This window comes from Mytilus trossulus, chromosome 4 (genome assembly GCF_036588685.1).
Source record: "Mytilus trossulus isolate FHL-02 chromosome 4, PNRI_Mtr1.1.1.hap1, whole genome shotgun sequence".
In the NCBI taxonomy this organism is placed as follows: Eukaryota; Metazoa; Mollusca; class Bivalvia; order Mytilida; family Mytilidae; genus Mytilus; species Mytilus trossulus.
In genome coordinates, this window is record NC_086376.1 from 93,823,953 (window position 1) to 93,896,041 (window position 72,089).

Below are 72,089 nucleotides of genomic sequence, written 5' to 3' on the forward strand. Positions count from 1 at the left end.
GGCTCTACAAAAATAAAGCTTTCACTGGCCGTGTGTTACCCTCGTCAATTTAAATCTAGCGGTGTACTACAGTACATGATATATAAGGCATGGAGATGTTATTGTTACAGATCAGCTCAATTATCTATAGTAAAGGATCCTACAAATTAATGTAAGATACAGTCACAGAAAATAATTAAAAATAAGGTACCAGGATTATAATAAAGTACGCCAGACGCGCGTTTCGTCTACATAAGACTCATCAGTGACGCTAATATGAAAATATATATAAATCCAAACAGTTACAAAGTTGAAGAGCATTGAGGATCCAAAATTCCCAAAAAATGCGCCAAATACGGCTAAGGTAATCTTTGTCTGGGATAAGAAAATCCTTAGTTTTTCGAAAAAATCATACTTTTGTAAACAGGAAATTTATAAAAAAAAAATGACCACATTATTGATATTCATGTCAACACCGAAGTGTTGACTACTAGGCTGGTGATACCCTCGGGGACGAAACGTCCACCAGCAGTGGCATCGACCTCATTTTATTTATAGGTCATTTTATTTTTATATTATAATAAAAAGATAAGGTAAGTAAACATAAAAAGTTTCACAAAGTTAATTTAAGTTACTTGTCTAAACTATAATAAACACCTTTTTACCGATGGTTATTACCGATGGTTATTACCGATGGTCATTACCGATTTGTTATTACGAGTGAATGGCAATAATATATAGACTTAAAAAGATAAATTCCAAAAATTTCTTAATGAACTGTTACACAAGACGTCACTGGAAAGTAACATAGTTTATTTAGGTTATCTTGTGAATATGGTGTATTGCAGTCGTGTTACGATATTTGAGATCTAGAGCTTCTTAAAAACACGATAGGCATATCCGTATGGCCCAAGACCTCAGTGTCACTGTACGGCTAGCTTTTCACTCGCAAACAAAAGTTGTCAATGAAAAGGATCGTGCACAACTAAGACTTGCAAATGCAAAAAAGCTTTGATACCGTGTGGAAGTAAATATCACCCTAGGCTACATGCAAGAATTAGCGATGATTAACTTTGGTATCAATACTTAATTTTTACGTATAGTATTTGAATTAGGAAAATAATACTTTGTCGTAACAATCATTGTTTTTTTTAGATCAGTTTTTGTATTTAATATTGAAACTTTTATAATTAAATATATATACCACTGGGTCGATGCCTCTGCTGGTGGACTATTAGTCCCCGAGGGTTTCACCAGCCCAGTAGCCAGTATTTCGGTACTGGCATGAAAATACGGATTTATTGTGTTATTAAAATTTACTGTTACAAAATATTAGAAATTATTATGAATTAAGGAATGTATCTCCCTCATGCAAAGCTCTGATTCCTTTCACGGATTTGGCTAAACTTTTTGGACCTTTTGGATTATAGCTCTTCATCTTTTATATAAGCTTTGGATTTCAAATATTTTGGCCACGAGCATCACTGAAGAGACATGTATTGTTGAAATGCGCATCTGGTGCAAGAAAATTGGTACCGTTAACTTTATTATAATGTTATTTTAAAAAAAGAAATACCAATATGGTCCAAAAACTCATATGGTCCGGCCCGTTAATAACCAAAACGAGTATACGCATATGGTCATGACCAGAAGCGTATGGTCCAAATACTCATATGGTCCGAAACATATATAAATACTCATACGCAAGCACTCCTGTAATATTGCCTCTGAGAAAAAGAAAGGTTACAATTTGGCAAATTGAATTCCTTTATTTTTGTCGAAACAGCAATTATAAAGAAAGGAATATTGTAGATTCATATGGCTTGCACTGGAGGCAAACAAATATAACAAAACTACTGAACTCGAAGGTAATTTTAACATCATTATCTATTAATCAAATAAAAAAAAACAGTGTCCTTGAAAAGCTATTATAGATTTGAAAAACCAGTCAGCGTATTGGTTTTTAGGAATGATTACATAGCTTGAACGACTAAGCATAAGCATTTAGTATAATTGAAATAATTTTATATGAAATAATCGGTAGTATTTATGGCAATACTTAATAACGCCCAGTAGGATAATACTAATTCGTCATATATCAGTTATTACACTATAAATATGGCATACAGTTCGTCTATACAAAAAACTAAAAAAAACAAAAATAATGAACTCCAAAGAAAATTTAAAACGGGTAAATCTCAAATCAAACGACAAAATCAAAAGCTCAAACATATCAAACGAATGAACAACAACTGTCATATTCATGAATTGGTATAGTCATTTACATATGTATAAAAAGTTGACTTGAACCTTGTTTTATAGCTAACTAAACCTCTCACTTGTATGGCAGTTGCTTAAAATTTCATTATGTTGACAATGATGTGTATGAACAAAACAAACAGACTAATAGGTCAACACAACATGTCAAAAAAGGGACACATCAGTCAACATTATGTTATAATCTTAATCACTAAATAAACATACAAAATTGTAACAGAGAAGCACAAAATGGCATAAAGACCAAGCAACACTATCTTATTTTTAAGCATCTTTAACCTAATGCATATTATCAATCTACACATGACAAACTACTAGAATTTGACTTAATTTCTTAAAGCGTCGCTTTAAAGCTTAAACTAACAATAACTAATTTCTTGCTTCCGTAACGTTTTTGAGAGTAAGTTTCTGGTTAATCTCTAAATCAACTGAAAATTTGAGTAAAGTTTGTCAAACATGATGTCAACACCGATTCCTGACTACTTGATTATAAAGATTATTTGCATGTAAATTTTTCTTCTAAATGAATTGTATTAATCAACAAATAACAAACAAAGGGGCACTAGCTGTCAAATTCATGATCACCGATTTGACTCAAATTTTCATATTTGATTTATAACAATGTAAAACATTTAACCAAACTATCAAAAGTCTAAAATAAACAGGTTACAGAGCATGGGGTAGATAATATATATGTTCGTTTCGTATGTATTTTAGTCCAGACGCCATCTAATTAACTACCGATTTGACCTCAGATGACCATATAAGCGATGTAAACATAAATAAAGATATGAATAGATTAAAGCAACACGTGCAATTGGATTTTTATAGGTCTGTTTGATTTTATTTTATAGATTAAAAATAAATGTTTCTCATTGTTTTTAACCGTATAAGACTATTTTATGTACATCGAATTAGTAATCAAATGATTTACCGTAGTTTCACTTTTATTATTGACATTCTTTTTCTTTAAATAACCAGTACACGTACAATGCATGCGTTGTCAATCTTTAGCTAGGGGTTAAATTAAAGTTCAAATGAATACGGATTTAAAGAGGTCGACTCATTCACTTGCAAGTGAATAACTAATTATCAATGTTTCTTAGCGTAATTTGACAAAATTCAACCTTTTTGCAAAAAGCAAATTGTTATTTCACTATCATTATTGATTGAACAGAAACAATCAAACTTTAGATTGTTTATATATCTCGTACCTAGTGCCCCCTTTAAACGAACAGAATGAAATGTCTCTATGTTTCGTTTAAGGAAGCTGGCTTGTCAGGTTTTAATGTTTTTGTCAGATTTTCGGACTTGTCAATGATAAAGCTATGAAAATTCAATAGAGAATATTTTCCCGCCGAAATTTCAATGGCTAATATCTCGAAAACAAGCACAGTGGCCTATATATTGTTTTGCTCTTTTGATTCCTTTATAAGTCCCCTATCTATATAAACTAGTTTTTTGTAAAACTGAGAAGCGAATCCCTTAAGTTTTTAGTTTAAAAATATTGAAAAAAGCAATAGACCTTTTCAATTCCACAACGTTTGACTCCGGATTATATCCTTTTTCGATAGGTTGCCTCATCTGTGGTAGGACATCCTGGATCTCGGTCAAGTAGGAGCAACCCCCAAAAAGTAAAATCAAACATATAATCTGTGCAATTTGGTGGGAAAGTTTACTGTCTTCCGATTATATTGTCATGGAATAAAAACATAAAACAATTAATATCCCTCAGAATTGTACCAATTGAAAGCTTAATTTGACTTCATTAAATGGTTCTTACTTTGCCTGGTACCATGATGTCCTATCAAACTCAAGGTTAACTGTCAAAATATATAAACTCCGGAATCCAAAGTCGGTAGTATAAAAAATATTCTATAATTGCTCTAAATTAATTAAGGATCTCTGTTATTCGAAACATTGATGATATTTATTTTTTGAATGATGATATTTTGTACACTTTTTATAAACGTTTTTCTTCCGTTTTCTAGAATATATTTACATATGACCTTCGACTAGTTTGATCAATGCAGATTTTTGTACTATATTAACAGTGATCTCCGATCTTTTAATTTGTATTTATAAGAGGATATACTATCGAAGATGACGAAGGCATAAATACATTTTTTTTCTTTCTCTCGATTTGATCCAGTATTCAATTTAGTTATTTTCAAATGATTTATTTTAACAAGCTACATGTAGATATTCACATCAAAATCAGATACCCGGTCGAAAAGGAAACATTTGACAGTAAAAACAAAGTCTCTAACTGCCTATAAGTTCATTTATTTGTGTCATGGCGTCGCATCAATGACATCAATCAATATGAATTATAAAATGATTATCTTCAATTTGGCCTTGAAATATCTAATATATACATTGAAGTGACACTAATTCATGGAAAGTTACAATGGAAATATCTCTCCTGAATAAATGAGATGTAATTTATCAGTTACTAGTACAAACAGATTAATTTAATCAAGATGACCGATGTCAAGTCTCAGTTGCAACGACAAAGTTCACAGCCTGAGTGATTTTACGAGAAGATCAAGAGTTAGTCTGATATGCGAATGTCAAACTGTTTGAATTATGAACAGGTAGTAGTGTCTCACTTCTACCAAATTTGAGGATATAAGTCATATAGATGTTCATATTTGAATTAAGAATTCAACCCTCAGATATGAAATTATGCTACCCTGTACCTAAATATCGATTGTTATTCTTCAGAGACATTTCTGTCCATCAATATGATAAACAGGAGAGAAATTCCATATCGTAACCACTGCCTATAAAGTACTTTGCGTGAAAATGCCATTAGCAGTAAGAACGTATATAAAAAGCTTTAAGTAAACTGTCTCAATAAAAATTGTTATTGTTTTTCTGTTTTGCTAAAAACAAATTTTGTAAACAGTTTATTTACATGTTAGGTTATCCGGCTATCGTAATATCATCAAAACATTGTATAAATTTTACCATTCGCATATAAATATAAGAAGATGTGGTGTGAGTGCCAATAAGACAACTCTCCATCCAAATAACAATTTAAAAATGGAAACCATTATAGCTTTTTGATAAAAAGAGACGAAATTTATCAAGGGATATTCATAAGTCGAAAAAGTCCTAGATATGTGACGTTATAGAAAACAGGAGACAGAAAAATACAAGCTCTTAAATTTAGCTTGAAATGGGATATACATATTCCATATGAAGGTGTTGCTGCATAGAAACATAAAGTTCTTAGTTAAAAAGTGGCAACCATCATTTCCTCATTGTCAATTTTTAAATATATAGGTCAAGACAGACTCACCTGTACCTTTTGTATCCTTAATTTCAAGTTCTCTGGGTATTTTTAATGATAAGTGAGTATATTTGTTTTGTTTGACGCCTGTAGTTATAATATTGTCATCTTCTGCTATTTCAGCAATTAATAGCGGCGGGACCGTTTCTTCTTGAAAAAACGATGTGCACGAGAGCATCTGTCTAATCTTTTTGAAACAATTTCGTGTTCAATTCTAGTTTCAAAAATAAATACTAATTTAAATTTTGGACAAACCTGATATTAACAATCGAAACGCGCGTCTGGCGTACTAAATTAAAATCCTGGTACCTTTGATAACTATTTACACCACTGGGTCGATGCCACTGCTGGTGGACGTTTCGTCCCCGAGGGTATCACCAGCCTAGTAGTCAACACTTCGGTGTTGACATGGATTTCAATTATGTGGTAATTTTTATAAATTTTCTGTATACAAAACTTTTCGAAAAACTAAGGAATTTCTTATCCCAGACATAGATTACCTTAGAGGTATTTGGCACAACTTTTTGGAAATTTGGACCCTCAATGCTCTTCAACTTAGTACTTGTTCGGCTTTATCAATATTTTGATTTGAGCGTCACTAATGAGACTTATGTAGACAAAACGCGCGTCTGGCGTACTAAATTATAATCCTGGTACCTTCGATAACTATAGCTATGAATAAGGAAACAACATGATTAAAGCTATCAGAGTTACAATTTGGGTAACAGGAACACACATCTAAATGCCAGGCTTATAGTTTTATACACAGGAACACGTTTTGCTACACAAGACTAATACGTGACGCTCGAAACAAAACAATAAGAATGACAAACAAAAACTAACAATTTGATTGGTAAGGCATGCTATTCTTCTCTTTAAGACTCATCATTGAGTTCAAATAAAAACAGGTAATAAAAAAAATAAATGAAAATAATGAACAGTAAAATTTCCCTTTAAAGATGTATAGTTAAAGAAAAAAAATATGTAATAATTTTTTATTGCATTGATATGTCACAAATCTTTATCAATCAATTTGAATTTATATATAAAAAATAACCCAACAACATTTAACATGAGCTTGAATGATCAGATTTATGTAGTTACGCTGACTCTTAGAAAATTGCAATACAAGAGTATTTTCGAAATTAGTTCACATACAAAATACATTTATCATTTATGGTTTATTATGAGCGATAACCTCTTCAAGTTCAGGTTGGTGAGATATCATAAAACCTTTCTCCTAGTTGTGAACTCGGTGACTATGTTTAATTAATCTACTGTGGTTTCATTATTTTTTTAGTTGGATACCAATTTACGATGATTTCGTTATTTCAGGGGACCAATGCATTTCATAGTTCAACAAATTGCAGATTTGCTACAGGAAACCATGCAGACTTTGTCAAAACAACGACAACTATACCAATAAAAATGCAGGCATTACTCAATCTATGATACCCATGAAAATAAATGAATCCTCAGTACCACATACACATGCACTACCAGATGCAACAGTTGATAGGCTTAGTTTGTCACATCAATTGTTGTGATACAGACACAACAAACAGACGGATAGTACCAAGGCGTATTCAAAACTCACAGACCGAAAATAAAATGAGAAACGACATGAAAATAACCGAAAAACAACAAATAGACAAAAGAATTCCTTGAACTAAAGATTCAGAAGCTCCAATTTCATTTACAAAAAAACAGGGGGAAAAGGGACGAACTCAGCTTCTCAGAAGGGTAAGTAGTTTTGGCTCCTCATAAGGCGCTCGTCGTTTTGATCATGCAAGTGAAATTCCTGTAAATAGTATATTTAATTTGATGTCACAATCAGAAAAAAGGGGACAAACAATTGGATCATATCAGTGGTCATACTAGTATGTGACACCCATATTCCGTACAGTCAATCGACTTTCTTAAACTATCCAAAATAAATTTTATCTGCTTAGTTCCCTGATTAAATAAACGCCTTGTAAGCAGCAGGCTTCAATTAAGGAACTCATAATAAAAAACACAAACTCTGGATTGTCCTATGAACTTAGTGAGATGATATGAAATAACACTTAGAGCATATCATTTTCTGGCGTCACCTTAATATGGTTCACTTAAACCCAAACATTTTAAATCCAGGATTGTACTAAGTTAAATGCTATAATCATAAAAAAATAAATTTGAGAAAGGAAATGGGGAATGTGTCAAAGCGACAACCACCGACCATAGAGCAGACTACAGCCGAAGGCCACCAATGGGTCTTAAATACATATTATAATGTTACAGCAAATTGCAATACATAATCATGCTTGGAATAAAATAAAATGAGATAATAAACGTAAAATGAACTTTCATTCTTGTTACTTCTTTGAAAAACAGACGACATTTCAAAAGTCTAGATTAAACTTAAAGAGACAACTAAAAATCAAGGTTCCGATATCACAAACTGGTCAAAACATTTACTAACTTTTATCACCGGTAAAAGGAAATAATTCGTAAATATAACTCAACATGCAGACATCTTATACGTTCAGGTATTTCACATCCAATTTTTTATGGAAATATTCTTTATAAAGCACAAAAATGTCAGTATTTTCCTCAGAAACTAACAAAACCTTTAAATAGACTTATTAGAAGAGGATATAGTTACGATACTGTTGTCAGGTCATTAAAGATTTCATATTTTGGCTTTAATATTGATTCACTGATAGGGTCTTTGCGTCGGAACTAAACACATTTATTTCTAATAAAAACAAGTTGTTGGCATGACACGGGTTATGTTCTTCTCATATATTTTATGATAGTATGATACTAATCCCCTAATGGGAGGGATTGTGCCTGATATTCATATGATGAAGACATAATCTTTCAATCAGTTTAATTGAGGTGTGGAGCTGGCATGTCAGTTAAGTGCTAGTAGTCTGTTGTTATTTATGTATTATTGTCATTTTATTTATTTTCTTTTGTTACATCTTTTGACATCGGACTCGGACTTCTCTTGAACTGAATTTTAATGTGCGTATTGTTATTCTTTTACTTTTCTACATTGGCTAGAGGAATAGGGGGAGGGTTGAGATCTCATAGGTAGAACAACATGTTTAACCCCGCCGCAATTTTGCGCCTGTCCCAAGTCAGGAGCCTCTGGCCTTTGTTAGTCTTGTATGATTTTAAATTTTAGTTTCATGTGTATAATTCGGAGTTTAGTATGACGTCCATTATCACTGTACTATTATGCATATTTTTAGGGGCCAGCTGAAGGACACCTATGGGTGCGGGAATTCTCGCTACATTGAAGACCCATTGGTTGCCTTCGGCTGTTATCTGCTCTGTGGTCGGGTGGTTGTCGCTTTGACATATTCACCATTTCCTTTCTCAATTTTATTCAAGTTTGTTCTATAATGGTTCTCAAATAATGCATATAGTCTAACATTTTTCTTTTATTTAAGTATGCTCATCTACACATAATAATGTTAAATTGTCTAGTTGTTTTACAATTGATAAGTAATATGCTTGATCTTGTTGCGATAAAGTCTATGATATAAGCAGTATTTACAAGTTCAGATGGTTCAACAATCTAGAATAACTGTCTGTCTTGGTTATTTACCTTCATGGTGCCTGCAATTTTTATCATTTTAAAATCGAATTCTTTGTTAAAGAGGGTGTGTTTCGTGTATGCTTTGAGGTACATCTTTATTCTGAAACTGGAAAAGATGACAGAAGAAATATGTTTAAAGAGGTAGAATAGCTACAGATGTAGTACAATACAACATTATCAGTAACGTTTTACTAACGTGAAGTACTTCATCCGTCAAACGGATATTCCGTTTTATGAAGGTCAATAACAGTTAATGTGAAATATTTCAATTTGAGCGATACGTATTAATCTGACTTATGAATTTTGCAGTGTGTTTTTAAATCTTGTAAATATTGTACATAAATTTGTAAAATGTGCTTCATTCCGGATATATATGATTTTTTAAAGAAATTATACGGTATTTGTACATACACATGAAATACTACATGAACAATGTAGAATGTAAATCCCTGATTTTCAACAAGCAAGAAATGGGTCGTTGAGACAACAATCAAAGACAAATAACCCTCCAAACAAATATCTATAAGACAAAAAAAGAAAGGTGTCTTTGTAATATGTCAAGCTCTGATTTGTAAGAAGTTTTAACAACTTGAATGGGTTAAACAGGGTTGACAACACCAAATGCTACAAAGAAAAAATAAAAACTATATGAAAAACATGTAAAACAACCAAAGACGAGATTTTTGGCCTCACTACCATGACGACAGGGACATGGACATGTGGCAGGATTCAATAACCTTGTTAATTTATGCAAAAGAATTAAATACAGAAGTTGTATTTTTTGTTGTTGTATATCTCTGAAAAAAGACTAATTGAAATAAGAAATGAGAATATGATTCACATTGGTGATTAAGTAAGATATTGTTAATAGACCTTGTGTATCAAAACTTGCTAATAGATATAGGAAGATGTGATGTGAGTGCCAATGAGACAACTATCCATCCAAATAACAATTTTAAAAAAGTAAACCATTATAGGTCAATGTACGGCCTTCAACACAGAGCCTTGGCTCACACCAAACAACAAGCTATAACGGGCCCAAAAATTACTAGTGTAAAACCTTTCAAACAGGAAAACCAACGGTCTTATCTATATAAAAAAACGAGAAACGAGAAACACGTTTAAACTACATAAACAAACGACAACTACTGTACATCAGATTACTGACTTAGGACAGGTGCAAACATTTGCAGCGGGATTAAACGTTTTATGGTACCAAACCTTCTACCTTTTTCTGAAACAAAAGCATAACATCACAACATAGAAAAACATACGATAAAATATCAGTTGGCAGGCTTAACGCAAAAAAACAAACTTAAATTAATAAGTATATTTTACGGTTTAATCCAACAAATACCTACAATATCTGTTGAGTTACTGAACTAAAAAAAATCATTGAAATCCTAATAAAAATTATATTTCACGTGTATCATTTGTGAACAAAAAGCGAGTTGATTTTAATCACAACTTTGACAACAGGGAACTGTAGTATTACCTATTTAATCATTTGTGTTGAAATGCACACACAAAAAGACGTTTCTCCAAATTTGCTAAAAACAATTTACTCTCACGAAACTTATCTTTACCATATATTTTTCTATTGAGTAATATTCGAAATGTTTTTAGAAATCAATTTTAAGGGGGAACGCGGGTCTAAATCATCTTTGTTTTTATTTTAATATTGGATTTCGCTATAGTTTTATGATGAGTTTATTTCTGTAAATGAACTTTATCCTTAATAGAAAAATGAAATAAAAAAATGGGGCACCGTTCATTTACGCCCACAATCTGCCTTCGAACGAAGCATACATTTTTGTTAATTTCTTTTTTTTTCTCTTTTGAACTAATAGGAGATATAGCGGTAAATATCGAAATAAAAAAAGAAAGAAATTACAGAAATCGCTTAAATTTTATAATTATTTAGTTTATGTACAGCTTATTCGAAAACAACAATAAAAAATATAGGTCACCGATGAGTTAAAAAATATTTTTCAATTCTAATGCCAAAAAAAATGGCACTGTTGCACCAAAGGGAGCTAGTTTGGAGCTTTTTTCAATGATATCTTCATTTCTAAAAGTCACCCAGGGCCAACACGAATTAATTTTTTGGAATGATTTTTGTACCATAAGATAAAGTAAAAACTACTAAAGGTAATCAATAAAATTTGTAATGAAAAATAAATGTTTGATTTTTTTTTCTGAAAATCTTATACCAGCGAGCCTCCTTAAATTATAAAATGAAAAGATGATTCTAAAACTTTGTAGATACAAAAAAGTACTTTAAAGCACTCTTTTATAACTTGTAAAACTTTCGAGCACATTGAAATGATTTATAACATCTACATATCATTGTTAAATATTTGCATAAATTTTGTCCCCTTCTTTAAATAAATTTAAAAAAAAAATGACTTTGTCCTGCAATCTGGAAAAGCCTTTTATACTTAAGTAATCAGTTATTCTTGAAATCCAACCACAACAAGATATTTCCAATATGTACAAGTTTATGGTACTTTTACATGAAAATTCTTAATGTTCATAATTTTAAATAAACTCATAACGAAACGTCGATGGTTTTTTACCTCATGAATAGATTTCCTTAGCTGTATTTGGCAAAACTTTAAGGAATTTTTGGTCTTCATTGTTCTTCAATGTTGTACTCTGGAGCTTTACTGGTGAGTCTTTTTAAGAAGAAACGCGCGTCTGGCGTAAATATAAATTTTGATGTTGGTATCTATAATGAGTTTATTTACACTGAGATATTTTTTCATTACAAATTTTAAATACTATATCTTAACCAATATTTTATATTTCATAAAATTGTATTCTCTTCTTGTAATAAAAATGTAATTTTAACATCGGAATACAATTTTGAATAGCATATAATATTTGTTATTAAAAAGAATTCTAGCGAAAGAAGATGGTTCTCAAAGATGTTTTGCAACAAGTTTTTTATACCATTTATTGTCGAAATTATCAAAGACATCAATTGTTGATGGAATGACAATCATCGTTAACGCTATTTATATATAGTGGACCTGAAAACTACTCAACGGGGACAATCAATCCTTGGTGTAATGAAATTTCTTAACATGTATATTAAGAATACTAGAAAAACAAACGCAATTTTGTTTATCAAGATTTAAATCGGCTACATAACACTGGACTAGATTGGTTGTCAAATGCACAGTTTTGTTATATTTCAGACATTTCATAATCTTGCTCGTCATAAATTATGAATTTCTTATCATAACAAAATGTACAGCCATTTTAACACAACGTCAAAATAAACATTTAGATTCTGATAGTTTATTAAACATAAAAGTATGAAATAGATGGAGTCGATTCTAATTTAAGTCGCTCGTGAGAAAAAAAGAATATAACAGATCAAATATTATTTGAAAAAAAGATGACCAAAGAGACTAATAAAGAGAACGCGATCATTCAATCAATCAATCGTTTCGTGTAACAAATACGAAGACACATTTTATACTTCAAAGAGACAGAAACTTGAAAGAATAATGTGTGCAACGCAACGTCAAAACATCATAACAAACCACAAAATATACTGAGTTTTGCCATTTCCTAGCTATTGATATTACAGAAGGGCCTGACTGTTCCATTATCTGCATTCTCTGTAATGCAAAGCAATTTACTTTCTCAAACACTCCCTTAATTTAGATTTTTATTTTATAGTTTTTCACTATTTATGGTTTCTTGGCCAAGTAGTCAAACGTTCGTCGTTAATCTAGACTCATCACGTACGCTGGTATATAGTTTTTGATAAAACCTAAACTATTAAATCTAGTATTGTGCTGATGAAGCTTAATTTAACAAAAAAAATCGAGGCAAAAAAAATCTACCCCGGGCAAGGTTTCTCTCACCCAAGACATATATTGCTTTAGTGGAGCATGACATATATTGTCGAAAAGTTGGTGTTTAATTATCGTTAATTATGTGGACGTTTCACCCCCAAGAGTATCACAAGCCCAGTAGTCAGCACTTCGGTGTTGATATTAATATCAATTATATTCTATGAATTTCTCATTACAAAACGTTGATTTTTTCGAGAACATTCTTATCCCTGGCATATCTTAACTAAGACGTATTTGGGTCAAATTCTTGAAATGCTTGGTCCTCAATGCTCTTTAACTTTGTACTTGTTTGGCTTTATAACTATTTTGAATTGAGTGTCACTGATGAGTCTTATGTAAAAGAAACGTGCGTCTTGCGTATTAAATTTTAATACTGGTACCTTTGATAACTATTGTGTTCGATTTTGTTAACTAATTGTTTTGATGAGAGCGCCAACAATGAGGAGCAGATTGACCAAATGCAATTCTGGTATACCGTAGAAAGTTACAATCCTAAATCTTTGACGAGTTATTCCACTGGCAATGATGATTTGATGTAGATAAATCGTTTAGGACTTTTGTTTTTCACAACTGTTGAATATACCATATCTATTTTTGTTCATTTACAAACATGGCCTTAAAAGCAAAGGTGAAAAACAATTTATTAACATTTATACACGTTTAAGTATATAGTTATAGTGAATTTAAATCTAAAATTGCATTCAAAGTTTAAAGATTTCGATAATTTTACTGTCATTGCGTGACTTTTTGTCTGGCTATGTTTGCAATATTTTAAGTCTAATGTATGAAATATTAAACGAAACTGCCACAACGAAATTGTTATTGTTAGAAGATTGATTAAAACAAATGTCTCACTATATCGCCGTGTATGTCTTACTAAATCATCGTTTAGGACTTTTGTTATTCACAAATTTTGCATATACCATATCTATTTCTGTTCATTTTCATACATGACGTTTAAAAGGTGGAAAGCAATTTATTAACACTTATTGAAACTCAAATGTATACCATACAGTATAGTTTCCTAGGTTTAACAAATAACCCTTTCATCTACACATGTAGTTGTATTAATAACATTTATATTGTCTAAATTGCCAGGTTTATGATCGTGTCTGCGCCTTTTTCGATAAACTCCCCGACATGCAAATACGTACATGTATTTAAGATGCGGGTATCTTTCTTGTCGACGGAAATGATAAACGATGAATGCGATGGCTTGTAATTGTTTGGCTTCTTTTAAACAATTATAAAAACTTGATCATTTGTCAAACTTGATTTTTACAATCAAGACTTATACATGACATGTATAAGTTTGGAATAATTTAAATAGTTTTTTTTTCAGGAAAATTTCTTTGAATCTTTTTTTTTAACAAATCTTTTATCAATCAATATGAAGTTTTAAAATGATAACCTTTTAATATCTAAATCATACATTGTAGCAATAAATGTCTTCCCAATATTCATACATATACTACATTTATATATCCTTATCTTTATAATGAACAATAACCTCTACACGATAATGAGGTGTCAATTAACAATACCAATTATAACAGCATGAATTCCCATACAGAAGATCTCTTTTAAGTCTATATATCAATGACGCATTAAATTCATCGAATTAGAGCCTCCTCAGGAATCAAAGAACAGTTCAAATTCTAATTTTTAACCAAAACGATTTCTTGACGGAATGTGTGTGTTTCCTTTTTCTATCAAGTTTTAGTAAAATATAAATTTCAAGTCATTCGTAACTCTTGTGTTGAAATGGAATATTATTTATACCGTCATTTTTTGGTAAATTTACTATAAACTTTGGTTAAAAGAGGGACGAAAGATACCAAAGGGACAGTCAAACTCGTAAATCTAAAACAAACTGACAACTATTCGAAACACTTTTTTCTATCTTTATATAAAATTGAGAATGGAAATGCAGAATGCGTCATAGAGACAACAACCCGACCATAGAACAGAAACCGCAGATGGTCACCAATAGGTCTTCAATGCAGAGGGATATTCCCGCACCCGGAAGCGTCCTTCAGTTGACCCCTAAACAAATATATATACTAGATCAGTGATAATGGACGTCATACTTATCTCCGAATCATACACAAGAAACTAGAATAAAAAATGCATGGATAACTTAGCACAACTGGTTTTTTTTATATACTTTTGGTTTTCATTTCTTGACAATTTTATTATCATTTCTTGACAATTTTATTTGCACTTCTATTCGATTCCAGTGCTACTGATGCGGTAGTAAAGACAACAGCATACGTGTGTCTTTCTACATTGTAAGCCTAGTATCCGTGATGATTTGTAATGTTCTCTGTGTCAATGTAACTTATGGTGGACGTTTCGTCATCAAGAACATAACAATCTTTAACGTATTCATCATGTTTTGCCATGGCGTTGTCAGTTTATTTTGGTTTATGAATTTGAATATCCCTTTGAATATTTTTCGTTTTGTTTAGCGGATTTTATTTTGCATAACTAATTTATGACTCTCGAACAGCAGTATACTACTATTGCCTTGGTTTAATTTAGCAACATGTATAATATCAATGTACAGTTATTTTTCCAAAAAAATGCCAAAATATGTTTGTGTAGCAAATTAGCTATAACAATAACTAAAAAATTCGTCCGAACAGCAAAGATTGGGAACAGCTCTTTTTAATACCCTTTTGTTAAATTGAGGGGTATAAAATATACTTTGTATTTGTAATTGGTGTTTTAAAAGTGTGAGTTATACCTTCATAAAAGAAGACATATGTATCTACGTTGGTCAGTTATTTAAATGAAACACATTTTTGTCTTTAAGTTAAGGATCTGGAATAAAAGTTGTGTCAAACAATAAATAAGCCAAATGTTTAATACTTTTAAAAAGAAAGGTGACGTTGATTGCATATACTCTATCGGGTGCATGAAGTTTTTTAGTTACACCTCTATCAGATAGGTAGTTTCAGTTTGAAATTACTACTTAACTATTTATATAACAATTACAAATATAACTACGATGTGGCTTAAACGGTCACCAATATCTACACAGTAAATTTGAAAGCATCAGAACTTCACACAAAAAAAGATTAATATCAAGCTTTTCCTGTTATTGTTATATACATTAATTCCCTTTCAGGCTTAACTTATCCATAATTTTGACACATTTATAATTATACAAATAAATAATGAAGATGTCCTTGAATATAGAAGTAGCAATATTTAGGTCGAATTGATTACAGACTTGGTTTGACGTTTGATGTGTTTGAGCTTTTGATTTTGCCATTTTGTACAGGATTTGAATTATCGTGGAACTTTCGGATTTTCTTTTTAGAATCTCAACGGAAGCAATTGATGTAATAATAATGTATATACAACTCGTCTAAACATCAACCCAACAATGTTAGATCTGTAAATTTGCTTTCGCAAATTTTTGGTTCTTCCCTCGCCGGGATTCGAACCCATGCTACTGTGATATCGTGACACCAAATCGCCTGCACTGCAGCCGTCCCGCTAGACCACACGACCACCTGGGCTCTCATATATATATATGTTCAAACTCTTTTAGGCCTTATTTAAGCAACAACAAACAAATCAATTGTGTCAATAATAACCTGCTTCGATACTATAACTGCCCTTGATGTTTTTTAGATAACTTTTATATTCGCTTTGTTAAGTCCGTATATCGTCAAGCTATCGGAATTCCAATGGGAACTTACTGTGCACTACTTATTATAGGTCTATTCTTTATGGTTATGAGTTACAATTTATGACAAAAACCAGCAAAGACCCATTGAAAAAAAAACATCTTGTACAAAAATTTAATAATACTTTTAGACATTTGGATAATAAATTTGCTCTCAACATTGACGAGTTCAGTATGCACACTTGAGAGATTTATCCTATTGAAGTAACTTTTAATCAAGCTAATACTAACAATAACACAGCACGTTTGTTTCTTTTCCTTTCCTTGATCTTGATATCTGAATCGTTAACGGGAAGCTAAATACCAATATTTATGATAAAAGAGATATTTTTCATTGTTTCTGGTTAAATACTCATTTTAGATGGTGACATTCCCTTGTCACCATCGTATGGTATTTATATATCTCAACCTTTTCATTTTGCTCTTGTATTTAACAACGTATTAAATTTTAACGAAAGAAATCTATATATAACTGAAAAAAAATTACATCAGAGTTTTCGATATCACAAACTAGTCATCATTTGTAATTATTTTATCAACATGCTGACATCTTAAAAATTCAGGTATTTAACATCTTATCTTTTTATGTTAATATTCTTTACAAAGCATAAAAATGTCGGCAATCACCTTAAAAGCTAACCGAATATTTAGACAGACGTATTAAGTAGGGATATAGATATGAACCGTACCATATGAGTATTTGGACCATACGCGTATGGTCATGACCATATGCGTATATTCATATGGTCCGACCGTACACGTATGGTCGGACCATATGAGTATATACACGTTTGGTTATTAACGGTCCGGATAATATGAGTATTTGGACCATATAGGTATTCATTTCAGATATGCATTTGGAAAGTTTAAATAATTCAATAAACTTTATCTTTAATAAAAAAACAAATGATGGTTAAATAGAAATGTATTAATTTTATAATTCAAAGGCTACGTAAACGTTAAATATAGATGCCACAGTCAATTGATCTAAGAATGTATACATTGATAATTGTATTCTTGCTGTACGCATATATGCTAATGGTGACATGTTTTTAGTTATACCTTCTGAGTGAGATTAAAGAGCTAGCCTTCTTCACAAATGAGTTGAGTGCTACCGAGGTCTCGAGCCATTCTGATGTGTCTACGGTGTTTTTAAGAGGCTCTAGATCTTCAATATCGTAACATAACTGCAGTGCACAATATTCAAAAGACAAATTAACTTATCTATGATCTGATTTCGTCTACTTTACACAATAAACATCATGGTGAATCACCAGTCCCTTTGAAATTCACTTTTCAGTATGTGCATTTGATTTTAACATCTTCTTATTAAACTTACAAATAGTGAGTAAGATTCACGGTTTGAAACTGCTTATTTTTATTTAGTCAATCTTTTTTTATAAATTAATTATAATAAAATGACATATTTAATGCCATGACAACTAGAAGGGTCATTCCTTATGAAGAGTTTGAAAGTATTTGAAATAAATGTTTTAATTAATTAACCCGACCATACGCGTACGGTCGAACCAGATGCGTATGGTCGGACCATATGAGTATAATATACCCATATGGTCACGACCATACGCGTATGGTCCGAATACTCATATGGTCCGAAACAATTACTATACTGCTGTCAGGTCATTAAAGATGACATATTCTGGCTTTAATATCGATTAGCTTGTATGGTCTTTGCATCGGAAATCAACACATTTATTTTGAAACCTGTTGCTAGCATGATACAGAGCCTCTGGCCTTTATTATTCTTGTCTGATTTTTAATTTTAGTTCATTTACAAATTTCGGAAGTTAGTGTGACGAACATTACCACTAAACATTATTTTTAGGGGGCAGCTGAAGCACGCCTCTGGTGTGGGATTTTCTTGCTGTGTTGAAGACCAATTGGTGGTCTCCGGCTCTTTTCTGCTGTTTGGACGGGTTGTTTTCTCTTAGACACATTCCTCATTTCCATTCTCAATTTTATTTAGTTATTTACCTAAATATCTTAAGTACTAATGCTTCTTGTAAATAAAATATTGTTATTGTATATGGTTTATGAATATTTCATGACATCAATAACAATAAAAGTTAATGCAAAGCGAAGTAAATGATCGGGAAAATTATAAACAAACCAATTAATTTTTCTGGAGAAATTTTTTTTTTTTACGGGAACAAGTCATTATGATAAAAAGTGAAGAGTATAATTATTATAAAAACAAAGAAGGTTAATGCAATAATTACTCGTATTTATATTTAAAAAAAAACCCCGATCAACTGTTTAGTTTAGTCTGAGACTACTATAACACATAGTAACCATCAGGTTTAGTATGTAAAAATCAATCCAATTAATTTGACAAAAAACTATGTTTTTAATTGACTTATAAAACCGTTACTCGTATTTCAATTTTAAGATATTAAACAATGTCAAACACGTAATTTTCACGATAGCACTTGTCTTATTAATGAGACTCACACAATAGTGAACAAACTCATTTTGCTGCGGTTTTTTTATCAATGTGACAACCCTCAACCAGAGACTTAATGAAATAGTATAACAATTACAGGTCGCCCTAAAACTGGTAAAACTGACGAGTGTGGCTTTTAACGACTTTGAATGTCCACGAAGGTCTTGCACGGTCGATAAAAACATATAGCTCAAAGTACTGTAAGCTTTATCAGGCCCCGAAATACATATATTAAACGGATAAAATGATAAAACAAACTGTCTTATTGATGTTAAAACAATATAAATTATCATCGCTATTTTGTGCATTTTACCTTTTGATCTTTTTAGTGATAACTTTCATATCATGCAAGGACTTATATATACGTCCCTGTATCATGCTACTCGCTTGAGATGCAAAATTATCGCTGGAAACTAAATATGCACGTGGCGTTGCTAACGAAATTGACATGAAATTGACAACGTCGTCATATAGGTAAAATAGCAATAAGATTATAATTGTTCATCTCAACTCGATTGCCTTTCTCGCTTTTGTCGTCCCAGCTCAAGCGAGAAAATCAATCTTGTTGAGATGATCACCGATTATTATTTATAAATATTAGAGTAGCTGTCATTACAGCCGTTAATTACAATCTAAGTTGCAGAAAAAACAAGGTCCGCGATCCAACATTATATAACGATTTTTATGTACATTGATCCAGTAGTTTTATATAGAATTTTAAGAAACTTAAAGAGTATCGTCAAATATTTAGACACCCCAGACAACTCTATTTTAACATACCTTTATAAAAGCCCTAAAAAGACATAATATAAGTATCAAATTATATTGTATTACAGCATGTAAGCAGTTAATGAAACCAAAGTATTTAACCGAACGTAAAGAAATCATACTGTTCTACACTTGATATCGATAGTCGAACTTAATAGAAAAATTGAAAGTCATAAATTGTCAAAATCGTGTTATCACATACTCAAGTTACATGCTGTAAAAACCCAAGAGATTGTCAAATTTCTCGATGGTCTTGGATATTTATATAATTGTTTTGAGTTTGCAATTCTCTTAAAAAAAGCCAAAGACAAGAACTTTGTTTTTGCAACTTTCCTGTCAATTGTAAAAGCAAGATCAAATCGAGTCAAAATCTGAGTAACATGAGTTTTCTGAGTACTGTAATCTCGAGAGTTAGCACGTTAAAAATCTGTAGTATAGCAGAAAGCAGGGCAAATTGATATTGAATTGATAATTTATGATAGGTTACCAAAGTTTTATTTGGATTCGATAATACATAAACACGTTACTACTTGTTCCGACCACAAAGTCGTAAAAGTATATTTTAGTTAATTTTTGTAGCGGTTCAGAAATTCGTAAGGACAAAGATGGTCAATCTTTGAAGGATAAACCCAAAATTGATTGACACATTTAGTAGATGAAGAGCCATAAACTTACACATTAAATGTAAATAAACGTACAAGTAGTATAAGGTTAATTTTATTTCTTTGTCATGGTTCTAACTTCCTGACAAGACAATCACTCATATTTTTATAGTTATGCAGATTATGGTTTAGGCCGGCTGTATATAAACCTCCAGACCGGCCGAATAGAACAGTACCTATTTTCCTCATCCACTAAGGTAAGTTGCTTAGAATAACCTAGTCTCGAGATTTCTCTCGAGATTTCATAAAGCATTTTAGGGCACTGAAACACTCTCTTGTTACATGTTCAATTAATGCCTGCATTCGGTCGACTGCATTGTTTTCTCTAAATTCTTAATATTATCAAATACTTTGATACTTTTGAAATTAAACATTGTGAAAAAAAACTTCACATTTAGTGTAGCGAGTTTGCGTAGCTTAAATAAAATGTCTGTTTCTATAATAAATACTGAATAATTCAACTTAATAGTAATCATATTTCCTCAACATTTTTTTACTACAAAACTCAATTTTCACTTCTTTTGTTGATTTTCGCAACTGTTTCAATACGTTTGCTGAACATTTGTATATTTATGATATATAGATCATTGTTCTATACAATGGTCTAGAAAGCAGTACCATACATAAAGCTGATTTAATAAATATAATCATTATAACTTAATCAAAGAATGTTTTGGCTTAATTTACATGAGGGATCATCGATCATTAAGTTTAGTCTTTGGTATTAAAGTTTAAAGAATTCTGCATTGTTTTAAAATTCAAAGAATAGTCTGAATATGGACTACTCTACCGTTCTCATATCTTCTTTTATGCATATTCGTCTAAAAATTAAAATTCGTGTATGCATTTAGTCTTTGCTGTTCACCGTGATATTTATATAAGTGATAACAAAAAACCCTTTGTTTAATTGTTTTGACATTCACTTCTTTTGAACTCTGGTGGATAGGTGTCTCATTGGCTCCCTAATTCTATATTTAATACATATGACTACATTTTAACCTACTGATTGGTTAAGTGATTGATAGGTTGGTGTCTATTAGCAGGAAACTGCTAGTATTGCAGTGTACTTGTTCATTTTAAAAGTAACACGATTGGTTGTAATTGGTCCAAGATTGTAAGCATATTCGTATGTTTGCAAAACAAATGATATATCCTATGTTTAATTCCTTTTGCTTTTAATACATTTGAAACATATGCAAAAATGATATTCTGATTTAAACTTGTTATTTTGTTTCTTCAGACAACATGTTGAAGTTAGTAGTATTAGCCGTCTGTGTAGCAGCAGCCTGTGCCTATGGCTATGGTGGTGGTTACGGCGGTGGATATGGTAAAGGAGGATGGGGAGGTGGCCGAGGAGGCGGTGGATTCGGAGGTGGTGGATTCGGAGGTGGTGGCTACGGAGGTGGATACGGAGGTGGATACGGTAAAGGAGGTGGTGGATATGGAGGCCTAGGAGGATATGGAGGAGGATACGGTGGTGGATACGGAGGTGGATACGGAGGAGGATACGGAGGTGGATACGGCAAAGGAGGTGGTGGATATGGAGGTGGATATGGAGGCCTAGGTGGATTTGGAGGAGGATTCGGTGGTGGATACGGAGGTGGATATGGAGGTGGATACGGTAAAGGAGGTGGATATGGAGGATATGGAGGTGGAAAAGGCGGATACGGAGGCGGATATGGAGGTCTAGGTGGATGGGGAGGAGGATTAGGAGGTGGATTCGGAGGCGGATATGGAGGTGGATACGGAGGCGGATACGGAGGTGGATACGGTAAAGGCGGAGGATATGGTGGATATGGTGGATACGGAGGTGGATTAGGAGGTGGATTCGGAGGCGGATTCGGTGGTGGATTCGGCAAAGGAGGTGGATACGGAAAAGGTTACAGCAAGGTAGGCTACGAAATATAATTAAGTTTTTGCTTTAGTATGAATGTGAAAATGTCAGCTTAAGTTAATTCCTAATTTAATAAGTTTAAAGATGCAAAATTAGATAAACGTTATTCATTTTCTTTCAACTTTTTGCCTCAAACGTATGATTTTTTTAAGCTGATTAAATTCCAAATTGCCTACATTTGTAAGGTATACACATTGTTATAAATATGGATCAGATACACAATCTTTACAAAATAAAATCATGCTTGTACTTAAATGTGGCTAATGTCGGTTGAAGCAAATACTATTCTATGAAAGTAAAGGTCAACACATTGTCTAAAATGTGATGCTCTTGTACATCATAATGATATCATTTGTTTTATATTCTGCCACCAAAGGTTTATTATTATCATATGTGAAGCTAATCTCATTATATTGACCCTTCGTTAACCAACTTCTTCAGTTCTATGTATATTCATTATTCTTTTGTTTTATTTTGTAGGCCTATTAAACTGTCACGTGACAAAGAATGGACTGGCTATCCGGCTACAAAGTGATCTGTCCCACACAAACATTCGTCTGTTGAAACCCTTTATGTTTTTTTATTGGTTCATTAAATTATGATTGAATTTGTAATAACTGTTTGCATTTATTTGCTATTTTAGCATTATATCTTTAGCTGGTCTTATCATTTTTGACCATGGAGATATTTGGTTAATGCCCTCCTTTTCTAGGTGCTTTAATTTCATTCAAATATTTTATCTTCGTAACTTATATGTTCCATAAACAGATACGGATAAAAGCGATTGAATACATAGTAAATAAAAAGATGTGGTATGAATGCCAATGAAAAACTCTCAGTCACTTAAGTCACAATTTGTCCCAAATTTAAACCATGATAGTTCAAAGTACAGTTATCAACATTCATTTAGTTTATAGAAAGTTGTATTATTTACGTGCAGTGCAAATACAGAGTACGTTGACCTATAGGAGGTTTATCGTTATATTGGGTTGCTGTCTAATTGATATAATCCCTGTCTTCCCATATGACGAGTATCGATACGGAAAAATAAAGCATTGTCTCAGATTCAAACTTGTTTTGCAAGGTTAAGAAACTAATGAAATGACATTAGGTATACTTCAATTATGTAGAATAGTCAAGTTGAAAGAAACGTCCAACCCTTCTATCCTCCTGAATACCTGTGATCTTTTAAACTTAGCCGTCTGAGTCTCTTGGAAAGGTAAAGGAAAAAAAAATATTTTATCCGACAATATACGGCATCATAACAGACTTATTCGGTGGTTGTCGTTTGTTGCTGTGTTACATATTTCTATTTCGTTCATTATGCCGTTAGTGTTCTCGTTTGAATTGTAAATACAATTGTCATTTCGGGGCCTTCTACAGCTGACTATGCAATATGTGATTTGCTCCTTGTTGAAGGCCATACGATGACCTATAGTTGTTAATTTCTGTGTCATTTGGTCTGTTGTGAAGAGTTGTCTCATTGGCAATCGTACCACATCTTTTTTTATATTATATCTGGGAACAGTATATCTAACATATATATGTTCCTGATTATATTGATAAAAAAAAACAGAAGCGAACTATACCAAAGGCACATTCAAACTCATAAGTCGAAAACAAACTGACAATAGCATGACAGAAACGAAAAACGATTTAAAGACAAACAATATACAAAACACTTTTATCATAATGTTGAAGAAGCAATATGGCTACATAATTTTGTGATATACTTAGTAATAGTTTTCATAAGATTTGATAAAGATATCTGCCCTAGATTGAATTTGTTATAACAAAGGCATGTGTAATTTCATGTGTTAGCCGGCTCCTTAACAAAAATGTGTACTAGTTCAGTGATAATGGACGTCATACTAAACTCCAAATACATATAAATGAACGAAAAATAAAAAAATCATACAAGAGTAAAAAGGCCAGAGGCTTCTGACTTAGGACAGGTGCAAAAATGCGGGGTTAAACATGTAAATTCTAAAGGGTATAACTATGTGTATATAAATGTGAACTGCAAGAATTTTTTGTACTATCAAAAACCAAAAAAAATTCATGAATTTTCTTTTTAATAATTTGTCAAAATGTAGTTTGTATTATGCTTTTCAAAACTATAATAAAAGGCCATCGGGCTTACTTTCTCGCTTAAGTGGTTGTGTGCAAAATTGTCAGATTTCTGTGTGCTACTCCGAAAAGGTACCTACAACATAGAATTTAAAGATAGAATATGAGAAGACGCTAGCTGTAATAATATGCTATCAGATAGGAAAAAAAGAATCTGGGATCATCTGACTAATAATACGGAAAGTTTAACGCATAAGTAACATTCATCTCTAGAAATTTGCACATTTTATTAAAGATCTAGACGGTTGTTATCTACTTTTTCAAAATCAAAGATGGAGATAGACACCCTTGTCAACTTGATACCGACCGTGCGAGGGTTTTCTTGCCAGTCAATGTCGTTTAAAACTTCCATCGTCGTCACTTTGTCAAGTTGATTAAAAACAAAAACTGTGATGACCGCACGATAACGAGGGCAGTTCGATCATACATAAAATTGAAACAGATCGAAACTGGAACTAAAGTCTAGGAGTTTTATTGTCAGCACATTTAGAATCATATTCAAAACAGTGTGGTCCTGGCCATTGATTGACGACCTAAATTATTCCATTGACTGGGACAGATTAGGTGAACGTTTGTCACTGCTCACCATGTACTTGTTAAAGACACTGAATCTGTGGGGTCACCAAAGGTTCTCAACACCTAAATAAAGCAATTCGAAAAACGAATCCGGAATAATACGATGTGTTGATTTATATTAATAATATAAATCAAAACATAAAGGTTATTCCTGAATAATTTTTCAAATTATTTTATTATTAAAGGCGTTAAGAACCTTTGGTGACCCCACAGTTTAAATTCTATAATAAGTACATAGTGAGCAATGGTCGTTACAGACAAACGTTCACCTAATCTGTCCCAGTCAATGGGATAATTTAGGTCGTCAATCAATGGCCAGGACCACACTGTTTTGAATATGATTCTATCAATGTTTTCGTCTTTTCACATTGCTTCTTTAAGCGCTGGTTTATGTCATGGATTTTAAAAAAATAGATTAATGTGATTCAATTACATTTTCTTTTGTATGTTTTAATTTCTAAATATTACTGGAACAATAAAATCTCTTTTAAATACAAATGAAAAAGAATGTAACCATGAAAGAATATTAATTGATTTTTCTGTTGAACATACATAGGATTCACTTTTGTAGGTTTTAATTTTCTAAATAGCGATGGCATAATACAATGTGCTTTAGGTTTATTTGAAGAAAAAAAATATAAACCGTGAAAGAAAATTAGGGCGTATTGCATTTCCGCTAACTTTTAACTCCGCTAATTCCCAATACTACGTTTCCGCAATTTGTATTTATTACTTTTCCGGAAATTTTTCAGGTAAAATATAAATATTTAAAATATATTATTAGATAAATTATTTATTTTATCTTTTCAATAAAGAAAATGATCTGATCTTATATATCTACAATTTACTAGATATAGCTAGTTGACTCGGGTAATGATTAGTTAAACTTCATTGAGAAATACAATTCCTTGGTTTGGCTTACTTGCCAACATGATTAAAGAATGCTTTGTTGAATTAACAGCCGATGCTCCATCTGATGATAGATGCATGAAGTCTGCCGATTATATATTGGAATTTGATATAGATGGCAATTCGAGATTTCCACCAACCATTTGGGCATCACCTCCTGACCCCGAGTAAAGAGAACAACGAATCGTGCCGAGTCTTTTCGTGCTTAACTGCACGAGCAGTTTTACGCTAGCCATCCTAAGATATTTGTCTTTGTCGGTGTGTTATTGAAACTACAGACAACATATTACATACAGATGAGAACTCTAACTGTAAAAGCACCCGTTTGGAAACATGAAATGGAGAAGATGGACTTCCTTCTTAAACAAGTTTGTTCCTATGCATGTTGCATTTGTGTTTGTTTTAGTTGCACTTCAGTGTTTATGTTGTTCCATTTTCCTTTTATAGTTAATGTGTTTCCCTCTGTTTCAGTTTGTAACCCGGATTTGTTTTCTCTCAATCGATTTATGACCTTTGAACAGCGGTATACTACTGAACATAGCCTTTATTTGTAAAGAAATTCAGCTAACAAGGTCAAGGATTTAGAGGACATGATGAGCCTGACTTCGACTTGTAAAAGGTTAAATAAATGTGTCAATGGATGGTTAGGTTTCCATGACTTACAACTTAATAGGTCTGGTATGGTTACAAAATAACTTGGGTAATGAAACTAGCAAATAATTTGTTATGTGGGTAATGTTTTTGAGAGATAAGTTCCTCTGAGCTGAACGACCTGCTTTATATCACATGTTTTTAAAACTGACACATCACAAAGATGCACAACGTCTCTATAAAACATATTTTATGGAGTTTTTGTTGTCAACATTGTTCATATAATGTTCTTGACATTTCATATTGCTTCTGCTAGCGTTCATTTGTCTTATATATATTGATTTTTCATTTGAAAATGAAAACAACTATTTCATCATTTATACATTATGTGTCTGTTTATTACACAGCAGCCAATCTCGTGTAGTCTTCATCTATTACCCGTGTCATCTAGGGCGACATGACATGGACGGTTATCACTAATTGGAAACAATATATTTTTGATCGTTCAATTTCATTTTCTTATCTTTTTTCATTTTGGAGGAAGACACCTTAACATTCTTTGAGAAATCCGATTCGATTGTATTTAGCACTGAAATACACTGGAAGATTGGAAAACTTTTATCTTGTATTGCATGAATAATTAAACTATTAATATCGTCCAGGACAGAGAGATTAAACACTTTTTTGAAAAAAGGACCAAAATATTGTCCTCCTTCAAAAAAAGATTGGAAAGAGTGTCGTAAGTCACCAAAGATGCTCTTTCCTCATTTTGTAAAAAGTGTTGTAAACGGGAAAAATCTGATAAAAAATCTCTTGATTCTTATTTAAATAAATGTATGAATGTGGTAGATAATAGAACATCACATTTTAAAAATAATTTGGAAGTAAATAATACAGTACATAATACTCCTATTTCTAGAATAAGAACAAAACTTCAAGAACTTTCAAAGCGGTTTGTGTTTGTGCCGGCCGACATGCAGCCAACAATGTGGTGGCGGTGGTATGCCGTAAATAGGTCCGTATGTATTGGTTATCTAATCTACACATAAACTTATTTAAATGTCGTTTCATCTCGGCCTCTAGTAAGTGTTCTACAGCTAATCTCTCAGTGCTTTTAACAAGTTGATTAACTACTATTAAAGAGCTTATCGTAAACTATGGTAATAATATATATGCATAGTTGAATAAACTTTTTGGAGTGTAAAACATTCTTTGGATGTTTAAGATAAATTACGTGTTTTTGAAGGTCCTTTTGATTCTGTTGACAGTTTTGATTTTACTACTCTTTACACTACACTTCCACGTTATCTGATCAAACCAAAGTTTTCCTATTTAATAAATGGTCGTTTGTTAAATCTGAATGCAAATATATTTGCTGCAGCTCATTTAAAGCATTATTCCCTAAAAAGTAAATATGCTTAGATATACTTACTGGAGGTGTAATGAGATGATGGAAGATTTTAATTTTCTCCTTGATAAAATTTATGCACTTTTCGGCAACACAGTTTATCGACAGGTTGTAGGTATCCCTATGGGCACTAATTGCGCCCCTATAATTAAGTACTGTTAAGAATCACAGTTTATGACTAAACTCAGTAAAGACCCGTCGAAATTGCATTTAATTGATAAATTCAACAACACTTATCTTGATGATATTTTTTCGTTAAATAATCTAGAATTTTCTCTATATGCTGCTGAAATTTACACCAAGGAACTTACTTTAAATTGATCAACTTTAAACGGGAATAACTGTCATTTCTAGATTTAGATATATTGGTTTTAAATGGGAAACTCCACACTAAAATTTACGACAATAGGGACGATTTTTCTTTCACTATTGCTAATTTTCCATTTTTAGATGGTGATGTTCCGTTTGCACTATCTTATGGTGTTTATATTTCACAGCTCGTTCGCTTTGCCCGTGTATTTTGCAACGGTTTTGATTTTAACGAACGTAATATATTACTGGTAAATTATTAAACCAAGACTATTGTTACCATAAATTACTTAAAACCATTACTAAATTTTTCAATAGATATAAAGATTTGGTTTTGAAGTTTGATTGTACTTGTAGAAAACTTATTTCAAACGGGATAGCACATCCTCATTTTTACGGAAATATTGTTAACCTTGCCCGGAAATTTAAAAATGATCCTGGTAAACGTGTCGCTCTTTTAAATAAACTTATTCTAAAAGGTTATCAACAACACTGTAATAAGATCGTTGCATATTGTTTTTATTGGTAAAAATATTGACTTTGTTATCAATACATTAAAAATGAACTAAATATTACTAGTAAGTTATATACATATACACATTCAAAGATCTACAATCTGTCGATACCTGCATCTTGCCATTGCACAAGGTCGTGAATTTCTCTCTGGCTATTTATGACATCTTTAAACTTAATTCATTGGATGTTGGATGAGTACGGATTGATGATTTAGTCTTAGATGCATGATTTTGTAATTAGTTGTTAGTGGCTTTGAACAAGCTATCAGTTATCTGCGAGTACTCTCAGATCTGTTTCTAGTGTCTTTTTGCTGTTTGGATGTACAAGTACCGGGCCACATACACTTGTACTTTAAACCATTTTCAACTGATACTGTTACATCACTGTCCCAGGTTAGGGGAGGGTTGGGATCCCGCTAACATGTTTAACCCCGCCACATTAGGTATGTGTGTGCCTGTTCCAAGTCAGGAGTCTGTAATTCAGTGGTTGTCGTTGTTTATGTGCTACATATTTGTTCATTTTTTTTTATATAGAAATAGGCCGTTAGTTTTCTCGTTTGAATTGTTTTACATTGTCATTTCGGAGTCTTATATAGCTGACTATGCGGTATGGGATTTTTTAATTGTTGAAAGCCGTTCGGTGACCTATAGTTGTTAATTTCTGTGCCATTTTGGTCTCTTGTGGAGAGTTGTCTCATTGGCAATCATTTCACTTTTTCTTTTTTACATTAAAAAGTAATATAACAAAAATACCGAACTCGAAGGATAATTCAAAATGAAAAGTTCTATATCAAATAGCAAAATGAAAAGTTCTATATCAAATAGCAAAATGAAAAGTTCTATATCAAATGGCAAAATCAAAAGCTAAAACACACATAATGAATGGAAACCTTGGTACAACCCATTTCCCTATGTAGAAAAGGGCGAATTAAACCTGGTTATATATTTAGCTAAACATTTTATTCCCTTATTTAACTTTAATAGAAAGTGAATTTCAAATTTCCAATCATGACCATTCTATTTCAATATTTTAACCTTCTAAGTAACAGCATCTGCATATGAATAATTTATGTCCAATTTGATTATTGGATATTGAAGAGCTTGTTTGTTCCTATCATGGTTTTCTAATAGAGGGTTGATGCCTACATGGATTCTACTAAACAGCAGGTGAGAAAGGGCAAAATAAAAGCCAGCTCTTCAATATTATCTGTTTGATTGCAATACCAGGATTCCAATTGACGACTTTTATCATTATCACCAAAGCAATTTATAGGTGAATCATTACACTTGCAATGTGTAACACAACGGGTGCAACTAATAAAGCAGGAATTGCTTACCCTCCCGGAGCACCTGAATTCGTTCCCTCGTTATATTTCAAGATCTTTTAAGTCTTTTTTGTAGCTTTTTTTTTTATAGTTTTTATGCTTGTAATTTCTGTTTATTCTAAATTTTATTTCACAATCTCAGAATTGTATTTATAGGACACTTTTCTTACCACTTTTATGAGATCGCTAAGCATTTCAAGTAATAAACACTTGAAGTTCATCGTTAATTTCCTCGACTTGACCTTTACAGGATAGGTTTTCGCCTTTGCTTCTCGCTGATTACAAATTATTGCCTGTGCTGGAATATTGATATCAAACAGCGGGCATTGTAATTCATTGAAAATCAAATTACTTTTATTGAATTAAAAATGTTGAATTACACATAAGTTTTTATTAAGGTAATAATACATTTAATAACATTGTTATCTAACAAAGAGTATTTGATTACACGCAGTTTATGAGAAATATTTGATTAAAAAAATAAATAAACCCTATGGAAGTACAAAAACATCTCCATTTAGATAAATGTTACGATTTTCTTTCATTCGAAGTCTTGTTGAATGTAACCATTTCTTGTGAATCTGTCGAATCTTTTCTCCAAAAAATTAACGAGCTTGTAAAGGCATCTCTAAAATTTAGGTTGAACCATCCGTAAAGCACCGGGTTAGCACACGCAGACGACATGGCTATTAAAAGGCAGATTGCATAAATCAAAAGAAACTTTTTATGCAGGAACATTTCAACGTTTATATCAGCCGTTATGTTTAAAACAGTCCATGGCAGCCAAGTTATTCCGAATGTAATCGCTATAGCAGTAAGCAGAAGCATATTACGCCGGTGACGTTTCACATCGCGAAGCGCACGCTGCATCTCGTTGTCTGTTATGGGATCTTTTGTGACCCGCATGCGCAAAACGCAACAGATTTTTGAATGAATGATAGATACAATTAACAAAGGCATTAAGTATTGAACAACCGTGACAAACAGTGTATATACAATTTTCAAGTTATCAGACGGCCATACTTCCATACATATTTGGAAATCCTCTTGACTTACGGTTTCGCCATACACGATGTGAACTTCGTGGAACAGAATCATCGGAATACAACAGAAGAGTGCCAATGCCCAAATAAATATCAGCATATATAATACGGTTTTCATATGGATGTTTCTCGAAGCATGCACTATTGCCCAGTAACGGTCGAGTGCAATCGCAACAATAGTGAAAGTAGAGACGAAAATATCGATATTTTGAAGAGATGGTACAACCTTACACAAAAACAATCCAAGATGCCAGTTTTTCATGGTCAATTTTACAAGAGAGAAAGGCATACAAAAGGTACACATAATAATATCGCATACTGCTATATTCACAATGAAGATGTTTCGAGGTTTACGCAGGCTGTTATTTTTCCAAACGATGAAGCAAATGACAACATTGCTAAAAGTTCCAATGAAAATAACTGCACAATAAAATATAATAAGGTATGTTTCTGTGGTAGGATCGAACCAATGATCCTCGTTACGAAATTCCTGAAAAATCTTCTGCTTAACACTGTCGTTTATTCTGTTTTCTTTGTCCTGAAATGCATTCTTCAACATGTTTGTGCGTTGCAGAAGAGACATAAATCCAACCTATAATGATACAAATCAGGTTAAAAGTGATCATATAAATAATGTTTGATGAAGATATGTCTACCTTTTTCAAGGTCTTCATTCTAAAAAAAACTATGATGTACAAATCATGAAATACCTCGTTTCGGGTTTTGTTAATTCAGGCAAAAACTGTATGCGGTGTTCTGAATTCTAAATTCTAATGTGCTGTTTTTTGTAAAATGGTTGCACTCGTGCTACTAAATGATTTATTTTAACAACATGTTGTATGTTACGTTTATTACGTATGTTGCATTTATCATCAAGGATACGAAAACAAATACCTCATAATGTCCGAAGTCATATATCGTCAAATGATATGCAGACAAAGAAAGTCATTAAGTAAATTCAAGCGAACCTTATTTTGCTATGAACATTTATTGCAAATGTATCGTTAGTGCATGTACAAAAATTGAGACCACTGTTCTTAAAATGGTTTTTGAAAAGTATTTTCCTTATATTTTCTAAAATCAACACACATAATTTAATGGTATATAAAGTCATATGAAACGAGTGACTGGTGAAAAATAATGTTTATCCAATTCTTGAACCAATGCATGAACATATCATAAAATTAGTCCTCTCTGCACGATATTATCATTTTTTACGCAAATATAATCTTCATTTATGTTTTCTCTTTGTCTGTTATGATTTAACAAATATGGTAGCTCATTAAATGCCGTGTTTGACTCCGACGTTTACCGATTGTCACCTTAAAGTAAACTATCAACAAAAAGCATGGATATTGAGCATGTGTTTGACATGCACAATCAGATAATAGTTTATTTCAGTGAATGATCCATTTGCGTATTGTAGTTACCGGATTTTTACGAGAGGGTTCGCGCTAAGGTCACTTTGCATACGGAAAATATTTCGGCGAATGGCTTCCTGGAAGCAAGCAATTAAAAACAAAACTTCTTTTATTATTTGTGAACAAATTAAAGAATTTTCCTCAGAAAAAGTATATGTACATACGTTTAATAATGAAAACTATCCATTTTGTTATAAAAAAAACCATTTGCATCATTACTTTTTAATTTGAGGTTTCAAATGACTTTAACACAAATGCAATTCTTTAAATTGAAAGTTCCCGGGTAAAAGGAGTGCCCGAAAACACTGATTTCGAAAATAGATTGTACCATGCTAAAACCATTTCAGGCCTTCTGCTAGTGGTCGGGTTTTTGTATCTTTGACACATTCCCAATTCCCATTCTCAATTTTAAAGAAATATGTAAAATACTTGAAAAATGATGCATCAAAAGAGATTTAGTTTTTGTATGTACATATTTTTCCGAATTTTTAGACAATATGAATCAAACATTTTATGTGTATTTAAAAATAACATAGTTTAACAGATAACATTGTGGCCAGGTTTTAAAAAAAGACCTTCAGTATGACTACCAACGTTAACAAACGTAAGGTCAGACTATCCACTTCCCTCCAGTAATAACATCAAATTGTGTTATTTTATAGTTCTTAAGAGTGTTACTCTTAATGTCGGTATTCTCAGTTTCCATTCTTTAATTCCCCAAGGGTGACTGGGGTATAGAAATATGGTCACTTGGTCTTCTCCCGACCGGTAGTAAAACGCTGGCCAAAGTGGGGCGTCCGTTTGGCTGTGCGGGATGTATCAAGTTCGCAGTCACGTCCGGTCAGAAGGGGGACGTTAAATCCGATGCCTCGTGTAAAGAGAGTGCCACGCTCTTTGCACGTTAAGAACCCTTGCAACAACTCTTTGAGGGGTCCGTAGGTGGCCTGTTGTAAGGCAAAATGTCTGTCCTTATCCAATGTACCCTCCTTTTCTGGTGGCAGTCCAAATTTCTCCGAACATCATCCCAGATGGCCTCTTTTGTATCAACCTACCTATTGTATTTATTGTGAACTTGTTCTCGTCCTGAATATGCATGAAATATTTGCCACTGGACGTTAAGCAACCAACAATCAATCAATCAATCCATTCTTTAAAGTATGTAACATTGTTTTTATTTTTATTTTGAAAGAGTAAGGTTTAATCCTTCAGATCTTTACGAGAAAGCAAGAAACAATATGAATTTAAGCCTGAGACAATAAGCCTTTTGACAATGAATCACACACCCGTTTAAATGTCTGTTGAAAGCTCAGAGGTTGAAAGCTAATTATCACGATTCTTCGTCTTTTCTTTAGCCTGGGTTATAAGATTTAATCCTGCTAACAGTAGCCATGTGCATGAAGTATGATAGATTAACATTTATTTTATAGAATTATCAGCCTGTGAATATATATGGCTGTATACCACTTATATAGATATACGTGATGGTTGAACAGACACGATTGATGGTGTGTATGTAGTTCTAGATAGTCAATACTTTCTGTTTCAAAACAAAGGTTTAATGATCGCCAAGAAGACAAGGTGAAAAATTACAGGTCATCGGTCAGTCGTTAACCATCAGCAAAGGCCATCAGTTTAAAAAGCTAGTAACAGCCAGACATATTTACATTTTTTTTTCTTCAAAATATTCAAAAATTAAAAAAATAACTGAAGACAAATTGATATTCTGTGAAAGTATTTAACTAAATTACTACAGCAGGTGTTAAAAAGTAAGATGTTTTCACTGTAAATATGTCATTGCATTTTGCCTGGTTTCACGACCGAATGAGGCTATGGCTTATTCTCTGATGAAATTATAACAACTTACCAAAGAACATGATGTAGTCCAAGAAAGCACAACGAGAACAACTACAGGCAAACATTGTGTACCTATCGAAGCAAGTTATTTCACTCTTAATTAATGATGGAGTTAACGATGTTGATAGAATTTTTTCTTTTCGTATATCTTCTTACGGCCATGGTATTGTCTCTGTTCTTTATACATGAAGTTATGGTTTTGATTGCATTCTTGAGCGAATGTTATTCATGTGTTTATGAATAACGTTCCTTGGGAACTCTCTGTGTTATATGTGTGGAAAACCAAATATGTAAGATAAAGGCAACAGTAGTATACCGCTGTTCTAAAGTCATAAATCGATTAAGAGAAAACAATCTGGGTCATAAACTAAAATTGAGGTAAACACCTCAACTATAGGAGGAAAATAACGAAACAACAGAAAGACTGAAGGGCGACAAAAAACCAAATCGACAATGCAACACAAACAGAAACGAACTTAAGATAGCAACTGCCATTTTCATGACTTGGTACAGGACATTTTAAGAAAAATATTGTAGTTTGAACCTAGTTTTGTTGCTAACCAAACCACGCACTATACTGGCAATGTAAGTTATAGATTAAAATGACAACATTGCATTACAGTACAAAGAAATGCAAGAACATTCAAGAGAGAGAAATACACAAATAAACAGTACACTTAAGATCATAAACAATAATACATAGATAAAAGTATTCTCAAATGGCAGTCGAGATGAAACAATACGAGCATAAAGTCAAGTGATTTAGAGGCACTCTCAACTGTGTGTCATTACTGTATCGAATTCAATTCTTGTCTTTCATTTTTGCTAATGTGCTTTGCCATTTTGTGTTTCTTTGTTTACATGTTTGGTTTCTTTTTATTATTGAAGATTATAACACAACGTTGACTGTAGTATCCTTATTTTGGGCATTTTTACCTATTATTTCAGTTTGTTTTGTTTACACATCGTTGTCGTTTTATTGGAATTTTATGCGAATGTCATACAAGTGAGAGATTTTGCTAGCTATAAAGCTAGTTTTAATCCACAATTTTCTACATAAGAAAATGTCTGTGCGAAGTCAGAAATATGGTTATTCGTTCGTTTGATATGTTTTGGCTGTTGATTTTGCCATTTGATTAGGGACTTTTCGCTGATTAGGGACTTTTCGCTGATTTGGAACTTTTCGCTTTGAACACCTTGAAGATCGGTATTTTTGTTATTTGACTTTTTCAAGGAAAGAAAAAAATTATCTTTACATAAACAATGCGATTTCTGCAGTCGTATATTACACATCTGTTCATTTCATTGATGCTGTAGTTCAATTTAAATTACAATTAAGTTCCAATTCCTTATTCCAATGCATAAGTAATGTCTAGGGATGAGTTAAAATCTAATTCAAAGTAGTAAACTCATCGTTGTTGTGCTAGATTGTTAATGACATTAATGAATACCTCGTTAAGGGTCTTCAATTTACGGTTTCAGCATTGTAAATTTGGAAAAGATTAAATATATGGTGTATTATACATTGTAAACTAGATACTAGGCATTACATTGCCACTCGTTCCTAATGAAACATGAAATTTTTTAGGGTCTCCTAAACATTCGTGCATTATTTCTGCTTTATTGTTGCACAACCGGAGAACATTGAATGTTGTTCAATCAGAATCAGGAAATACATCTTGTTATGTTATTTTTTTAGCTGGTATAAAATAATTATTTTCTATAAACGAAAATTTTAAACTGCAACTGTTTGTTCAGAATGATTGCAGAGAATATAAAAGTGTGATTTCACATATGATGCAAAATAGTGATCTTTTGATTTGCACGTACCAAATACGATGTCTTACACCAATCACCATTCCTTTAAATATTATTCGTTATCAATCTGACTAAAAGACATATTATGTATTGATACTTTGTGTACAACGTTGCGCAGTCTAAACACATGACTTGTACTTTAAATAGATTGTTAACATGTTAATAAAATTGTTAACATGTTGTCTGTCAACATTTCATATTTTCATTGTGTATAAAAAAAAACTATTCGGGCAATTTGTGCTATACATTTTTAAAAGGAGTAAATTCTTAAGAAATGGCTCAAACGATGGACATCAAAGACAATGTGATATTGTGACCGTCTGAAACAGCAGCGGAAATTTTATAAAACTTTAATTCTAATGCAATGGATGTAACATTTTTTTTCATTGGCTAACAGTTGACGTCAAATCCACAACTGACCAGGCGTAACTAAGGAGAGACCCGCCATTTTGAATTGATGAATCAACAAATGTTCGATTACTACCATATAATCAAAAATAAAACAACACCTACCTCGAATTTGACGTTTTAATGTAATTTTATCCAAATTTGAAGCGTACAGGTAACGAAATAACCTCCAGTTTGTAAGTTTTCGTTTGTATGACGTCACGTTTAGCCATGATGTCTTTGTGCCAAAATTATTCATGAAGTTTCGCGGAATTTTTTTTATTTGACAAATTTAGACATTTTTTCAAGTTTTATCGTATTTTTTTCTTTTTGTAATGCATTAGAATCGGAATAACAGTACTGTAGTTGAAGAGTTGCCACCGTCAATTTTGATTTGACGGTCGCAAATCTCCGTTTTACTGTCTCCGCTCCGCGTCGCCAGTAAAACTGCATTTGCGACCGTCAAATCTACAATTGACGGTGGCAACTCTTCAACTACAGTACTGTTATTCCTAAAATATAAGGTTGTTAAACCTATTGTCTTTTATCAATGAAATTAAAAAAATGGTTTTCTTTAAATGTTTTATGGAACTACATATAAATTCATTATCTCTGTGTGTCCCTACTTTGATAAAACAAGCGGAGATATAGTGAATATTGATTTTAGCAGCGATAAGAAATTTCAAATCAAATTTTCATAGCTTCGTAATTCTGATCAGAATGTAATGAATATACGTTAGATCAGATGACTAATGGCTTAATATTTCCTACTACCAAATGAATAGGATTATTTAAAATATTTTCCATTTCGCAGATAAAATTATCCATCGTCTCATGAAATCTGTATGGTGCACTAAGACAAAAAAAATCCTATTTTTTATTATTTGTAAGTTTTTATTGTCTCTTGATATCTGTCTGTTTTGACAGTCATCAATGTCGATAGTATGTTATAAAAAATCTAATGTTAAGCAATCTTTAACACACAAATGTGCACAAACCGAGTTCAAAATACTAAAAGTAATCAGTTATCCATTATATTACAAATTTAGCCAGATGAAATCTTTAATATTCTAGATTTTAGAATATTTGAACATATCTACTTTATCTTTAGGTTTGTATTTTTTAATTCAGAAACCATTAAAGTGGAATGATGTTCAAGAGCAACTGCGAAAAGAGAATCTAATGCATCCTGGGTAATATTTTCCAAAGTGTGCACCAACACGACCTGATTGGTTAAAAGTGTCATGAACAATGGAAATTTAACCAATGAAGTGACATTATTTTCCATTTTGGGGTACGAACAATGAAATTAACCATGATACTTTAGATTCTGAAACGGCCAATTGGTAAAAATATAGATTATGCTAATATAATACTTCTGATGAAATTGATATGTTTGATATTGTCCATTCCAATACATAAGACCACTTGTCTAACTAGGTTACATAAAGTATAGCTTTTGTTGGTCAAGTGAGGATATACAAATAAGAAGATGCCGTATAATTTCAAATGAAATAAATATCAACTTGTTTTAATATCTACTGGCATTCAGTTATAACCAACTCATTTACCGTATAGTGGTCTATAGAAGAATCTGGCATGACAAAACGTTATACAATTTTAAATAAGAAAAAAATCAACTGACTAAATTACGTACAAGGCAGTAAACGAAATCTGTTTTTATTACATACAGCAACCAGTAAAGGGGTTTATCGAATTTTCAGTCGGTTGTTTCTAAGTTTAAAGAAATAAATGTATGATGATATATAGTTGAAATACCTTGCAGATCATAGTTTTCTTAACTTTAAAAGTTAAATGATGTGATATTTTTGCAATCATGTATTTTTCAAAACTGTTATTCCTTATTTTCCTAAGAGTTTATAAAAAGCAACTCAAATTGATTCACGTTAAATTGATGTCTTGCGTGTTCAGAAGAATATAACATTACAAACAAATGGACACTATTCATTGAAAGGTGTTATAATTAATACAATTTGATACAAATCTCCTCTTCTTGGTAGGAGGGTTTCTTAATTTTTTTGTTTATTGAAATATCGACTGACCGATTTATACACTCTTGGATGAGATAAAGCCCTATGTGTGCAAAAGTTTTTTGAGGATGAAAATAAGTCTCATATATCAAAATTGATTTTGACAGAAAACCGGTAAACAAACTATCGGAATAAAAAAGTCATCTATTTGATAAACCAGTCCTCTCATTTTGTTTCATTTGTCAACAGTGACGATGGTTACTTAAACACGTAGTTACTTGATTCGTATCATATGTGATCATATGTATCATGATAATGTATTTGATGTTTGAAAAACAACCATGTAAAAGATACCAGGCTTATAACATTGTACGCCAGACGAAAGTCTTGTCTACAAAAGACTCGTCAATTACGCTAAAAATAGTTTTAAAAGCCAAATGCATACGAAGTTGAAAAGCTTTGAGAACCAAATATTTGAAAAATACAGCTAAGGTATTCAAATCCTAGGGTAAAACAATCCTTAGTATTTCAAAAAATTAAAGTTTTAAAAACAGTAACTTTGGATGTAGTTTTGAAAAAAGTAAAATCATAAAAATACCGTACTCCGCGCAAAATTCAAAACCGAAAGTCCCAAATGAAATAGCAAATAGCAAAATCAAAAGCTCAAACACATCAAATGAATGGAACAACTATTATATTCATGACTTGCTACAGGCTTTTTCGTCGGAAGTGGATCATAAATGACTGACCCGTGTTAAGAAAGAGAGAGAGCAATATCTCTTCACGAACAATACACCCTTGTAGATTTCGAAAAAAAGTAGGCTAATGTCGCTAAAAGGCAGCATTCGCGGCCGCAAAAATGGAAATGGATTAATATAAGTTGCAATAACTTGTTTCTAAATCTACTAAAATAAATATGATCAAACAAAAACAGACATGATAAGTAAAAGTGTCAAAAATAGGGGAACATTGACTCATTGTATTTATATCGGTTAAATATATTTTCGTTAGTTTGAAACACGCACGACTGTAAATCCTATTTTTTGTTTTCGGCATTGAATTGTAACAAATATACTTTGACGTTGTACAATATCGTATTTTTCTTTACTGACGTTGCTGTGTGAAATGCCATATCGCTGTGAATGCCGCAAAAATGTATAAGGATTTATTTTATTTAAATCATATTGCATTGTATTGTAATGGTAACAAAAATTATATAATAGTATGAAAATGTTATTATATACATATACATACATATAAAGTTGCCCAGTCCAATATCAAAAACCAAATTTATATGATGTGTTAGTGACTTATATAAAACATGTTCAAAATAACATAGTTGAGTACAAGACCTGTTTATCTTGGATACAGTATGTATTAAAAAAAATTAAATGTGATTTCTAAATTGTATTTAATGACTTATCACTTTTGTTATTCACGATTACTTGTTTAATTTTCACCGGCTGCATTATGATGTGTTACTTTTTTTTTTATTCCTGATGTTGAGTTTTGAATTGTTACAGCATCTTCTTTTAAGCACAATTTTAAGCAAATTATCAATGCATAATTATCGAAAAAAAATATCTTAAATCGCTTACATTTTCAATTGATAAAAAATAAAAACAACACAAATGTACTTCATAACGAATGTTTAAATCAAAAATTCTGCAAATTGAATTTAAATGATATTTTTTTTTATTAAAATTAAAAATGTAAAAAGCCCTTACCTTAAAGGAACAATCAAGTAACGACACTATTTAATCAAGATCATCTAAAAAGCTTGGTATTATCCAAGTGGTGAATATTTATAGTTGATGATTCTTAAACTCCCACAGCCTAGCACTGCTGAAGATATTAACTGCTGCAGAACTCCGGATGAAGGAGGATTGGGAAAACATATCATTTAAGATTTCCTCTGTAAAGAACACTTTATCATTGAAGAACACGACCATTGATTGTTTTGCGTTGGCTTCTCAGAGAATTATACCTTTTAAGTTAAACAAATATGTAAAATCGATTAAAGTTAATGATAAATAATGATAGATAAATGTAACATATTATTATTTTAAACTCCATGATGACTGATCTCTTTACTACACTTTAGATGATGTCATCATATATTTTTTTTGCACTACTTATTATATATTAGTTATAATATTTTAATATGTTTTGATTGCTTCAAACAATGTACACCTGTCTATAACTATCGTCATTAAATGATTTCGTTATTGCTATTATTCAGCCTACTTCAAAATTATTTCAGCATCCTAATAACCATGGTATACAGCACTTAAGCTGAAAGTTTACTGCATTAAATTACAAGGTAAAAAGCACCTAGTATTAAGGTATACAACATTCATACATTCAAGATGATATTGACAAGTAAGAACGAATACAAAACAGAGACATACAATTCGTCAGAAGGAATTACAAGAGTCGAAAAACAGGATCCACAACAAACATGAGACAACAGCTAAAAATGGAGACGCTAGAGGAAACAAGACACAGCCTCCGTCTATCCTAATATAGAAGGTGGTTGGGGTCTGGTGTTGGTATCGATAATTATGTCACTCCAGCAAAGACCAATAAGAACAATCAAAGCCAACACATTTGCTAATTGTGTAACAAACAATATAATTCAACGGTACGTAATAAACAAAACAACAGAGCCCTAAGTGCTAGACAGCAATAAGCCACAAGATAAACACTAATGTTTTGGTGAAAACAATCAACTGGAACCAACTGCCATACAAGGGAGTGTACGGTGATTCTATAGTGGCTTTCAAAAGACCGCTTAACAGGAACACCACCCATAACAACGGCGATCTTCACCGCCGATAAAAAAGCCTATATAAGATTTTACATTTTCCAATGAAGATACAGATTCAACTTCGAGATATACAATACTCAACCTAAAAGTATACAGCACACGACCTCAAATTATTTGCTAAACAGCAATCAACCTAGAAGTATAAAACGTTCATCCTTAATGTATACTTTAAACAGGCTCTTGTGAGACCTCTTCTGAAAAAAACCTGGACTTGATTCCGAAATTTTCAAAAATTACAGACCAGTGTTCAATTTACCCTTTATTTCAAAAACTCTAGAAAAGGTAGTTGATAAGAGACTAGATGTTCATTTGGACTCGAACTCATTGTGTGGTCCACTTCAGTCAGCATACAGACGACGCCATTCAACTGAAACTGCATTAGCGAGAGTACATCATAATATCAATGCGGCTTTAGTCAAGTAGTCAGTATATATAAGTAATGGTGCTATTGGACCTTTCCGCTGCATTCGATGTCATAGATTACAGAATTCTTCTTGAACGTCTGTCATTTTCATATGGCATAACTGGTTGCGCTCTAGAATGGATTAAGTCGTATTTGACGAATAGACATCAGCGTGTGGTGATTGGAACAACTCCTTTGAAGAAATGTCATCTAATGTCGTGCTAGGCCCGAAATTGTACTGTCTTTTCTCTAGGCCAATAGGTAAAATATGCCGTCGCCATGGCATGACATATCCCTGCTATGCGGACGACACTCAAGTGTACATGGTTATCAAGCCACTAGACAACTGGGAGAACTATTTTTCGAAACTTGAACTATGTCTTTCCGACATTACTTGATGGATGTCAAAAAATATGTTAAAACTGAATCAAGATAAAACCGAACTAATCATATTCACACCGAAACATCTGAAGGCTAGTGTACCAAATCTCCAACTCAAAGTCGGCAATACTATTATAAGTAGTGGATCCTGCGTGAAAAACCTAGGTGTATATTTTGATCAACACCTAACGATGGATTGGCAAGTTTCTGCCATAGTGAAATCCTGTCATTTTCACATCAGTAATATTGGACGCATTCGCAGCTTCATAACAACAACTGCTTGCAAAAAACTAGTGAACAGTCTAGTAACATCCAGACTTGATTATGGGAATATTTTGCTGAACGGTATCAACAAGACTACATTAAACAGATTACAAAAAAATCAAAATACAGCAGGTCGTCTAATCACCAGGACAAGAAAACATGAACATATTACACCGATACTTGCTGATTTACATTGGTTATCCGTTTACATTGGTTACCCGTCCAATATAGACCACAATACAAAATACTGACTTATGTGTACTGCGCTTTGAATGACATTGGCCCTGTTTACATTCGGGAACTAGTCAATCTACACGTGCCAAACCGATCTTTGCGTTCAAGTTCTACAAAACTACTCACCGTTCCAAATGTGACGAAGACTTACGGTGAAAGACAATTTAATTGGGCAGCGGCATCTCTATGGAACAATCTCTCGAACAGTGTAAGACAATGCAAGTCCCTAGAGTGTTTTAAAATACAGCTAAAAACTCATGTTTATCGCATTGCTTTTTATTAGATTGAATTCTTTTCTTTTTTACGGGCTTTTTTACTCTTTGTATTTCTTTTTAGAGTTTTTGCTTGTTCTGCATGTTTTTAGTCGTATTATATTGTTAGTTTTTAATTCTTTGTTTTAATATGTATTTCGTATTGACCTTTTATTTCATGGTAGGCATTTTTTATTTCAGTTTTTGTATTTTTTATGTTTTATGTTATTTGTCATTGATTTGTTTTAATTACCATGTGTATGTACAGCGCCTTAGAGTAATTTTTATTTTTTATATAGGGCGCTTTATAAATTTTCATTATTATTATTATACTGCACTGAACCTCAAGGTATATATCACACAGCCAAGAGGAACAAAGCTCTCTACTTCAGGATATAAAGCACTCAAAATCAACGTATACAGCACTCGACCTCAAGGTATACAGAACTCAAGCTCAATGTAAACAGCACTAAACTATAAGGTATACTATGTCCAACATCAATACAGCACAAAACCTCCTAGTATACAGCACTCAACCTCAAAGTGTACAGCCTTTAACCTTAAGGTATACAAGACTCAACCTCAAGATAAAAACTCTCAACCTCATGTTTTGAAGCACTCAATCTCAATGTAAACGTCAAGGTATACAGCGCTCAACCCCCAGGTATACAGCACTCAACCTCAATGTAAACGTCAAGGTTTACAACACCCCACCCCAAGGTATACAGCACTCAACCCCAATGTATACAACACTCAATCTCAATGTATACAGCTCTCAAACTATACAACAGTCAGTCTCAAGGTACAAGGTTCTCAACCTCAAAGTATACAGCTCTCAACCTCAAGGTACAAAGCACTCTACCCTAAGGTATACAACACTTAACTTCAATGATCTGTACCAAGTCAGGAATATGACAGTTGTTATCCATTCGTTTGATGTGTTTGGACTTTTGATTTTGCCTTTTGATTTTGGACTTTCCTTTTTGAATTTTCCTCGGAGTTCAGTATTTTTGTGTTTTACTTTCTAGTATACAGAATTTATAATCTAGGTATACAGCACTCAACCTTAAGGTAAATAGAACGCAACCTCGAGCAATACAACAATCAACCTCAAGAAATACAGAACTCGACCTCAATGTATACAAATTCAACCTCTAGGTATACAGTACTAAACTTCAATGTACTCAGCACTCAACATTAAGGTAAACAGCTCCCAACATAAGATATAAAGATATACTGAAATCAATCTCAAGGTATAAAGCACTCAATCTCAAAGTATACAGCGCTTAACCTCAAAGTATACAATACTTTTAAAACATCATGGTAAATAGCTCTTAACCTCAAGGTATTCAAAACTGAACCTCAAGTGTACAGCGCTCAACACAATGTATACAGCACTTTTCCTCAAGGTATACAGCACTCAACCTCAATGTATACAGAACTCAACCTCAAGTAAACAAAAGTCAACCTATGAATATGAGAAATATACAGCACTTAATATATATAAATAAAATGTGTATGAAGCACGTACTGATATAGAGTTAAGTCGGTTTAAATTTAGGTGGGCTTCAAACAATAGCTGCAGAAGGCATAATTCAAAGCATTGGCCTCGAATAATATACTAATCTGTTTTATTAATATTTTATTGTTGATAATATAGTGTTTCGACCTCATATGAATATTAAAAATCATAGAAAATAACTGAACTAAATGAAAACAAAATTGGACTGATTGAGTAATGGAGTTGTAGTTTATATTTGCACGTTCTGATTAGCCAAAGCGACATTATCCAGACCGAGGACGATATCGATAGTTGAATATATGAACTTTTCTGGCATAGAAAATAGTGTCACAGTGACACCTTTAAAATTCGGTTTTTGTTTACGTTTTCGTAATACACATTCTAAACTATCATTTCGTGCCTGCATGAACAGAGAATTGTTAACTTAAAATTGTCGATTGCTTGCTTTTGCTGAAGAAGACGGCGGAAGTAGACGAAGCTTTACTTCACAAAAAATAAAGCCTAGAATACTTAGAAGTAATGATGTATTGCAAGTAACTTCGCTTTTATTGCTGTCCTTTGTCAAGAAAAGTGCCGAAAGGTATGTGAGATTAGAACAAACCCATACATAATCAACACGAATTCTATAGCTATTGTCATTATAAGCAATAAACCTCGTTTTGAGATATATCCATCAGTAACGACTATTTTACATATTACCATGTAGTAATCTAATAACAAGAGAAGTAGCGGAATTAATTTGACACTTTAATAATGGAAGATGTGAGCTATATGTCAATAAGACGACAACCCAACAAAACAATAAAACTATATATGACATATCAGTGTAATTGAAATGTTTCTAATTCGGATAAAAATGTCATGCAGGACAGATCCGGATGCAGTTTCATTCTAAAAGTATGATGCATAAACTTTTTATAAATTTCAAATTCTCCTATTTTGCATTTTTAGAAATTTAAGGCACTCGAAGACAATCTTAATTCGATTTGATTTTATGAAACTCGTGACATTTATTGCAATGCACCGTTGTATACGGAGTAATACAGTTATAATGATGTAATAAGGCCATTCTTTAATATTTGTTAAGCCTTAACTTGTTAACATGCAAGACATGAACTCAAAATATAATCTGATAAAGTATCTAATTGAAAGTTATCAAAACACACCCTATGAATGAGTACGTTCTTAAAATATTGAAGTCTCAGCAGCGGAATATCAATCATAATTTAAACTTGCCAATATAATTTTAAGGACTTTGGTGGTGAAGGCAACTCTTTTATAATCACTGTTAAATTGATTAAATTCAACAACTGTTTTGAACTCGATTTAGATCTTTAGTTGACATATTATAAAGACATTTATCGCTATTTTGTGCATTTTTCCTTTGATCTTTTTTTGTGATAATTTTCATATCATGCTTCTCGCTTGAGATGGAAAGATTATCGCTAGAAACTAAGGAGGCCACGTGGTGTTGCTAACGAAATTGACATGAAATTGATAACGTCGTCATAGGTAAAATAGCGATAAACAGATTATCATTGGTCATCTCAACTCGATTGCTTTTCCCACTTTCGCTGTACCAGCTCAAGCGAGAAAATCAATCTCCTTGAAATGATCAACGACAATCTATAATTATATTGCAAAACACTTTCAAAATTGATGGATTTGATTTTGGGTTGCTGTCTGAGCTCTCATCCAGGGAGAAACGGGACAAAATAATGCACATGTAAACATAAAGATTACATGATCAAACAGAACGCACGCACTAAAAGAAGAGTGCATGCACATAATGCATGCACAGAAATTGAAATAACAAATGATAAACAATATACGGAATATATATTTTATAATTTTGCAACTCTCACATATAAAAAAAAGTTTACAACTTCCTCAGTAAAGTTTTTTTTTATGACCGATTCTTCCACTTATTACTAAATCTTTTTTATCAAACTTTTGACTGTAATTGTTCATGAAAGTTAATTAAAAAAAATTACATCAAACTGGAAAAAACAACGCCTCCATAAATGGTATTTAAAAACCCCAATAAAATACCAATGGGCCATTCCAGACAACTTAATTATAAGACTCAAGTAACATCCGCAAATTAATTAATGTTTTGAATTCAAGCCATGGTTTATAATATACTTTTTTTAGAAATTCCAAGCGAAAAAAACAATTACGGTAGCTACTAAGCGTTCTGGATTGAAAATGTAAATTATCGTTTTCAAATATTTTTTTACTTCGCTTTTCATTGCACATGTGAGGTGAAAGAAAATAATGAACTTTAAGTTGATGGGTTTGAATATATTCTGCTTCTGATAAGAACAAGAACGAGTTGGCATCGGCGAAGCATCGTTAGCATAATACTCATGTTTAAACACATTATTGTAAGAGACTTCATTCATCAGGCATAACAAAAAAATTTTTCTCATGCAGATGGAATAAATAGACCAATGGCCAGAAAATGAACCTTCTTGATTGATATTTATATACTTAGATGTTATTTAGAATACACATTTATGTGTTTCCCTTCTTGATTGATGTCATATTAATTTGTTGTTTAGAATATGTTTGATATGTTTGTCATAAAGTACAGTTCAAATGGTTAAATCTCCATGTATGGAGAGAAAAGATAATCATTCGTAGCTTGTATAAAAAAAGAAGATGTGGTTTGGTTGCCAATGAGACACAAACGTCCACAAGAGACCAAAATGACACAGATATTAACAACTTTAGGTCACCGTACGTCCTTCAACAAAATTCATAACATTTAAATTAAGTTTTCAGTTTACGATATGGGGTGGGTGTTCTCGAAAGCACCTATTTGTCCTGAGACACATTCTAAGGACTATTTTATGATGGACCTAGGCTCGTCTAAGTTCACTCTTTAAGTTGTGTTTCGAAGTTATCTTAGACGAATCTTATGTTATGTTAGAACGTTCTAAACATATCATAAGTTTAAAAACGAATCACTGCATTATGACTTTTTGATACTGTTGATGTCACCTATAGTAACATATACGCAAGACTGTCTTACATGTATTTTATATGAACGACATACAACAGCATTGGGAAGGGATTTACAAAAGTTCCTTTATTTTGATTTTGGACCATCTTGACAGCAGTTATAAAGTGATTAATAATCAATATAATTGATACCAGGTACACTCTTTTTTCCAAATAAGGAAATGCCTGTACCAAAGCAGTAATGACAATTGAATATTCGTTTGATGTTCATGAGATTTAAATTTAGCCATTTGGTTATGGACTTTCCGTTTAAAATTTTCCTGGGAGATTTTGTTATTTGATTTTGCCATGCAATTATGGACTTTCCGAATTGATTTTCCTCTGGGTTCAGTATTTTTGTGATTTTACTTTTTATTTAAAACAATTCAAACGAGAAAATGTATGTACAAAATGATAAACGGATTACAATATGCTACACAACATTAAACAACAGCCACCGAATTAAAGGCTCCTGTCTTGGGGACATGCACAGATAGAATGCGGCGTGGCTTAACAAGTGTGTTTGTTCCAAACCCTCCTAACCTGGGACAGGGGTGTAATAATACAAGTTTTGGTTTGCAATTTATGCCTGAACCCAATTCCGACCTATGATTTTATAGTTTACGATGAAAACATTATTGAGATTATCGAGATCAACCATGATAACATATTTTTCTGTATATTTTCATTCTTTCTTTATTTTGCTTTTTTTTTTTTTTTTTTAAATTCATGCGTGACGGTTGCGTCCTTTGTAGACGAAACGAGCGTTTGGTGTATCCATTATTTATGCCTGGTATATGTGAATGTGATGAGTTTATTCTACAGGGAGTGCTTTTAAAATGTTCAGTCGTACCGGTATAAATAAATAGACTGTTAGTTGTTTATCAAATACTTTACACATCACACCGTGATGCCGATCACATTTATAGCATATTATTCTCATTTTGAAAAGTAAACAAATATTTATTGCATTCTGTTCATATCTGAAAAAAAAAATGTCAGAAAAGCTAATACCGGTAGCTTATTTATTACCAGACTATTTGACGGAAAGCAAAACCTAATTTTCATCCTACATACAGCACTTAAAAAAAATGAAAAACAGATGAACACGAGTTTTACTGCGTAATCAATATCGCTTCGGTAACTGCATAATAAAAGTTGAAACCAGTAAAATCCTATTATAAAAGAATATTTGTTATGATTTTAAAAGGTTATCATCATGATTTTGTTTTATAAAATGATTACAGAACATTGCACCTGGCAGAATTGTCACAGATAAAAAAGAAACATATGAAAAAAGAAACATCACAAAACTACTGAACTTCAATGAAAATTCAAAACGAAAGTCCCTAATCAATTTGCAAAATCAAAAGCTCAAGCACATCAAACGAATGGATAACAACTGTCATATTCCTGAATTGGTACAGACATTTCCTGGTTTGGTACAGACATTTCCTGGTTTGGTACAGACATTTCCTGGTGTGAAAAAAAGTGTTACAACCTAGTTTTGATCCTTCGAAGCTAGCTAAAACTCTCTCTTGAATGACAGTCGCTTCAAATTCCATTATATTGACAACGATGCGTAAACAAAACAAACAGACATAATATCAAGTAAAAAGGTCAAAAATACAACAGTCAACATTGTGTTATAATCCCAATCACTAGAAAAACAAACAAGTATGTAATAAAGAAGCACAAAATGGCTTATAGACCAAGCTCATCGGCAAAAATTAAAAACAAGAGTTCACAAATTTACCATAGTACAATAACACAATGACGGGATGTTTCAGTACAGAGCCACGTCATAAAAAGCATTTTTGAGTTTCATCCATTAGTAGCGCTATTCTTGATTATAATACTAGTAATAGTCAAAAATACTGATAGATCTTAATTATCTTAAGACATATTTTTCTTTCGTGTGTTTTGTAATTTCTTCTTTACTTCGCGGCTTTACACAGATGTTTCGGAAGTTCCCTTAAATTTTGAGTGTAAAATGGGAAGGTGGCACTAGGGCTTGGAAGTTGATATAACTGTATATAGAAATCTTTTAAGCATTGTTTTCCTTATCAAGAATGTCCGTCTGATAGAAAATCTCTGGAGTAACATAACAGATGTGACCTTTTCCTCCGTGAGCATGTTTCGTGTAGATTGTTATTTTGATTTGAAGAAAATGGACGGAAGTAACAATTAAAGCCATCTCATCTGTTTATTCAAGACAAACCGAAGCCCGCAGACCTTCCTTTCCTAAAAAAGATGTCAATATTTACAAAGTGCAACTTGATCGGTTAATTCACTGTTTTATTATCCTGTTATGATTACTAAATCATTAGTCAAGTATATATCATGATATAATCCTTTGTAAATTGTCGTTTCCAATTTGTTTCATATTAATGAAGCTACCACGCATCCCGGTAAAAGAGGTAGGGCAAATACCAATTGAATGTATTTTCCACTAGGACTATATTCAAAATTGGATTAAGTTCTATCTTGTCTCATCTTTTTTTTTTTTTATTTTTTTTTTTTTATCAAAAATGTATTTAAAGGAACATGCCGAAGTAAGTTCATAGTCTAAACCGAAACAAAAAGTCTGTATTCTAGCACAATTACTGAATGAAATGGGTTAAGAATTGAATGCTTCTTTTTGTAAATTTATTGGGGTGTAAAAGCGTTGACTGAAGTACATTTTGTTTGAAGCGCTACATTCTAAAAATGTGCCCACGGTCAACGCTTTTACAACCCTTTGAAATAACTAAGGAATCTGATTTTCAGAAATAGTCTTTTGTTGATGTGGTTTATAAGTGTTTCTCGTTTCTTGTTTTTATTAAGATTATGCCGTTGGTTTTCCCGTTCGAATGGTTTTACACTAGTATTTTTGGGGGGCCCTTTATAGCTTACTGTTCGGTGTGAACAAAGGCTCCGTGTTGAAGACCTACCTTGACCTATGATGGTTGACTTCTATAAGTGACTTGGATAGAGAGTGTTTTAATAAATAAAAGAACATTAATATCTTTCTTCTTATTCGTTCAGGCTTTCCCTTTTCAATTTTGCAACTAATTTGAACAAAATAGAAAGAAATATCAGCCTTTTCCAGGCAATAAGTACAAAACTAGTAGCAGCGGATATAGAAATAAATTTTATTTCTTGTCATTTAAAGAATTAAATCATTTTTTTATGACTATATTAATTGAATTCGTTCATATGCACTTAAATTACTTTATGAGCACTAAAATTCTTCATGAGCACTAAAATTAAATCCAACCTGCCATTTTGTCAATCAGCATTTCACAAAAAAATATGTAGACTTTGTCTTCATTAGCATCACAAAATTAAAGACGTTGATTAACTTTTTTATGATGTAAACAGTTACTAAAATTCCTCGTTGAAAGATCTCGTCTTATTGAGTAGACATTTTAGCGTTGGCGAAGCAATTACCAGAAACTATTATTCGACAAAATTGAATGAAGCTAGAAAAGAAACCATAAAAGCACGATCTCGACATGCCTATTAAGTCGCTGTTTGTCAAGGCATAGACGAGGATGTATTCTTCGACAGATTCATAATAATGTTAAAATCTTTTTATTAACTGAAAGCTAGTTTAATGAAATTAAGGTACATGTAGAGCACGTAAAGTAAGAACTAATTAACGAGACGAGACGGTGCTCCCTTGCAAATACTGAAATCGTTAAAAATGCTTACTAAAGATAATTTAGTTCATATTTTTAAGGATTAAAGAAACCGGAAAACGTAAATCAATATGCGTCAGCAGGAGTCAGTTGTTTTCAAAATAGATTCATAATTAGTATAAGACTTCAGAAAACATGAAACTTAGAGCAGTGACATAAAATGTATCCAGTTATAGCTTTAATTTGCATGAAAATTGTCGACATGTCGTTGTTTCAGCATATTTCAGTGAGTATGTAGCTAATGGTAATATCTTTGGTAAGCTTGCTTATTAGCTGAACCGTGAAGTCATATAGTCTACTATCAAAGGAGGGTAGTAGAAATTGGAAAATAGAAAGAGACCCCCCGACCAAAGAGCAGATAAAAGCCGAAAGCCACCCATGGGTCTTCAACGTAGCGATAAAATTCCGCACCCAGAGATGCATTAAACTCCGTTGGTTTAACACATTTTGTTGAAGGCCGTACGGTGACCTAAATTTGCTAACTGCTACGGCATTTGGTCTCTGGCGAAAGGATGTCGCATTGCCAATCCTACAACATCTTAATTTTTATTACCGAAGTGCAATTACATCAAATATTTTTATTGATTGTACCAGGTTTAGCAAATGATTCTCTTTTAATAAAATGACATAAAGAACACAATTAATGAGGTTGTTTAGTGGCTTTTTCTATGTAAAAGACTTTCAAATATTAATTCAATTAGTATAATTTAAACCTTTCTATATTTTATTACATATTTGTAAGATGTATTTTATCCAACCTGTTTTAATTAGAATCACTTTCATTTCTGTTACTAGTTACCATAAAAATAAACAGATATGGCAGGATTGCCAATGAGAGAACTATCAACCAGAGATAAAATGACTGGAAATAAACAATTATCTATAAATCTTAAGATTACGAACGGCAAGATGAAACTGCGAATTCTTACAGGTGTCTTTTTAAGAAAAAAAAGAGAAAGTGTTATTAATACTGAAATGAATGCATTAGTTACAATGTAGCAATAATGCATAACCAAAGAAGGAAGAAAGATCATTAAATGTATGCTGGCAATCTAATGGCGATAGTCGTATTCTCATTTGATGTAAAAGCATTCATAATAATATAATTTTAAAAAAATCAAATAACTGATTTGATTTTTCTTCATTGCTTAATTTCAACTTGTTGATTTTAAAAAGCGAAGGTTTGAGCATTAGAATAAGACGAAGGAGATCCCGATCGAGCTTAAGTTTGTTTCGTGTTGTTATTGGACTTTCTGTGCACGTAAAACTGGTTTATGAATGTTCACTTGTCATGTTTTGAAATTTTTGTCAGATTTTCGGAATTCTCTGGTTTTATCCATTTGAATGCATTGAAAAATTTTGCCCATTGACCCCTATTTTTCTTTTTATAAATCTCTTACATGTATAATTATAAGCCATTGGTAAAGTCTTATAAAATTTTATTTATCTTTTAAAAATGTGTCTATGATAAAGCTATAAAAAAGCGAAGAGAGAACATTTTCCCGCCAAAATTTCAATGGCTGTATCTTGAAAACAGGCACATTGACCTCTATAATTTTTTTTGCTTTTTTGAATCCTTTTTGTATCCCCTATCAATATATACTAGTGTTAATGAAAGTTATTTATTTTGAAACTGAGCAGCGAACTTCCTTTTAAGTCTAGCACATTGAATACATGTACTAATTCAGTCATCCTGGACCATAACTTATTCCAGTTTTGTGTCTCAGTCACCTTATGCGTGCGTCTTCCCGGAGTCAAGTGTTGATGATTGGTGTAATGGTTGGTGTGTCTTTGTTATGCTGTTCTTTTTTGTGTGTTTGGGTTTGGGTTGGCGGGGAGTTAATTCTTGCTCTCCGTTTTATTCGTTTCTATGTGTAGGCCCTTGTAAAGAAAGAAGACAAATTATTAAAACGGAAATTTTATTCTCCTGTAAAACGATCAATGACAGTTTATGGAAAGTAGTAATATAGTATATTATCTCCCACAAATCTCTTGACACTTATTTCTCTATCAAAAATCTAAGATACAGAATATTAAACAGCTATCTTTTTGTGAAATATTACATTTTTATACGATTATACATAACATCAAAATGAAGTATTACAGATAAGAGAATTTCATTCATTAATTTGTCAGTTTTGTATCCTATTGAGTAATGCTAATTCCATTTACAAGGTTCTCTTTAAGGAATAGCAATGCATCATTTTATCGCCAATTTAAATTAGATACTACAGATCGTTGAACTTGATTGGATTTTTCTTCCATTTCTCAATACCTAAACTCAACAAAAGTTCAATAATCGCATTGTTTGTTTCAGTGTATTAAAATATCATCACTGAAAAATAAGACCATGGAGGCAACTGCTTCGTGTCCATTTCTTTCCCAATAGGGATTAGTATCTATTTATTTTGTCATGATTTGACGGTATTATGTCTGTTGTTTTTTTTTAATTTAATTTTTTTATGATCTTTTAGGTTTTAACGTTTAATTTTATTTTCAATCTGTGTAGGCTAAATCCATGGAAAACATAAATAATTTGTTCATAAAAATTGACTGTTAAATATATATAAAAAGAAATTGAATACATATTTTTGTTTTAATTCCTAAGATAGCAAAATAGTTCGTTTGTTTCTTCCCACAGTTATACAATCCAGACCTCCGAAAATTGGCAGAAACTTTGTACCAATGCAGAAGTTGTGGACCTGCTATTAAGGACTCACGGTTTCTACGTCCAAGTTGCCTTATGCTTTGTAATTTTATGAAATTGCGAAAACGCGAAAGCTAAATACAAACATAAACTATAATGAAAATAATTTTTGCTCTTTGCATAATCGTCTTTATTTTTCTGTGTTTATCAATTTATTAACAGTAAACAGTTTGTATCGGCAATACTAAAAATCATCTCAATATACATACAAATACCTAGTCCATGTGCTATTCGTTGATGTTTGTATTTACTCATGTGTGTTTTTCTGAGGAGTCTTGGTTGCTGTGAATTGTAGTACTTTGCGATATATTTTTGGCGTTTCTTGCTGTCCCTAAAAATGAGTTATATAATTTGTGAAGAAAACGGTTAATTGCACACTCTCTGTACGTTTTAGTATCTTGCTCAAACGTATGATGGTATCGTACTAGATACATATGAATCAGAACTTAGACAGCTATCTTTTATTAAAATCCAAAGAGAAAAAAGTACCATACAGGGAAAACGATACAAAAAAAAGGAGGGATCAAGTAATGACAAAAACTTTATCAGAAAAACGTAAAACAATTGCATTCCTCGTAAAAGTTTGGCATTAGATTAATAACCTTGATAATTTGTCTTACATCCGGAAATGTAAAATTGAGAATTGAAATGAGCCGTAGGAATGCTACGTCAAACACGTTATCAGCGATATTATATATTGGATGAACAACAATTGCCAGATAACTATTCAAAATATTGAGGTTAAGTCAGTGTTACATAATAAAGAGAAACCAATGAGATTTCAATTTAAAGTTAGCGAAACCGACAAAAAGTCATTAATATTGAAAGGCATATAAAATAGACTTCTTATTATTTTCTCGTTATATATCTAGCATTGTTATATATTATTGATGTATACTACTGCCTCAAACTGTACGTAGTTACCGCCTCTAACTATAGACGTAGTTTGCAAAACAATATTTGAAAAAAGAAGCTTATTTATGAACATCTCTAACTTTACTTATTGCATAGGTTTTAATCGATTTCTATCTGAAGATGTTTTTGACCATGATGGAATACTCCACACATTAAAATGGTTGTTTTTAACTTAGACTTTCAATTGCACATCAGGGTTACAAACAGTTTGGTCAATATCAATTAAAATGGTTAAAGATTTTTCTATCTCTTAATCGAGACGAAATCGTAAAATTCTGACTGTGAGTATTCATAATACGAGCACGTTTTATCGTTTATCATTTTGTTGTATGGATGTTATAAAAAAAAACTTAATATGGTACCAGAGTAAAGACCGATTTTGAAATCAAGAGAGAAAACAACCATCTGTATGTTATCCTGATTACCTTTGTTGACATAATGTGTTGCTCTCTGCAAGCTTTTTAAACAATGTATCTAATTATCAAGACATCCCTATGTGACTTGTTGAAAGCAGTATTTTACCCCTTGCTAACGTATCCTCTTTTTCATTGGCAGTCAATTTGATGTCTTGCATTTCATCTCAAACTCATTGCAGTAACTGCCTATTTGATTTATTTGATTCTGTCCTTATTTTTGTTTATCTGTTTGTCTTTTTCATTTTTAGACATGGCGTTGTCAGTTTGTTTTAGATTTATGAATTTGACTGTCCCTTTGGTATCTTTCGTCCCTCTTTTATGCATGACATTTTTTTCGTTGGATATCAAACAAATATATTTAACATAAAATGATATATACCAGGATTCTATGTGCGACAGACGCTATAATTTCGACTAAAATTAGTGACGCTCTAATCGAATAAGTGAAAAAATAAAAATAAATGAGATCCACAGTTCCAAAAGTTTATTCAGTTATTCTAGATTACAAACACCCTGATTCGATCAAAAAATATTTGAAACTGATATCAAGATTTTGATGTATTGAAAGAAAACTAATTTGTTTGTTTGTGGAAAATATTTCATCAAACAATCGACAATCATATGTAACCACTTCATTTGACGTATTTCTGTATTCATATGAGGCAAACTCCATACAGATGGTACTTAGAAAACATGACGTATTTCTGTATTCATATGAGGCAAACTCCATACAGATGGTACTTAGAAAACAGTGAATTCATGTTAGAACTACCATTTAATTCAAGGTATAATGTATATAAGTTTTAAATTACTAAGGTTGACGACATGTTGGATCCATCTATCCTATCGAACTTTAAACAAATGATACTACAGATACATACTCTCATCAAAATTGACACGAGAGTTTCATCTAGGTTGAGAACATATCTTTACTATAAAAAGGATTTAAGCATTATACGGAAATTTTTCATTTCTGTGTAGCAACATTACACTAGGGCACGTATATTGCGTGCACATCTCTAAATTGACAGTTGCTATCCATTCGTTTGATGAGGTTAAGCTTTTGGTTTTGCCATTTGATCATAGAGACTTTCCGTTTTAGATCTCCTCAAAGTTCGGTATTTCTTTTAATGATGTTTTTATAGTGAGTTGCTGCTTACAGGGAAGCTATTTGAATCAAGAGTTTGTAGTGGTAAAATTGTTGGACGGCATTGCCAGTCAGTTGACCGTTATGTTATATTTTTGGTTCAAATGACCATTGATATGTTCTTATTGTAGTAAGTACACTCATGTTCTCTCTTTCTCTATTGCAGAATGGGTCTTGTTACCGAATATGCAATTTAGATTAAAACATGACGGGGGACACTAGTGGTGGAATAAGATCTGCTTGTCAACCTTTTTGAAGCACCTGGAACCCCCCATTTGTTATTAGGGAACCATAGTTGCCCATTTGTTTTAAATTTTCATCTGTTTTTTTGTGGATTTGTTTGACATTTTGTCAGTTTTTGTTTTGGTCATCGCGTTGTCAGTTTCCCTTCGACTTTTGACTTTTTAATGTTTCCTTCATATCTGATATCTCTCGTGTTTTTTTGTGAACTTGTTTCTTATTGAGAAGATATTAAATGTATTTCTGTTGTTATTTTTTCTTTTCTTTTCTGTCCGTCACATTTTATGTAATGTTCTTAAGTCTTCTAATACTCACGCGATTTTGCTATCAAACGTCTTGTATCAGTGTACAGTTGTTAGAAAAATAAACTTATGTTATTTAAAGCAACCAATTTTTATTCCACTAATCTAAGTATTTTCGAAATTTTAACAATAGAAATGTAGTCATGTTTATGTGTTTAAGAACCGAGAATCTGAAGCAATTTCATAGCTCCTTTTCTGAGAACTGTTTTGGTTCTCTTGTATTTTGTGCTTCCAAATGTTCGACTTTGTACGTTCTAGGTGAAGGTAATTATAGAAAAGCGCGTTGGAAGCACGAAATTTCTAATAACGTGTTGTTTTTATTTTTAACCAAAATGATATGTATCATTTCCGGAAATGTAAATTGCTACGTCTATCAAGTTATCAGCGATATTATATATTGAATAAACAATAATGCCAGAAAATCATTTAAAACCTTACAAAGTTTAGAAGCATTATGGAGCGAAACCAGTTAAATTACATCTAGTAAAGAAAATGTTATGTTTGAGAAACCGACATAATGTCGTTTATATTGTAAGACACAAAACATGGATTTCTCTAAATTTTCTCGTTATAAATTAGGCATTTGTATGTCTTCTCTGTTGTTATATACTACTATACTGCCTCTAACTATAGACGAAGTTTGAAGAATAATCTTTAAAGGAGTAGCATTTTTATGAACATTGTAACTTCAACTTCACTAATTGCAAAAGTTTTAATTGATTTCTATCTGAAGATGTTTTTGACCATGATAGAATACTCGACACATTTAAATGTGTTTTGTTTTTGCCCAATGGCTATCAATTTCACATTAGGGTAACACACATCTTGGTCAATATCAAGTAAAACGCCGTGGAGATTTTCTCTCGCTTCATCTAGACGGAATCGTGACATTCTGACTGACTATTCATATTACTTGTACGTTTTATCGTTAATCATTCAATTGACAACAAGCTGCGGGTTATCTTTTATTTATATGTAACATTATCGTGAGACAGTAGGGAAAAAATCAAGTTATATATGCCACTTCCTTATCTCAGAATCATCATTGTTAACTGAGTAAATAGAAAAACGGTGACTTAATTTAGTCCTGGTATATATGATGAGTTTATTTAGACTGTGACTGTAATACCTGTACCGTGCGGTTAATCTGGTATAAAAGTCAAAAACCTTACTTGAAGAAAAATAACACAATGCATGAAATACTTTTAAACATTGAATTTACATACCATAGTATCTATGATATGTGACCTGTTGTAAGCAGAATAAAAATGTTATGTCTTGCATCTCATCCTAGTCGAAACTCTTTACAGAAACTGATTTTATGATTTATTTGTTTTAGTTCGGATTATGTATGAAATATTTGCAGTGGGATGTTAAACGAAAAATATTTAATAAACTCATAGATACTAGGTTTCACATTTTTGCGCCAATCGCTTGTTTCGTCTACTTAAGATTTAAGATTAACAAGTTAAAATGTGAAATAAAGTTCGAAACTAAAAATCATTGAAGGTTCGAAATGCTGAAAGTTTAAAAAATTCTTGAACTAATTTATTCTGAAGCACACACAATCTGAGGCAATCATGAAACTGACATCGTCAAGATATTTGATAAATTGATAAACAACATATTTCTTCCGTTTGAAGGAAAAAATGTTTCATAAAAAAGTCGCAATCCTATGAACAAAGGAAATTATGTTGACACTTTCCTTAAATTCACGTTCCACTATACGGTAGATTTCCTCTAACTAATACATTTTACAAATAACTTTGTACGACATGTTGAACGCATCTATCCTATCGAAATTCAAACAAAAGATATACAAGCCTCACGTTTATATTGACACTAAAATTGACACGAGAGGTTGAGAAGATACTTTAAGACAAAACGGGTGATTCTAGCCTCCTAAGTGTAAACATTTCCCTTCTTAGCGGCAATATTTCAGTAGCGTTTTTTTTTTTTTTATTTCGTGAAAATCTCCCAATTGCTACGATATCACAGAACATACAATCTATTTTTATAAGGAATTGCTACTTATTCGGAAGCTATATTGATAAAGGATTCGTAATGATTAAGTTTTACTTTTTAAAATTTGTCGGACGCCATCACGAGTTGATTATTTTTTATTTAATATCTGTGTCGAAGATGACCATTGATAAAATGTAAAATAACAAAACTACCGATCTTCAAGGAAAATTCCAATGGAAAGACCCTTATCAAACGGCAAAACTAAAAGCTCAAAGACATTTAACAATAATACAATATAATATGCTTTATTTTTTTAAAACACTTCGTCACATTCACATGTGAAACAAGAGGTAAATTACAAAATACAATCACATACAATTAAACGAAATGAAAACATGTTATGATTGCCGTCCACTCGTCCTCAATTTTGACATTGCAGAACAAGATTTATTACCGAATTTGTAATTTCCATGAAAAACATGAAATAAGATCTGCAAAGCAACGTTTCTTGGCACCTGATTTCCCGCCATTGTATGTTAGGATACGAGCCCTAGTTGCCCAGTTATAAGGTATTCTGTAATGTTTTGTGGACTTGTTGTTTTTTCGTCAGTTTTCATTTTTGATATTGCGTCGTCAGTTTCTCTTCGACAATTGATTTTTTTCCTTCGTATCTTTTATTTCTTTTATGAATTTGTTTTTGGCAGAAATTATTGAGAAGTTATCAAATGTATTTGTGTTGTAATTTTTTCATTCCTTTATGTCTCCTTCTCTCATTCTATTTTATAACTAAGTCTACTACTATTCATTTTAACTGATATATCAAAACGCCTTGAGGCAGTCAATGATTATTAATGAGAAAAAACGTTATGTGACTTAAAAGAACTGATTTGTGTCCCACTTCTCTAAGTATTTTCGAAATCTAATCTATAGAAGCGTAATAATATAGATTTGTTAAAGAAAAAAATCAATAAGCTGAAGCAATTAAGAGTTGGGAAAACATTACTTTCAGCACTGACAACCACACCTTCCGTAAAACTGTGTGTGATATTAGGCGACAGTAGCTATCGGCTATTGAGAAATTATATTCATGACAGTTCTTAATACAATAAATCTTCTTTTTGTCAGTTAATGTTACGATGAAATTTTCCTTTTTATCAGTTCATGTTATAAGCTACTTACATGGTCATTACTTCAGTAAATATTATTTTTTTTGTACAAGATGACAGTTATTCCGGTATATAGGATCATAAACATAGACACTATAAGGTTTACAACAAAATTCAATCAATTCGTATCAACCTAATTGTGAAAAAAGAAAGAAAAATATAAGTAGGATCAATCATCTATATGGCGAGGAATGAGTTCAACTTTACCAACAAGAAAACAAATAAAAAACTGGTGGTGTCAACGGATGCTCGCCAAAATTTCATTTTAAGGGTTCCAGATATTACTGTGGCTTGAAAGACAAATAAGTAACTTTTCCACAGGTCGTTCAATATTTCCTTGACAATTATTTGGTTTTCTACTTTAAAATACTTATTTTTAATTCTGGAGAATTCACACTTGATGCATGATGCTAGTTTTTTTACATTCTTTTTAAGGACATTTTATTAACAATCACAAATAAACAAAACAACAGAAAAGAAGAAGACTCTGCCGTCTTTATTTGTTTTAAATCATTGTTTTTGTTGCACTTCAGGGTTTCTGTTTTTTCGTTGTTTTCCTCTTATAGTTGATGTGTTTCTCTATGTTTTAGTTTAAAACCCGGATTTATTTTATGACTTTTGAAAAGCGGCATACTACTGTTGTCTTTGTTCAAAGTGTTAATGAGCCGTTGGACTTTATTAGCAGAATAACGATCATTATGTATGATAACTGTTAAATCCGATTGATGATGAAAAAATATTTAAACGGAAACTACATAAACTATACTGTCGATTTGGTTGAATGATTATATAAGTATGTGTATCAACAAACTACCGAATTGTTTTCGCATTCTTTGATTTATTAATGGCAGGAAAGTCGTCAAATCTGTAAATTTATCAATTTTGTCCTTTTCCTTAATGCACCATGTAGCACGCCACATGCAGGGTGTCAGCTATGTTTGACACGGGGTGGCAATTTCGAAGCCTCTACCCTCTGGGATGCAAAATCTGACACCCTGAGCGACACTTTATATTTTGTTGAAAAACTAGTTTTAAAACCAATTAATTTTAAGTATGAAGCTGGTATTTGGGTAAATTCCATAATAGGAATTCAATTCTTTATAAATGACGCAAAGGGGAGTCGTCTAATGTAGATTTTTATCCAGAAATTTGCATATGAAGCCTCAAAATTTGCAACACGGAAAACTAGGGAGAGGCGTTTGAGAAAACAGAGCCCTGAAAACGACTGATTTTTCTTGCAGGAAATAGATTGTGTTTCAGTTCCTTCCGTGCAGTACATTATAAGGTACTAAGAATTCTAAATAAAGAAATTTTGATACTTACTTTGACAGTTTTTCTTCGCATGTGGCGTTCTACATGGTGCAATAAAAATGTTGATAGAGTGTCAATTTGTATGGCGGAAAGTGCACGCATAGCCGGAGACACTTATCTTGTTCATACAAACGGTTCAAGGCCTTTTGGAGTACTTGAGGCTAATTATATCGCATTTTTCTGCTATCTTATGTAATTAGTAATTAATGCATTTTTGTGAAAAATTAATAATAAGACAAATTGTTCTATTATCATATGTTCACTTGTTACTTGACTGTAAGTGAAGATACACGTTTTTCTACTAGAGCAACAGGTATATTTTCTGATGTACACATCAATTGACATATATAAGTTTAGCGTGATTGCCATTTAATAATGGAAATTCCGTTTTGAGCTTGAGTTTGGGATTTTCGTTATTTTAGATTTTTACAATAAATCAAATGTCAAATAAAGTCAGAAATTATCACAAACTCATAAAGTAGGGAGATGTGAAGTATTAGACAGTTTTATGTGGACATTTCCAAAGTCAAACAATACAAGAAGCGATTATTTACAAGATTTATTGCGTAAATAAAGGCAACAGAAGTATACCGCTGTTCAAAATTTATAAATCGATAGAGAAAAAAACAAATCCGGGTTACAAACTAACACTGAGGGAAACGTACCAAAATGTAAGAGAACTACGACACAACAGAGACACAACACCGAAAAGCCAACACACAGAGAAACGAACTATAATGTAACAATGGCCATTTTTCTGACTTGGTACAGGGCATTTTATGAAAAAAATGGTGGGTTGAACCTGGTTTCGTGGCATGCGAAACCTCCCGCTTTAATGGCAGTTTTAATTATAACATTAAAATTACAACATTACACGACAGGGTTACCATTAATAAACAGATAAAATGGGGAATTAAGGACAGAGAAACAAACGAATAATAGCCATCCAAAGGTAACAGATTAAAAAATATTTTTATACACCAGACGCGCGCTACGTCCACACAAAACTATGCTCAGATGTAAAAAGTTTGAAAGCCATAACAACTACCAAGTTGAAGATCGCCGAGGACCAACGGTTCCACAATGTTGTAAGGCAAGGATTATCCGCCTGGGACAAAACATCATTATCATCAAGCATAATACATAGTTTTGCAAACAGTTAATAAGGGAATACTAAACTAAACTTCAATCTTCTTCGTCAACATTATGTGTTCTGTTTTCAATTGAGAAAGGAAAATGTCTAGTTTTTTACTTTAAAATACTTTTCATCACGACAGGAGAATGCTCACTTGAGGAGAAGTTTTTCCAATACAGAAATAAAATAGTTGATTAAATAAACTAAAGCATGAAATAAGCTTGTCTTAATATATATCTTTCCTTTAGAGAAATAACAATATGCACAGAAAAAAACCGTTGAACAAATTAATTTCTGGAAACCTTGAAAATGAGAACAGGTAATATTTTTTGATTTAAATATTTCTGATTAACGCTTCGTACCATTAAGCAATACCAGCACGTTATCAGTGTCAATATAAATTAGAAATATATTTAAGGTTATAATGTGCTAATAAACTCTTTGTTATGAATCACACGACTAGAAAAAATCTACAGGAGACGCATGTTTGCAAATATTTGGCTTTGAGCGTTCCTGATGAAGGTAAATCCAGAAAAGCGCTTCGGACGCAATAAATTATAAAACGTGTTGTTTTCCATTTTTTACATCACTGGGTCGATACCTCTGGTGGTGGACTATCAGTTCCCGAGGGTATCATCAGCTCAGTAGTCAGTACTTCGGTACTGACATGATTTAACAAACTTTACTAAAATTGTCTGTTTATAAATTTTTGAAATTATTATGAAACTAAGGTTTCAACTCCCTCAGGCAAATTTGGCTTTAGACGAATTTGGCTATTTATTTTAGGTATTTTTGACATATAGCTCTTCAACGATTTTCGGTACTTGTACATCTTCGGATTTCAAATATTTGGCTTTGATCGTTCATGATGAAGGTAAATCCAGAAAAGCGCTTCGGACGCAATAAATTATAAAACGTGTTGTTTTCCATTTTTTACATCACTGGGGACGATACCTCTGCTGGTGGACTATCAGTCCCCGAGGGTATCATCAGCTCAGTAGTCAGTAGACGAATTTGGCTATTTATTGTAGGTATTTTTGACATATAGCTCTTCAACGATTTTCGGTACTTGTACATCTTTGGATTTCAAATATTTGGCTTTGAGCGTTCCTGATGAAGGTAAATCCAGAAAAGCGCTTCGGACGCAATATATTATAAAACGTGTTGTTTTCCATTTTTTACATCACTGGGTCGATACCTCTGCTGGTGGACTATCAGTCCCCGAGGGTATCATCAGCTCAGTAGTCAGTACTTCGGTACTGACATGATTTAACAAACTTTACTAAAATTGTCTGTTTATAAATTTTTGAAATTATTATGAAACTAAGGTTTCAACTCCCTCAGGCAAATTTGGCTTTAGACGAATTTGGCTATTTATTTTAGGTATTTTTGACATATAGCTCTTCAACGATTTTCGGTACTTGTACATCTTCGGATTTCAAATATTTGGCTTTGAGCGTTCCTGATGGAGGTAAATCCAGAAAAGCGCTTCGGACGCAATAAATTATAAAACGTGTTGTTTTCCATTTTTTACATCACTGGGGTCGATACCTCTGCTGGTGGACTATCAGTCCCCGAGGGTATCATCAGCTCAGTAGTCAGTAGACGAATTTGGCTATTTATTTTAGGTATTTTTGACATATAGCTCTTCAACGATTTTCGGTTCTTGTACATCTTTGGATTTCAAATATTTGGCTTTAAGCGTTCCTGATGAAGGTAAATCCAGAAAAGCGCTTCGGACGCAATATATTATAAAACGTGTTGTTTTCCATTTTTTACATCACTGGGTCGATACCTCTGCTGGTGGACTATCAGTCCCCGAGGGTATCATCAGCTCAGTAGTCAGTACTTCGGTACTGACATGATTTAACAAACTTTACTAAAATTGTCTGTTTATAAATTTTTGAAATAATTATGAAACTAAGGTTTCAACTCCCTCAGGCAAATTTGGCTTTAGACGAATTTGGCTATTTATTTTAGGTATTTTTGACATATAGCTCTTCAACGATTTTCGGTACTTGTACATCTTCGGATTTCAAATATTTGGCTTTGAGCGTTCCTGATTAAGGTAAATCTAGAAAAGCGCTTCGGACGCAATAAATTATAAAACGTGTTGTTTTCCATTTTTTACATCACTGGGGTCGAAACCTCTGCTGGTGGACTATCAGTCCCCGAGGGTATCATCAGCTCAGTAGTCAGTAGACGAATTTGGCTATTCATTTTAGGTATTTTTGACATATAGCTCTTCAACGATTTTCGGTACTTGTACATCTTTGGATTTCAAATATTTGGCTTTGAGCGTTCCTGATGAAGGTAAATCCAGAAAAGCGCTTCGGACGCAATAAATTATAAAACGTGTGGTTTTCCATTTTTTAAATCACTGGGTCGATACCTCTGCTGGTGGACTATCAGTCCCCGAGGGTATCATCAGCTCAGTAGTCAGTACTTCGGTACTGACATGATTTAACAAACTTTACTAAAATTGTCTGTTTATAAATTTTTGAAATTATTATGAAACTAAGGTTTCAACTCCCTCAGGCAAAGTTGGCTTAAGACGAATTTGGCTATTTATTTTAGGTATTTTTGACATATAGCTCTTCAACGATTTTCGATACTTGTACATTTCCGGATTTCAAATATTTGGCTTTGAGCGTTCCTGATGAAGGTAAATCCAGAAAAGCGCTTCGGACGCAATAAATTATAAAACGTGTTGTTTTCCATTTTTTATTTAGAAAACGGACATTCACATATGACATAATAAAATGATAGACAGGCTTTACTGGAATATTTTTTTTAAATATATACATTCCATATGAATGTTCTGCTATAATGTTGCTACACATGGACAAAAAAGTTTTTCACCAAACATAGCTGCCAATTTCTTACTGCAAGTCAACATACATAATATACTTAGCTGTATTAACGATAATGGTATACATTTTATAGCACCAGGTGAACATTTTGACAACTGATATATATTGAGTGATTATGTTCGATGCAAATACATTTCACAGTTTAAAGCCTAATACAAACGTTAAAAAGCTCATAGAACATAAAAAAAACACTAAATCCAAACCCTGAAAAGGAATCTCCGACATATAGGAGAACAAAATCCATAATTAGAAAAGCTAATTTAGATAAAACAATATTTGTATGTTAATTTCTGGGATGGCGATACACTCTTGGACTGTCGGTTCTTCAGCAGAGGTATCAACCCTGTGGTATTAATGATATTAAACGGTATAATTTTACTACATTATATGAACATTTTGCCAATAGACAACTTACGAGTTGTGTTGTTCTGTGGAAAGTTTCGTCGATAATGTGTGCCTTTATGACGTCATTTACTAGATTAAGGGGTCCACCTGTATGACTGAACTAGTAAAGTTCATTGTGCAGGCTAAACCAGTATCAATTCTTAAATGGCAGTAATGCTGATTTTCAATAATAATATTTCGTTTTCCAACAATTCGTGCAATATAGCATCATATTTTTTAACCGCTCATTTTACATGGAAAGGAGGTGACAATGCCACTAAACGCACGAATGCTGATCATTAAAATCAAAGTTTTTGACGGAAATGCAACTAAAAAGTGGTCTATTTATATATCATGTTGTTCCTAAAATTCATATCCAATTAAAAATGGCATCAACAGTCAACAAATACTTATTAAGCGAAAAGACATTATATTTGTAGCGAAATAGATCGTGTTTATTGAAAAGTTTTTGTATACGGTATAAATGTACGGAAGTGGAAAGTGATAAGCTTAAATTCTGTTATTAAACCTGAAATCTGTTATTCTGGCTTTGTTGTATGTTTTGCGAAAATACTATAAGTGCATGATTGCATTATGTACAAATAAAAGCAACAGTAGTATACCGGTTAAAAGTCATAAATCGATCGAGAGAAAACAAATCCGGTTAACAAACCAAAACTAAGGGAAACAAAGGAACAAAAAGGGAAAAATAAAGGTACAACAGGGACACCGAAGTGCAACAAGTTATCCTTGTAATCTAAATAAAGACTAGTTGGCGATGATTTGTCACAATCCCTGTCTTAAAGAGATATATCAATGAATATATGAATACGTTATGGTTATGCGAATATTGTAATACTGACATTTCCCCCCCTCCCCTTTTTATAGTAAACCTATGTCTGTATAGTTTCTTGTAATTATTGAGGATAAACGATAGATGTTAGTGAGATGTCTAATGTTGCAAGTAGTGTAAGACTTGTCATTTGTTATTTTGGCTGTTGTTTTCATGATACGACAGATTTGTGTATGTTAGTTTGTTAAGAAGTTTTCGTTCACGTACTGATTTCGTATTTTCGCGGTAGTTACCTTATTATACTTTAAACTCAAATAAAACTGTTCTAATGATCTACTTATTTTAAAGTCAAAACCCATCTTTATTGATGAAGATCAATCTATGTTTACAAACAATATCAACATTACGGGAGTTTCCCTAATATGATCCATGGTAGCCGATTGGTAAACAATATGTAACAAGCTCTGTCATTGGTCAGTCGAAAGTATGAATACCAAAACAACAACAGAAACGACTGAGTGTTGGGTTGACAAAGAATGAGCAGTGACACACTTTGATAAACGCTGGAATATGTGTGAGAAATACAGACATGCATTGAACGTTAACTTTGTTTTAATTTAAGATTGTCGGTGCCGGTGAAGGTGTTGAATACGGGTGACGATGACGGTGACGGTGACGGTGACGGTAACAAATACAGTCACCGGTCACGGTGACAAGCTAAATACGGGTGACGGTGACGGTGCTAAATAGGGTTACCGGTGACGGTGATAGTGCTAGTAAAGTTGCACATTAAGAGTTCTGTTGGAGGTTTTGACATGATTACTATGTCATTATGTGATACTAAGTTGTTGTTCTTAGTTCTATAATGTAGAACGGTGGTTTTTTATCCTTTAATTGAGATTATAGAAAGATACAAAATAAGTAACAACCTTGTTACTTGACTGTTAAATTAAACATGTACTAGTTGTGTGTGTCTATGTATACCAATCATTACCGGGGACCCGACCAGACCAGTTACGGAGCCTGCAAGACCCATTCTCTCCGGTGTGGATATTTCTTTATATTAAGGGCATACGATACAGTATTGATCCCGTATTTACAGTTTGATGAAAAGTTTCATATAGGCTATTTTTGCCTGATTAAATCAAATATGCAATAAAAAATATACCTTCATGTGCTACTCTTTGAGTTAAATGAGGTCGAAATTTTGTATATTTGCTCAAAATTCGGATTTGTGGCCGTATTTCCCTTTCGAAAGAAAACCATAACTTTTTTGTTTTCAAAGATAAACACAAATTTTTTTTAGTTAAATAATTTGTAATTTCTGTATTTTATTGTATCTTAAAAACATATGCATTTTGTATTCAGAAATAATTCATATTTATCAAATGGTCATGAATTGAGAAAAAACGTAATTTTGCTGTATATTGATCAACATTAAAAAAATTGCACTATTTACAGTTTATAAAATTTGGTTCACATAATCTCCTTGCAAAATGAAACAAAATGTCGTTTTATTAAAAAGGGGTCCATGCACTGGTTTTCAAATTAAATCAGTTTGAATGATAAAAATCAATGGATCTTTCCCCGGTATGTCACAGTTTGATGTCGCTAAAATAATATTTTACGTTAGCAACGTCATTACCTCCCCTGTAACTGTATCGTATGCCCTTAATGAAATATGAAACTTTGTTTTATTCAGATATTTTGTTTCATAACTGAGAATTATATATAAATACAAGTTTACGTTTTCCCTTTCTGTACCGTGTTTTGGTCCGACGGTTAATAGTAGACTTCAAACCTTACACTTTAGAGATCCCTTAAATCCCTTTTTCTTTGTGACCCTGTGTTCTCTGGTGGTCGACTCTAGCACCAGAGAGGCGGCGTTACAATATATAGATGGTTTATTGTCAATTATGTTGAGATGTCAAAAGACGAATTTATAAACTATTACTGGTCACCCTTCGCTCTCCGAATGAGTAAATCCCAAACGTAAATATCAAGATGTCAAAGACCATGGTACGACAACAACAAATGTAACAATTCAAAAAGGAAACACCTACAGCTTAATGTTTACACAACTAAACAAACCAAAAATGGTACAGCAGACAGCAATAAACAGAAACACTGGATTTTATATGCTCTTTACATACACATTTCTTGACTTTATGCACACATATAAATGTTCGGTTTCCTATATTTTGACGGATTCTGCTTTTCACATATGACAAGATAACCTCCAGTTTCTTGTAGGGTTATTGTTGCTATTTGTTTTCTATGTTATTTTCTGTATATTTTTGTTTGTCTTTTGGTTCTCTTTTTATTGTTGTATTTACATGACATAGCGTTGTCAATTTTTCATTGACTTATTATGAGAGTGGTTATCCCTTTAAAATATTTCACCTATCTTTGGTTGCTCTTCTGGTGTCGTTTTCCTACTTTTAAATAACAGGATACTTTGGGGGGGGGGGGATTTCATGTCTGTACAGATGTTATAACAACTGGACATGGACCTTTAAAATACATCCAATATCCTTGGATAATCACTCGTAAATCCTTTACAACCTAGAGTATAAAACGAATGATATAACTATACTGGTTTTTTTTCTGATTAGACATAAAACTATTATTAAATTCTATTAACACAATACTTTCACGGCTATAAAAATATAAAAATGTTTTGTCATAATCACATATAGATAGTTTGCTGTTTCAACCTTTATCTTCGATGTTTATATCTTAATCTCAATATCGATGTGTTTGTAGATTGTTAAAAACGTGAAATGGAGTCAGAATACTTTAAGACTATGCGTGCTTTATTGAATAGAACTGCCCTAATGCGATTATGATATTATCACCTGGTAATCTCACTCCTGTCAATTTTATCACAATTACTCATTTTAGCACCTAATTCACAGTATCTGATATAAAATACAAAATACACTAGAGAAAGTAATGTCTACTAATAGATTCATCCAGCTCAGAACATAACACTTATAAAACGAATTATTCACAACACAAATCAATATTCATGACAATACAAAGAACCTAATATGATTTAGATATGTTGCGTCCTTTTACACTGACAATAGAGGCACCTTAAAAGTACATGTATCCACCAATGAAATTATTTTTGACGAAAAAATAAAATAACAAAACAAACGAATTCAAAGAAAAATCAAAACAGTTATTTATCACGAATGTCATATTCCTGACTTGGTACATTTTGAGACCGTTTACATAGAATATCATGTCGCGAAATACATTGTGTTACTGTATTACTGATTTTGGTTCAATATGATAATATTATGTACTGCTTTGATATTAGGAAACAAAGAATAGAAACCAAGAAGGACACTGCATCCCATTATACATACAAGTATACAATGTAGGGAACAAAAATTACAGAACTCCGTGTGAAATTCAAATCAGAAAGTCCGTACTCAAATGGCAAAATCAAAAGATCAAACACACCTAGCAAATAGAAAACAACTGTCATATTCATTACTTGGTTTAGGCGGTTTCTTATATATAAAATGGACGATTAAACCTGGGTTTAAAGATGTGTCCAAAAAATTAAAAAGAGACAAAAACAACTTATTGTATGACATGTTTTATGCATCGCGTGAGAAGTATATGCGTGCGTATTTAAACCTCTCAATTTTATCTATTATACCTGTTTATTTATTCACATATTGTTATCAATATAATGTTATTTATGCGACTGTCATGCAAGTGAAAGGTTTAGCTTGCTATAAAATCAGGTTTAATCAATCATTTTTTTACATAAGAAAATGCATGGACCAAGTCAGAAACTGGACAGTTGATATCCATTTGTTTAATGTTTTTGAGTTTTTGATTTTGCTTTTTGATTAGAAACTCCTCGTTTTAAAATATCCTAGGAGTGTGATTCTTTTGTTAATCATTAGTTACGTTCGAATCAAAAGGTTCAAAAGGCCAAATGAATTTCAAGTCAACGAGCATTTGGGACACAGAATTTTGAACGGTTTTATCAAATACAGTTAAAGAAACAACTTATTATTAATCATGACTATAAAGTAGTGTTTTAATTTATCCCGTTTGTAAATACAGTCGAATTATGTACGTGTTATTGACTTACGACGCACTTTCACTTATTGCAGTTGGTATTTTTGTTAAATCTTTTTACCACACTATCAGTTGCTTTTTGAATTTTCTGTTGAATTGTTAAATTTGTTCTGTTCTGTTCTGTGTTTTATTGTATTGTGTCGATATTTTTCTGTTGATGATAAAGCTTTTTGTAGGCGTTTTTTTTTTTTATGGGAGTCATCATTTAAAGATTTCTTTAAGCATACAAAATATGTAATTTACCTTAAAGCACTTACTTAAAAGATCACATGTACTAATTTTATAATATTGAATTACACGAAAATTATTTGATCAGTTGCATTAAAACGGAATGTGGAGATTTGATCACGAAATGTATATTATTTTATTTTCCTTGTAGGTGAATAAGCTAGTCATTACAATTGCTATCCTCTCATATTTCTTAATCAACAGCTAAACTACTGTTGACAGGAAAGACAATCAAAATAAATCAAAGATTAATCTCATGGCCTACAGTTTTAGTATAAACTAGTAAATGTCATTTAAGGTGTACATGATGTAGGAAATCAATTTTAAAATGTTAAATGTGAATAGGTTTCCACTGTCATTACATAAATAATTAAATTACAAATTAAAAGTACACAGTTCATTATTCATGGTGACATTTGTAGGCAATCACTATATCAACAGTTGTTTCGGTAGACTTCGATCGAATTCTTTTAAATTGTGGTGGAGAAAAATATCAAATCTTAACCTTCACATTCATAAATAGAATTTTGTCGTTTACAAACAATTCAATTTTTTTCGTATTAGTGGCGAAAGATACCAGAGGGACAGTCAAACTCATTAATCGAAAATAAACTGACAACGTCATGGCTAAAAATGAAAAATACAAACAGACACACAATAGTGCACTACATAGAAAACTAAATAATAAGCAACACGAGCCCAACAAAAAAAGGTAATACAAAGCAAATGTTGTATAACGTTGTATGAAAATAGTAATTACTTAACTGCAAACTAAAAAAAAAATGAATATCTTCCTTTAATACAAATCCCCTGAAGTCAAAGATTTGTTTTCAAATGACATTTTTCATCAAGTCATATTCTATTGATATAAATTTATATATGGACTCTACTTTACCAAAACGGAATACTTGCTTTATAATTGTACATAAAATAAAACGAGATGTTAAAAAGCCTCTTCAGATTAAATCGGTTAGAACAAAAACATTCAGTACACCCACGAATCAATCTGTATCAATATTGAATCACACGTCAATAGCAGTACATTT

At 32.3% G+C, this 72,089-nt stretch overlaps 2 protein-coding genes across 2 annotated transcripts; one reads left to right on the top strand and one right to left on the bottom strand.

The window, feature by feature from the left end:
- Nucleotides 1-20,689: 20,689 nt before the first annotated feature.
- Nucleotides 20,690-23,120, top strand: LOC134716359 (ctenidin-1-like). Its single transcript, XM_063579319.1, has 3 exons — nt 20,690-20,806; nt 21,850-22,499; nt 22,984-23,120. The coding sequence occupies exons 2-3, from the start codon at nt 21,855-21,857 to the stop codon at nt 22,990-22,992; spliced, it is 654 nt and encodes a 217-aa protein (XP_063435389.1). The 5' UTR covers nt 20,690-20,806; nt 21,850-21,854; the 3' UTR covers nt 22,993-23,120.
- Nucleotides 23,121-30,764: 7,644 nt separating this feature from the next.
- On the bottom strand, nt 30,765-40,745 carry LOC134714309 (neuropeptide F receptor-like). Its single transcript, XM_063575544.1, has 2 exons — nt 40,508-40,745; nt 30,765-31,901 (listed from the first exon to the last, which is right to left on the bottom strand). Exon 2 carries the CDS (start codon nt 31,890-31,892, stop codon nt 30,795-30,797), a length of 1,098 nt encoding a protein of 365 aa, XP_063431614.1. The 5' UTR covers nt 31,893-31,901; nt 40,508-40,745; the 3' UTR covers nt 30,765-30,794.
- Between the last annotated feature and the right edge of the window lie 31,344 nt (nt 40,746-72,089).

Coding starts and splice junctions, on each gene's coding strand:
- LOC134714309 (XM_063575544.1), bottom strand. CDS start 31,892: ATGTCTCTTCTGCAACGCACAAACATGTTGAAGAATGCATTTCAGGAC.
- LOC134716359 (XM_063579319.1), top strand. CDS start 21,855: ATGTTGAAGTTAGTAGTATTAGCCGTCTGTGTAGCAGCAGCCTGTGCC.